General features: G+C 39.8%; 1 protein-coding gene across 2 annotated transcripts; it reads left to right on the top strand.

Moving 5' to 3' along the window:
- Nucleotides 1–13,798: 13,798 nt before the first annotated feature.
- On the top strand, nt 13,799–51,905 carry KCNK10 (potassium two pore domain channel subfamily K member 10). Of its 2 annotated transcripts, none has more exons than XM_018083049.3 (7): nt 13,799–14,223; nt 17,927–18,255; nt 26,815–26,932; nt 29,529–29,689; nt 45,637–45,823; nt 48,967–49,109; nt 49,812–51,905. In XM_018083049.3, coding segments are annotated over exons 1-7 (1,563 nt in total). In that variant the 5' UTR covers nt 13,799–14,222; the 3' UTR covers nt 50,436–51,905. The 2 variants fall into 2 exon arrangements, with proteins under 2 accessions (XP_017938538.2, XP_017938539.2); XM_018083050.3 differs by having other exon boundaries at nt 13,799–14,276.
- Nucleotides 51,906–72,089: the final 20,184 nt, after the last annotated feature.

Here is a 72,089-nt window from a genome sequence, read left to right as displayed (position 1 = left end):
GAAGGGAGTCAATTAGCTTTACAAAATATCTGGCTGGCAAAGCCGAATTTCTAGCTAATGGCCCAATGAAGGCTGGAGTGGGAGAGGGGAGGAGTTTTGGGGGGTGGGTTGCTGACTCTCCTTAGAGGGGGAGGGCAGTTTTTGCTGGGTTCTCTCTCTGGGATGGAGACGGGGGTCTGCATGGGTGCATTTGGAGAAAAGGCCTGGGGGCCTGTCTTTCTGGCTTCTTGTCCTGGTCAGCCCTGACTGCTGGCCTCAACTTGCCTGCAAGCTGTCTTTTGTCTCCAGCCTGGACCTGCTGCATTTTCATCGGAGGGTTTTTGTGCTCACTGGGGCACTGTCATCTGGGGACAGTGATGTGTTCTGTGGGGGTGAACTGTTTTCCTTTATCCTTTCTTCCATGGGGGAGGGGTCCCCATTTCCTTTTTGGCTTCTCCCGTGACCCGAGACCCCCCCCCGACCCCCCTCCCCGTGTGGTGACCGCCAGAGCCCAACAGCGCCCCCTACTGGCCACGACAGAGCCCTGCAGGCCCTGCACCTTCAGCGATCCAACAGCGCCCCCTGCAGGCCACGGTTAGGGCTGCGCTAAAGGACAGAGAAGTGTTCAGACTTTTTTTTTTCTTTTGTTTGAAGGGGACTTTTGGGTACAAGACTATTGTCTAGGTCTTTTTTTGGTGTTCTGTTACTGTTGTTGCCAACATACAAGTATCTTTTAATAAACGGTTATTTTTTCTTCTTCTTTTCCACACTTCCTCGATTAAAGCCCCTTAATTTTGAATTTACAATTGCTGAAAGAGAGGAGTTTGGTCTGTCTCATAACTCATCCTCTTTAGTAAACATTCCAGTCTCTTCAAACTGAGACAATGGGAACTTAAGATGGCTAAATAGTAGAGCTCCACTGAACTAAAAAATACCCTGGCCTCTATCAGGAACAGTGTGGCCAGTAAGAGCAGGGAAGTGATTCTTCCCCTGGACTCAGTGCTGGTGAGGCCACACCTCGAGTACTGTGTCCAGTTCTGGGCCCCTCAGTTCAGGAAGGATATTGAGGTGCTGGAGCAGGTCCAGAGGAGAGCAACCAGGCTGGTGAAGGGACTCAAGCACAAGTCCTATGAGGAGAGGCTGAGGGAGCTGGGGTTGTTCAGCCTGGAGAAGAGGAGGTTCGGGGAGGCCTCATCACTCTCTACAACTATCTGAAAGGAGGTTGTAGCCAGGTGGGGGTTGGTATCTTCTCCTGGGCAACCAGCAGTAGGACAAGAGGGCACGGTCTTAAGCTGTGCCAGGGGAGGTTTAGGTTGGATATTAGGAAGAAATTTTTTACGGAGAGAGTAATCAGGCACTGGAGTGGGCTGCTCAGGGAGGTGGTGGATTCACCATCTCTGGAGGTTTTTAAGATGAGACTGAATGTGGCACTTAGTGCCATGGTCTAGTAACCACAGCAGTGTTGGATCAAGGGTTGAACTTGGTGATCTTGGAGGTCTTTTCCAACCTGGTTGATACTATGATTCTATGATGTACTTCTTACAAGATTTCTGACCATTATCACATGATGAAAGATCCACTTTTATTGCTGTTGCACAGAAAAGTTGAGAAATTATCACCTAACTGAAATGGAACATCATTAATGAGATTTACTTGAATTCAAACTGTTTTTCAGTACATCCTAATCATTAGTCAGATTGGGGAAGACACCACTAGACTGATGTAGAAATTCTTACTTCTTGTTTTTACAGACGATCATCAGTATGAGCTCCTTAGGTATGATTAGTAATGTGCAGATACATCTGTAAGGATGCCACAAGACATCTTTGGAGGGGAACAATTAGTGCTTACACAATTGTTATTTTGGGATTACAGATTATATTGTGTGTGTTTTTCTGACCTTACCCATATGTGACCTTGGCTAGTAACCAAACAGAGTCCTGCAGGAGATATTGTACAGCCCCAGCTGAGCATCTCACAATTCCAGTCTATACCATAGTCAGTGGTGCTTCTAAGTTCCCCTTTGCATGACTGAGGTGAATCAAGAAATTCCTCCAGTCTGCTGTTAGGCTGTACTCCTGGCAGACAGCCAGCATCAATCAGATTTCAAATGTAGATTAGATAACTTCCTGAAGACCAGTGTGAATCTTTGCTGTGTTGTCTCCTCCACTTGGCTAGTTTTACCACTAGGTTTCCTTCACTAAGAATGTTTTTCTCTTTGTACACAGGCTTTCTTACACTAAATTGCAGGACTTAGGTTTCCTTCACTAGTTGGTCTGCCCATGAGACCATTGACTGAATTTCTTTTCTGAATCCTTGAGATAGGATATTTGGAAGATTCCAGCAAAAACTCTGACCCTACATTGTCCTGTGAGTACTTGGAAGCCGAACACATTGAAATCCCGTGGTGAGAGACTCAGACTCTTCCTAAATGTTACTGGAACCCTGGGACACTTCCTGGTGAGGAAAAGTAATCAGCTTGTTTCATCCAGAGCATGTCATGGTGCAATGAAAAATTTTGTTTTAGTCTTTAAGAAGAAGGTTGTGGATAAGCAGCAGCATCACTGTTCAACATGCCTATTGTTCATTGAAGGGTGAAATCTGCAGAAAACCAGAGACCAGCTGTTATTCCTTGGTGCTTGTACTATACTGACAAGAAAGCAGTTATTCTGTATATTACCCAAGGAAACATATATATGTTCATTTCTTCTTACAGGAACTCTTTTCATAAAGTCATCTTTATAGCCCAAGATCCTGAGTCAAAAGCATTTGCTTCCTATTTGGCTCTTGACAGAGCAGAGACCTGCACAAACTGGAACTCCCAATTTTATCAAGAGCAAGAAATACCAATCTATTGCTAGGGAAACAGGTTTTAGCAGTGATCTATTGGTTTTAGTCTTATTTCAGAAAGAGAAAGGTGAGAATTTTTCATGGTTTTCTCTGTATTCAGTGTCTCTATAAATAGCTCCATAAAACTGATGATAGCACTGCAACCAGTGAGTGTGTTGGAACAAACGTAGTCACCAGTCTCGAAGCAGGAGGGTTCTATATTTGGGACTTGCCCCTGTCAATCACTTCTATTCTCCCCTCAGCTCCTCCTGTTTCTCACTGTAATACTCTTCTATTCTATTTTTCATTTTTCCATACCTGAAGTTCATTGATGAGTCCTGTCACACATGGATATAGGCTCAAGTATCAGAGGCAACAGGAAGAGTAGTGCCAAGAAGAGGAGCTGAACAGGGAGTTATGGGTATGCTACCTCCCACGCTGCCAGCACAGTTGGAGAGAAGTGAGGGACAAGAGCAGATGGATGGATTTGGAGGAGGGCAAGGTGGAAGAGAGGTCAGGAGAGAGAGAAGGCAAAGCAAGGGAAACAAAATTCGAACTGCCCTCCAGCAGAGTGTACAATTCTCACTCCAGCACAAGACAAACCTCCCTCGAGTATTCGTCTGGACTTGGCAACTCTGTAAGTAGTGCTACAAATGGTGTCAGTGGCAGTGCATCTTCATGCTAATGCCAGTAAGTGTTAGCTAGGAACTCCCCTGAGGACTGCTGTCCTGAAGCCAAACTAGAAAAAAGCCTGATGCTTTCAGCTATTCCTGGAGTTCATGTCCTGCCTTAGCACATCCATTCTTTTGACCAGTGAGCTGTCACATATGCATTAGAAAAGTACAGTGCCTGGGAGAGGGAGGAGGGAGGGGAAAGTATCCCAGCATCCCATGGCCGTGACTTTTGCAGAGATTTTTTTAGTGTCAGTGGGTAAGTTCTGGCGGATACCTGCTCCAGCTGGCCTTGGGCTTCCTGTTGCTTCCCTGCCATTTGTATAGCCTCAGTAACAGGAGCTCTAAGGCTGTGTTTGCAAAAGAGTAACTCTTGGGCAGTCCATTTTAGGTTTATGGGCACACTCAGACTGCAGTGCTGACAGCAGAGAGGCTGGGTCAGATTCTGGAAGTTCTTGTAAATAATCATCAAGAGCAGCTTACATATGGTTATCAAATTTTTCCTTTAAAACCAAGAAAAGAAAGGAGTCTGATTTATGGCTGTCTATTAATCTTGTAACAGATGGACCGGCATTTTGTAATGTATAGTGGAAAAGAGCATGTCCCCTAAAAGAACTTGAAAATCTGCTAATACATTGATGACAAATCATTGTACCTGCTTGATGCATGTATGACAAAGACCTTGTTTAATCAGGTTTTGAAATTACTCTTGAATTTATTAATTTCCTAAGATCTCTTGGCAGTGTTTACATGAGAGAAACTGTGAACACATACAGTATTGTTAGGATCCTCGGTGTCACAGGCGTTTATCTGTTATTTGTGAAATGCTTTGAGATATTTAGATAATCATGAAAGATTATTACAGACTTGGCACAACTGATGCAAAAAGGAATATTGAGGTGGATTGACTATCTTACACAGAAGGGGAGGGAAAGGATTTCAAGAGCATTTTCCTGCTGGGAATTGGAACTGGTGAATGAATGATTTTGATTTTTTTTTTTTATAAACCCTTAGTATTCCACCGTGTTTTTTACACATTCTGGATGCTGAATACAACATTAGACTGTCTTTCTCTGTTACCTTCACTGGTAGTTTTTCTTCCCAAGTTCATAGGGGCGTGCAGGACATATGGAAAACACTGACAAATAATTTCTGGCAGATGATTTTATGCCCTCTTTTTAGATACTTCCAGTAGTGGACATTTCAATATATTGATGGCTGTTCCCATGCCTAGCTATCCTTGTAGCTAGACTTTTTCCTAATATGTAATCCCCTTCTTCCTTGCTACAAATTAATCAGTTATTCTTGCCCTGTTCTTGAGGGATCTAGGGAAGAATTCATCACTGTCTTTAGTTACTCAGTGTCTTATTTTCATTTGTGAGACTGCACTTCATCTAAACAGCATGTTCATTTATATTAAGAATACTTTGGGATACTGCAATGAAAATTGATGTGGGATGTTGAAAAGATGACTATGTTGACAATCATTTTGTGTCATGGACAAATGACATTTGAATATGTGATGAAGTTTGATTTACTGTAGTTCAAACCAGGATAAGAGATCAGTCAAAACTGATTGAAGGAAGACTGATATTTCCAGTATTCTTTGAATACAGATCCAGTGTCTGCCTGCAGTAGTTTTCTAACTCATTCTCTACTTCTATATTCCTGTGCATTTGATCCTCAGTTACAATGAAACATGTCAATATTTAGTCACCGTTCAATATTTTGGTGACAAGTGAGGCAGGGAAAGATATTGACTAGAGCAGCCTTTGTCATGCCATTCAGAGTTTGCTTCCTTTTAGTCTGAGGAAAGAAAAACATGTTTTTGTTGTCACTGGCTGACTATATGCAGTTGTAGGAAAGGTTGTGCAGAAGCCAAGGATGGACATAAAATTAATGAAATAAAGTATAGATATCCAAAATAGGAGCGACTCTTTTTGAATAGGTCTTAAAGCACACAAGTCTGGGAGCAGGAGACAGATTTCTAGTCCAGCCTTGTCATTTGTTGTATGATTTTGGTTAAGCAATTTCTTTTTTTGTCTATACTATACCTACATGGTTGTATTAGGCAAGAGTTGAACACTGCTGTCTGAGTTAGGCTAGCCCAAGGAAATTGTGAACTTCTGCCTGTCTGGTACAGCACTGTTTTGAGCCAAATATATCCTGCTAAGTGACTAGGCCTATAAACAGAAGCTCAGCACTATGTTAGCAAAGCTACTCAGCTTTTCTTGGCTTGAACCCGGTTTCTTTGCAAATCTTAATGAAAGTTGTATCAGTCTACAAGAAGGAGACCAAAAATATTTTTAAATTGTTGTCCAGCATCCAATTTTTCCAGAATTATTTAAAAGACAGTCATATATGGCAATAATTGCTATTTGCAGTATATTCAGAGGAGTGATGCTCCTTCTCTAAACATTGCTAATGCTAGGACCCTTGTTCAGAAGAGTTTATTCCCTATGAAGTAAATAATTATAATACGTGACTATTAAAAAGACATATACAAAAACTGATTTGGGATTGAATTCGTTGGTGTAGTGAGATTTTCTGAGGTTTATGTGTTTGAGAGCACTGAGATTTTAGCCCTGCAGACTTTTTATTTTCCTAGGCAGCCACTGTCAGTTTTTCCGTTCCCTGCTTTGAAAGCTCCTGTGAGATGGATGCTTGAACTGCCATTCTTGTGTGCTTTAAAGCATGTACAATTAGAAATGGCAGTCTTTCAGAAATACAGTATCAAAATGGTATTGAGATCCTCCTCTCTTTCTCACTATACTTTCTTGACTAAAATTAAATTAGCTGGTACATGCTGTTTTTCTATCTCTTTAGGGAGACTAGGTTCAGAACTCCTAAAGTGAAATTATAGAATAGCAGAGAGTCTTTCAAAAGCCTCACAAAGCAAAGGGACATGGCATAGCTCAGGGGAATGGTAATTGCATAGAGTTTTTAATCTTTTACACATTTTTTAAACTGATCACAGCTAGATTAATAAGTAATCCAACCAGTCAGGTTTACCCGGCACCCAATTTCAAGCCATTTAGCATCTACAAGAAGATCGTGATTTTCTTATACTTTTTAAAAATTGTCAGAGACATCATATTGTATTACTTCTTTTCCTTCATTGGTTAAGTGTATATGCACTTCCTGCCAGCATGAAATATTTAATCAATTTGACATTTAGCTTTATTCCAAGGTGTGTGCTGCTGACATCCATTTTCTTCAATATGTGTAGAAAGTGCATGAAATAAAATGCTTCTGTGTGAGAAGAGAAAATTAGAATGAAAGGTGATAAAAAGTGAAAAAAATCAAATCCACTCAACAAGACAAATGAATGTTTTTGTTCCCAATTGACCCAACTCCAGTAGAAAGTGACAAAAAGCATTATTGTTGGAAGGATGTTTGCTCTCTCTGTAGCTAACTCATGTTCATCATTGTAGTTTAAGTCCTGATCTATACATTGATATTCTTAGGACGTGACTGTAATGGACTGATGACTTTTTCACCAAAATCCATATGCAGGTAGCTGGGGAGACTCAGAGAAAAAACAGTGCTGAACAATGTAGTCTGAATTGTGTCCTTATGTTTATTGCAAACTGTCTGTGGTGGGTTGACCTAAGCTGGCTACCAGATACCCAACCAGGTCCTCTCTCACTCCTCCTCCTCAACAGGAGAGGGGGAGAGAATAGCATTGGAAAAGTTTGTGCATTGAGATAAAGCCAGGGAGATGAGTTAGAAATTGCCATCACAGGCAAATGAGACTTGACTTGAGGAAAATTTATTTAATTTATTGTCAATTAAAATAGATTTGAGTGATGAGAAACAAAGGTGGAAGTTAAAATACCTTTCCCCTCCTTTGGTTTTCCAAGCCCAACTTCACTGCTTCATTCCTGACTCTTCTTCCTCCTCCCGACCCCACATGGTGCAAGGGGGATGGGGAATAGGGGTTTATGGTGGGCCTAGCTGCTCTAGACTGCACCTTTCTCCTTATACTTTTTCCTTGTTCCAACATGGGTCTGTACTATGGGCTGCAGTCCTTTAAGATAAACCTGCTCCAGCATGGTCTCTCCACAGGCAGCAGTACTTCAGGAACTATCAACCTACCCTGGACTGGGGCCCTCCAGTGGTCCTCTGCTCTGGTGTGGTCCTCTCCATGAGCTCCAGGGAAATACCTACTCCACCACGGTCTCTTCTATAACTCTCATTGGCTGGAGGAGAATATCTCCTAGCTCCTGGACCATTTCTTTCTCCTTCACTGATCTTGATGTCTTCAGGATTGTTTCTCATACTTTTTTCCTCATTCCTTACTGTCTGCACGTTATTTTTCTCTTTCTAAAGTATGCTTTCACAGAGATGCTGTCAGCTTCACTGATGGGCTCAGCTGTGTCCTGTGGTGGGTCTGTTGAAGTCAGCAGGAACTGACTGTGTCCAGAATGGGGTAGCCCCAGGCCTTCCACAGAGATCACTACTGTAGCCACCCTGCTATCCTCACCTTGCCACCTAAATGAAATACACTGTCACAGAGACCAGATAGCCAGGTACTTGTTTCTGTCAGGCACTTGCTGCACAGCTAAATGGGAGCAGCAATATTCTGGTAGCATGGACTGTAGAAACTGGAGAAGATTCCCAAAAGATTTGTTCTTTGGAAAAAAATGGTATCAGATAGGAGTGATAGTGTCCTTCAGTGGAAGAGAAAATTCATTCTTCTTACTTACTGCATAGCTAATGTTCTTGTCTGCCACTAAAGAAGCTCTCTGGCAAGAAAGAAGAGGCTTGAGTTTCCCTTAGTTCTGCTGATCTACAGGGCCACCAGCATCACCACTGTGTGAAGACTACCATAGTTGGGAAGATCTTTTTCCATAGATGCCTTAACTCAGACCACACTGATTTCTTAATTTCTACCATGTTCCAATTTAGACTGTTTAAGATTTTTTTATTTTTACCTAAACTATAGTTTTCTAAAGAAGAAGAATGAAAGCCACATTATAAAACAGTGGTGTTTTGTTTTCTCATTACAACTGTGTTCCAGATTAATTAAGTAGTTGGGGTATTCCAAGAAATATTAATTAGTATGTTTCAATTATAACTGTTGCAGCAGAATTATGTAGATTTTTGTGGAAACTTACTGAGAATCATCATTTCGAGCACTAGATGGGAATATATGACAAATGGTACAGAAATTGCAGAACCCTTTTGGTATGACATATTTCCCAAATCTGCTGCCAGGGATGGCAAAGCAATGGTCAGATATAACTCCCTCTTGATACATGCTGACATTTCTCTGCCAAGCAACAGAGAGAACTCAATATATGAACTTTTATTTCACTAGCATTGTCCTACAATAGGAAGCAAACAGTGACTTTATTCTTTATGCAGTTTTGTAACCTGACATACTGCTCCCTTCTCCCTGTCCCACTCAGGGAAAGGAGCGATTGGGACAAATCAGTGCTACATTTGTTCCAACAGCACGTTCAATCTATTTTGTTTATTGTGTATTGCCCTTTGTGCCTTTACCTGTCTTTCATACTCCATCGAATGCTTTCCTGCTGATGACTGCATTTACAGCAGAGGGCTGAGATGTTGCTGAAGTCAGCAGTGCTAATGCTGCATTAGAGAATCCACTTCAGGGAAAATAGTGTTAGATTTAACCCATGGGGTGCCAGTGCATTGAAAAGCTCTATGCTCAGAGGCACTCTGTGTTTCCCAAACAAACAATATGTCGAGCTTTGCTTTCACAAACTGTAAATGCAATAGTAATTCAGTGGCAGTTTGCAGCAAAATGCTGTACAAACAGTAGGGCGAAATTCCCCTTGTGTGGCAAGCTCACGATGGCTTTCTCTGCTCAATTTGTGTGCACTGGGGATATGCAAAGGGACTAGGGCCAAACTGGTGTAAAACATGTCAGCACTGATAGCAGTTTTTCTTGCTTCGTGGCTATATGGATCCCGTGATCCCCAGACAGCAGTGCTTATTATTCCTATGCCTCAAACCAGAACAACCGCCACAGGGATACCAGTGTTCTGCCCCATATGTAATCGTAGCCTGCAGGCAGGATTTTTCTCCCATTTTTTGATCACAGCTGTAATGTCACCTGTTAATTAGCCCACATCATGCAAAGATGCTGCATGAATGCAAAGGCAGACACAATCGTTGTCTACTGGGATTTTTGCTCTAAAAGCCAGACTTTCTAAACCAGCATCAGATTTTTGAATGCCCAGTTATAAAAATTCAACATTCATTGCTCTGGTTAAATGGATGCTCTCTACAAAACCCACAACAGACAGAGATGAAGAATGAGGGTGGGGAGCAGGCTGGAATAACAAGCAAATCAAGTAGTGGAAAGGATTTGCTGTGTCCTCATAATGCAAAATTTTGATGCTTTAATGATTTTTTGGTTACACATGGACAGAAACTTCCATGTTTCATCGCTTCCATTATGCGTATAGCAACCACCCGCTTCCTGTTGGACAGTCCAATTTCCTTCATCTGTGAACCTGCATGCATTTTCTCTTTGTGACATTCCTGAGAAGTTTATATAGCTGATCCCTTTATACACTGATTGCCTCTGCTGTCCCTCTAACATTCCTCTTATCCTTGCTTTAACTTCAGGCACAGCCCTGCTTTCTTAATCCAAGCAGCCACTATCTGAAATCACTTTGGGGAGTCTGTGGGAAGATTTTGAAATTGGAAGCAAATGCTAGATACCCACATCCTTCAGGAACTTCTGTTTGGAGATGAGCTAGAGCCTTGAAGTGAATGCAAGATTATATGTTATCCACTGATGAGCTGCTTATTTTCCTGCCTTTCCACACTGTTCAGTCAGGAAGCCTTTTGATCTTAACTTCAGTGTGTTAACTGAAGGGTGACTGGGGTGAGAAACAAAAGCCTAGAATACTCTATCCAGTTAAACTGAAATAAATGAGGCTCCTGCTAGGACTCTAAAACAGTTATGACCAGTGGAGTCCCTTCATCCCCCAGTCTTTTATGATCCGTTATAAAGAAGGTGGATCCACCTCCTTTTAGTGGTCCGTTCAGGGAAGGTTTAGTGAACTTTGCTAGCACCTTACAGACATTTCTGAGCCTTGGTGCTCCAGGGTTCTGTTCTGAAACATCATACACTTGACAAAATGTCATATTTCTAAATTAGTTCAGGAAGAAATTTTGGCTTATTAAGTAGTGCTATAGGAAGGATGTAGAAGTGTTGATAACCCAGTGTAGGATCTTGTGAAAGCTGTAGGGAGGATGATTAGCTCATGAATTTTCTCAGTGAAACTGGACTGTATGATAAGATTACTTTATAATTCTAACTAAATTTCTAGTTTTAATTCAAACATAAGACATGGGAAATTTTGAATACTCGACTATTTAAACGTTTCAAGAATGCATAATTTCCTTTCTTTTAAAAAAACCTCCCATTATATTATTAGGATTTTGGGGAAACATATTGTTACTTACCTTCAGATGCACATCAATGAGCCTTTTTACTTTAGCCAAAAGTACCTTGTTGTCTTCCTTGAGTGGAGCCACTAAAATGGGGGATCAAATGTCCAGTTTCATTCTTGATCACTTCATGTTTCAAACTTAAAGCCAGCTGCTGAGTTTATAAATGCATAAGTATATGTGGCCTCTGTCTAATTCTGTGCTGAATCCTGTGAAAGCAACATTTTTATTAGATGTGTCAAGAACACTCTACTATACTCTCATTAAAATGTACATACATTCCTGGGTGCCCATGTAACACAGAGCTGTGGAAGAAAATGAATTACTAAATAATACGCTGTTAAACCTGACTTACATTTTTTGCAGATAGAAATTATGACAGCAGACAGAAATTGTGTCATCCAGAGGAGGAGATGTTTATTTTAAAAAATTGTTTTTGGTTTAAATCATTTGAGAAACTCTCCTCTAAAACCAGCTTTCTTTGGTATCTCTTGTGTTCTTGGCATATTTGGGTAAGATAGTTGCCAGGATATAGATCAGTGTGACAAAGCCATGTTTTAATGTTTTCGTAGTCAAAAACCAGTTGGAATTTTGTCTCAGGGTTTTGGTTCTTATTTGAAGCTGTTCTGAGGTGTCTGTTCTTTGAACCTGTCTGGAGATTTTCTTTTTAAATTAGAACTACTTTCCAGTCTTAATAGGTTATGTAGCTCACCCTGCTACGGTAAAGCAGAGCCAACTATACCTAGATATTTCTGGCAGAAATAAGTCTAACCTTTTCTTAGAAAAATTGGTTTCCTGAAGAAAAGCATACCTGCAGTAGTAAAGGACAATGTTTGGCCTGAAGCAATGTCTTATGGTTCATTACTTCAATAGCTCCAGTGTTTTACTACATAGTTTTGCTTTAGAGTAGAATATTTCAGTTGGAAGGAACCTACAACAGCCATCTAGTCCAACTGCAAACTGCTTCAGTTGGGTTAATCCTTGTAAAATCATGGAATGGTTTTAAGGTCCCTCCTAAATCATAGGAGGGACCTTAATGTTCATCTAGTTCCAACCCCCCTGCCATTGGCAAGGACACCTTCCACTAGACCAGGTTGTTCAGAGCCCCATCCAAATTGGCCTTGAACATTTCCAGAGATGGGACATCCACGTCTTCTTTGGGTAGCCTGTTCCAGTGCCTCACCACCCTTACAGTAAAGGATTTCTTCCTAATATGTAATCTAAACCTACACTTAATTTGAAGCCATTCCCCCTTGTCCTATCACTACATACCCCTGTAAAAAGTCGCTCTATCTTTCTTGTAGGCTTCCTTCAGGTGCTGGAAGGCTGGAGTTAGGGCCCACTTCTCAAGCTTGTCCAGGTCCCTCTGATGGATCCTGTCCTTCAGGTGTGTCAACCACACCACTCAGCTTGGTGTCATCCGTAAATTTGCTGAGGGTGCACTTGATCCCTTTGTCTGTGTCATGAAATCAGATATTAATTAACACTGGTCCAGTATGGACCCCTGCAGGACACCACCTGTCACTGATACCCATTGAGAATCTAAGCTGACCACTACCCCCTGGATGTGACTGCCCAACCAGTTTCTTATCCATCTAACACGGAATCCATGTCTCTCCAGTCCAGAGAGAAGGATGTTGTGTGTCAAAGTGCAGATAAATAACATCTGTAGCCCTTCCCTTGGCCACTGATGTAGTCACTCCATCATAGAAGGTCACTAGGTTTGCCAGACAGGACTTTCCCTTGATGAACCTGTGCTGACTGTCCCAAGTCACCTCCCTGTCCTCCATGTACCATAGCATAGCTTCTAGGAGGATCTGTTCTGTGATCTTCCCAGGCACAGAGATGGGGCTGACAGGTTGGTGGTTCCCAGGGTCCTCCTTTCTACCCTTTTAAAGATGGGTTCAATGTTCCCCCTTTTCCAGTCACCTGGGACTTCACTTGACTGCTATGACTTTTCAAGTATCATGGAGAGTAGCTTGACAACTACGTCAGCCAATTCCCTCAGGACTCTGGGATTTATCTCACTGGCTCCCATAGACTTCTGTACATTCAGGAACCTGATCTTTAGCGCTTGCTAAAAAAAAAAAGCACTTTGCTCTCCCAGTTGCCATTATGCTTAATTGAGAGGTGTAAGTAGAGAGATTGTCACTGAAGATGGAGGCAAAAAAGTGGTTGAGTACTTGAGCCTTGTCATGCATTGTTAACAGTTTACTACCATTGTTTATTGAGGGGCTACACCTTGTTAGACCTTCCTTTTCTTGTTAACATACCAGTAGAAACTCTTATTATTTGCATGCCTTGTGAGGTTCAGTTCCACCATTGCCTTGGCCTTCTTCACCTCATCACTACACAACTGACCTTCATCTCTATACTCTTCCCAGCTAACCTGTCCTTGTCTCCACTGTCAGTGCATTTGCTTCTTTACCTTTAGTTTGACCAGCATTTCCTTACTCAGCTTCAGCTATGCCAGACTCTTGCCTTCCTTGCCCAACATCTTGCTCCTGGGGATTGCTGGGCTGCTGTGTGTGTCGCCTTCCTAACCAAACACCCCATTATTCCTTTGAGATATTTCCCTGGTGTTTTCTTGTGGCTTCTGTTACCTCAGGACTGACTGGCTTATCTCCCTAAGGCTTCTAGTGTGCTCCAATGTGCCTAGCACAGTTTGGAGTGACTGGCAAAGTGCCCTCACCAGCACCCTGTCTCTCTGTCTAGTTGCATATCATCCCACAGCTTGCCAGGGTAGAGCCTGATATTGGCTCCCTCCCCCCCTACATCTAGTTTAAAGCTCTGCCTGTGAGCCTTGCTAGTTCCCGAGCAAAGATGCTCCTCCATCTCTTGCTGAGAAAAGTGAGTCCTGTCTGATGCCAACATGCCTGGTGCTGTGGAGGCCATTTCATTGTCAAAACCCCCAAAATTCTGGTTTTGGTGACACCAGCCGAGGAGGCATAGACTCAGTCTGTCCGTTTCTTCCCATGTTGCTGCCTTCAACTGTAACTACAGAGGAGGCTATAACTCATGCTCCAGATTCCCTGGCCAAACGTCTGAAGGCCCAGAAGTCCTTTTTGATTACCCTCGGACCATGTGTAAGCGACTTCCTCGACCCCTACGTGGAAGATCAGGAACGGGCAGTAGTCTGAGGGCCGTACCAAGCTGAAAAGTGTCCTGGAGACGTCTGTAACCCAGGCTCCAGGAGACACCAGACACCCCTATGGTCTGGGCCTGGTCAACATATTGGGCCTTCTGTTCGTCTTACAAGGGAAACACCTACAACTATAATGAGTTAACCTTTGCTCCTGTCATCTTGACAGTGAGTGAAAGTCTTGCTTCCTTAATTCTCATCAATATTAGCAGAATTCTCAGGTATTTAAGCTCCTCACATGTCAGTGGGAGTTCTGGCTTTGCCGTTAGCCTGTATAAGTGCAGGTAGCATGGTGATCTCGGATGTGAACAACTGTACAGATCCTAACATTGCAATTTCACTTCTAACATCAGTGTCTTCAGTTGCTTTATTTTGAAACTTATCCAAATAATCAGCAACTCACCTTTCTTTCCCCTCTGGCATCCTTTTACTGGGATAAGGCCTGTTTGGAAACACTGGTGTGTTAATTTGAGGGTTCCTGTTCCTTTGAGATTACCTGTCTGCTAATATAGTGCCTGCATGTGAGTAGAGATTCATCATCACTTTCACTGAGGCAGATTAAGCCTTCTTTGATATGATTTAACAAACACATATGGATGAGACTCTGGTCTGGGAAAAGGCTGTTCTGACACCAGCTTGTTTTGAAAAAACATGAACAAATAAAGTAGAAATTGTTCTGCATTTATTGCAAACATGTCTAAACCAGTTCTACAAATCCAAGAATTTATGTATACCTTTATTTTTTAAACTATTTACATACCTCTGCACATTGTTGAATTGCCACTGTAGTCCATTCTTTGATTTTAGTAAAACTACTTGTTAAACTTCTGGAAGTTTATGTTTTACATTCAGACATGGAGTCTTCCAGGACACTTTTGCTAGAAAAGTAAGCACTATTTTATCTCTTTGCAGCTGATGAAACCATGGTTTAAAGACAAATGGCAGCTCTTTTGTGAGAGCACAGTTTCACAGAGGCAGTGTTCCGATTAGAAATCAGGATTTCTGACTTTTTACCATGTGCTTAAGTCACTGACCCCACTGTCCTGTTGTAGAGAGTGGGAGAACTGCTAGATGGAGTATCTACACTGTTTTTTCAACACCTAACTGCTGCTTAAAATCTCTGAGTATTGACTGTAGTTGCGCTTGTGCATCAGCTTTGTAAGAAGACCATTTCTGTTATACATCAGTTGCTTAACTCGCTGCTTTAGTAGAATCATCCTGCGTATTTGTTTATATAATATAAAATACTTCAGGATCAACAGTTCTACATTCACTTAGGGTAGCTATTACTAATAGAAAATGAAAGACAAACACAGTTCTTCAGAAAAGAGTTATATTTTATTTTAGAGATAAGCAAGCTGAGCACAGTAATCCACTGAGCTGTTTAAGTGAGAAAATATTTATAAGAACATTTTACATTCTCTAACCTGAACTGTCCATCTTGTTCTTAAATCAGTACAACACATTTTCCTAAGAAGACAGAATCAAACAGGCCATGATTTTACTGTAAAGCTTTTATTAACACTTTGCCAGAAACATGATTTGAATAAGAAACAACATTTATACTAGCAGAGAGGAAAACTCACAAAAGCTGTTTTCCTGCTACCAGCTCTTGAATTCCATCCTCTTGACTTACATTTGTGGGATATCAAAGGCAGGCATCTCTTTCCCCTGAAAGGCTCACCCAGCCTACAGTGGACTATGCCAGTTGTGGTAAGGTGGATAGCTATTTAAAAAAATCATAGCATGCTCTTTCTCTCATGTGAATTCTGCACTCTTCTTGCCATGTGAACCTTGAATCTTGAGTCTATTTTGCTGAGTAAGTAATCTCAAGTGTGCAAAATCAGCCCTCAGGCTTGAAGATTTTGTATTGATTCACAATAGACACAGTAGTTACTGGCTCTAACTAATGCAAATTGTTTGAATTCCATGGAATCCATGGAAGCTATGTTACACAGTTACATCTGCTGAGCCACTTTGGTGAGTACTCAGATTTATTTAGTTCAGTAAGGAGATGTTGTAACTGAGATTTAAGATGTTTACCTGCAGGGGAAGAGAGGTTCTGACTGCTTCACACAACCTCACTACTTTATGTTTCTTCTGAATATTGTCCTGGTATATCCTGCTGAAACTCACTGTATCTATTACAATAATAATTTAAGGAGACTTAGAGAATAAATATATTGATATCTTACAAAAAATGTGACTTCTTTCTAGCATGGTCACTCTTCTCCCTGTTGTCACTCCAAGTTATTAAAACTTACATGAAATGTATCTGGAGGTAAGGGAAAATACCCTTTTAAGTTTGATATTACTCCATCCTGGTTGATAAGTGTTGGGAACCATAATGACTTTTGATGGGTAAACTGAGCAACTGTGCCACGGAGTGTTGGAAAATTGAGATACACAAAAAAGAAATCAACCACAGAAGGTTTTCCTCTGATCCTGGATTCTTTCTGTTTGGTATCTGGAGCCTTCAAGTCACATATGAAATGAAATATTAATAGTAAGGCAATTATAGATTTATGTGTTTTGTTGGTTATCAAGTAAGCTGGAAGCTCTGTACCCCATGCAATGCTTCAGAGATGTATTGCTTCTAGGAAAACATGCCTGTATTAAACAGCTGAGTTCTTAAATTTCTCAGTATCGTAAAATGGTTTCTATTGGGAAAGAGTTGTAGCTCACTTCAGACTCAAGGTGTAATCACGTTTTATGTTCAAATTATATAGAACTGGTGTATAATGCCACTGTGATGGGATGTTGTATATTTTTCTGTTTTAATTTCTAAGCAAAACAGCAAGACACATTGTGAATAAGTTCAGCAAATGCACCTAAAGTCACTGTATTTTAACTGTAATCTGATTTAGGTCTAATATGCAATAAATTAATCCAGTTTCAAAGAAATTACAGGCCAGTGACAGCTGCACCATGGTAAGATTACACAGGACTTAGTTTTAAAATGAATCCAGCATCTTCAAAGCTTACATGTGGTGCCATTAAACCGGTGGATGCTGAGGAACCTGGCCTCATCCTGCCATTGCTAACACTGGCAACAGAGAGTGGGGAGGTGTGATACTGAGACACTTGAATTATTTGGGGATGACCCAGCTTTGATTTGGATGCCTTGGTAGCTTGACACAGCGGTCAGGCTATTAAGTCTGATTGGAGGTCAGGGCTTATTAGCTCTGATGTACTGCTGAGGTCATCTGGGCTGTACAGCATCTCAGTTGCAAGCTGAGAGGCCCATATTTGTGCTTGGCATGTAACTTCGACCTCAGATGTCTAGTATGCTTTGGCTGACACATGATTTATGCTAAAATTTTTGAGGCTTTCAGGCTTTAAGAACATTTTTAGAAGTGATGGTTTTGTGAATCCGTGTAAATAATATGAGCCTATTTATGTTACCGAGCCAAACAGCATAGTGGTCTGTAAAGCATTTTCTGTTTCTGTCATTAACAGTTCAATTTTTTAGCACTATTAATACTATTAGTAATATGATTTAAGGACATAAATCACTGCCAGGTTCCCTCACCAAACACCACCATGTGTAATATGTATCCTAACTAGTCAAAATTTTCATGTTCTTTTCTAATAAATGGTTTTGGGCATATTTCTGAAAATTTTGCACATATAACTGGACTGTCCAGCTCTAGAGGTAATGGGTGAAGCAACCCCTTGAGGTAGCTGGCGTATGGATGAATAAAGCAGACATTGAACCTTCCAGATGAGAAGAATCTGTGAATTATATCTATGCGAAGACCATGGTTATGTGAGAGTCTTGAAGATGGTGTTGAGGATAATTGTATGTGAAGATCAAGGTCATACCCTAAGGAATTTGATTTTGAATAAGATTTTTTGCTTTGTGTTTCAGTGGCTGTTCCCTCAGCAGTGCCAGCTTGTGAGCCCGAGCCCAAAACTAACGGGCATCATCCATCTTCACAATTCACTGTTTCCTCACGAGCCTCTATTTTTGCTGCCATGGAAGCCCCTACTCAAGGTCTGCAGACAGTCATGAGTTGGAAAACAGTGATAGTCATCTTTGTCGTGGTGTTAGTTTACCTGGTGACGGGAGGACTTGTCTTCCATTGCCTGGAGCAGCCCTTCGAAAGTCTGCAGAAGAACACAATCGCGCTAGAGAAGGCTGACTTTCTTCGAGAGCACACGTGTGTAAATGAGATAGAGCTGGAGACACTGATTCAGGTAGGCCATGTGAAGAAGACAGTATATCTTGGAAGTTAGGATAAACAGCTTGGTGGTTCATTGGTCAACCGAGTTGGTAGGCAACAAAATTGTTCACAGAGCCCTTGGAATGGGCAGACTCTTTCCCAGTCATTTTAAAGTCAAGAAACAGAAATTATGTCTCCAAAACATTGTAAATATAGAATCATAGAATGAGCTGAATTGAAAGGGAGCCATCAGGATCATGGAGTCCAACTCCTGGCCCTATGCAGAATATCCCAAGAATAACACCATGTGCTTAAAAACCTTGTCCAAACACTTCTCAAACTTTGTCAGGCTTGATGCTGTGATCGCTTCCCTGGGGAGCCTGTTCCAGTGCTCAGCCACCCTCTGGGTGAAGAACATTTCCTGATACCCAACCTCAACCTCTCCCAACTCAGCTTTATGCCATTTGCTTGAGTCCTGTCACTGTTCATATAAGTGGAGAGAATGGTGCTTGTATTCACTAGAATAAAGAAAGATGTGTGCAAAGAAAAGCAGAACTTAGTATCTGGAAGAAATTTTTGTGAGAGATGACAAATTTGCAAGACATTTGCCTATTATCTCTGTAAATTTTCAAAAAGCGTTAAGTTATTAATTCTTCCTCCAAATTAAACATGGCAACTGGAAGAGCAAACAGAAAATGATAGGTGGGATTTTTGAAATAAATATTCAACTAAGAATTCTGAACTTACTGCTATATTAACTTACAAGTTTACTATTGTAACTTTTAAATAAATGAAGGATGATGAAGTATACCATTAAAAATAGAAAATACTTGTAATTTAAAAGCTACGAAATCTTTAAGGAAATATTAAGTATGCAAGGATAACCGGAAAATCTAGTAACATGCACAAAAAGTCTTTCAAAGATAGATTTATCTTTCATTGATTAAAACCTTAGACAAGGAAAATATTAGGGATCTTATGAGACTTCTGAAGAGTATCTTCCATGTAGAAACCTATCAGTTAGCCTGGAATAAATGAAAATGCGAGATACCTAAGGAATATATTCCAAAGTTGAACTTCAGACTCTTGTTTCAGATCTGAATTTGTGTCTGAGCCTTCCAAGAGCACAGCATGTTTCCCTCTGGAGTGTTGCACCAGAGCTCTGTTGTGATTTCAGGCTGTTTGAAAGAACACGGAGCTGTCTCCTGGATTATTGTGTCTATCTATCCACCTATGTGAATGAAATTTGTAAGCACTTCTATGACTATATAGGTTTTGGATCAAGGCTGGCTTAGATCACATCCTTCATGCGTCTGCAAAAGACAGGTGAACGTGTTAGGCTGCCAAGGTTCAGGGATACTGGATATTGTTCAGCGATACTGGATAATGTATGCTGGCTAATTAAAGAATTTTTTGAAAACACTAGAAGCAAGAAATTTGTATTCCCTTAATGGGAATGTCACTAGTAAAAGATATGCAGAATGCTTTCTTTCCTAGCAGAAAGCAGAACTCATACAAGGTACAACAAGCAAAGTACCTGAGCAAGTTGGTGGAGTTCTGCATAGTGACTGCAGCAGTAAGATTTCTAAACAGTCCTTATTGTCTAGCCTAAGCTGTGTAGCAAAACTGATTCTTTATTTTACACAATATTTTTCCTTCTTTCACCTCAAAAGTGGTGACACTAAAATAAAGAACAGGTATACTGTGTCATTAGAAGGCAGATATTCTGAACAAATTTTATAATCTCCTGAGACTCCAGTATGTCTTCAGGCATTACACTGGGTAACTGGAAGTCATTTTGCAAAGGTAAATTAAATGGGCTTAGCAGCTTAGCATGTGAATATCTTAAAGCCAAGTGATGTGAAATATTGAAACAGGTTTGTCAATAAAGAAGAAGTTTCTTTGGATTCTTCTATATGTCTAGGGGTGAAACTGGCTCCAGGAATGTAGTCGTGTATGCTGATGCAGAAAACTCTGATTATAACTGACTTGCACAGAAGAACAGTGAACCACTGCTTGAAGATAATGTCAGGGGGTTAACGTTGTGCTTTCATGCCTTCATGCTGATGATCTCAAAAGTGACATTCCCCTGCCTGGCACAATCCATTTCTGCATTGCAACAAATGCTGCATCTGGCTTTATACCTGTGAGTTCAGACTGATGTGGCAACCTCCATGAGTCCTGGCTGCTGTGCTGTGTGCAGTCAGCACCTGGCTATCACTGGGGGAACTATTCATAATTAATGTTATTTGACTACCTGAAAGCCTTTAGATGAACACAGATCATACTCTCCAGAGTGACCATGTTGATTCACCTCTGTGCTTTGGAGAATATGGAAAAATACAAAAAGGGAGACCTTAGAACTGACTTGTATTATTTTACTGTGGGGATAGCTCTCAATCTTTTAAGAAGAGGAAAGGAGTATCATGGTCCTTACAAGACTAATGATGGAAAAATTTATACCTTTGCCTAAATTTCAATCTTTGAAAGGATTCCCCTTGGAAAACCTTTGAGGAAGATATACAGCACTGTATGAGGAAGCTGCTAAAATGTAGTGGGGATGTGACATCCTTCCAATCTTTATCTCTAATAACCAATTGCACATATTAGCACTGGTAGCACAACTGTGAATTGCTGAGTCCAGACTTGGAAGTTAATTCATAGACTTCAGAAGTAATACAGTGATGAAAGCAGTGCAAATCCCTAGGAAGATTCAAAGTATTTTAAATTTGTATTTGTCTCTTGAGTTTTGGTTCAGGTCTGTCTAATACTAACACAATGACAGGTAACTTTTTCTTAATAGTAGCAAGTATTTCACAGTGCAGTCCAAACTCTCCTGAAGTGGAAGTTCTTAAGTGCACATTTTTAACGCACATTTCTGCATCTGAACATGTTTGTTGCAGTGAAGCAAGTGCACTATTTAATGCCTTATGTGATCTACAGCTTGGAAAATAGTGAATACCAGATTAAGAAAATGACAAAACCCTGTGTTCTATATCAACACTTTTGAGCTGGACAGAACTAAAACCTAGAATATGATAAAAGACAATAAAACTTCAGGTGCTTTAAGTACATTTAGCTGTATTTTACCTCTTAGATCAAGTAGCAGAAGATAGCAGGACTCAGGTGACTAGACAGAGTTGAAAAGAAAAATAACATTGATAGGTACATTTGCTAACATACTAAAACCCTTTCTTTTGTTCTTATATGTCATAACAGAAGCTTATTAGTAGCTGAGGTCAAAACCAACTCATCTTGCCTTTGCAATAATGCACAGTGTGTATAATGGAGAGGTTATGCCTCTCGAAGCTTCTAATTTTATCCATCATTAAGAGAGGCAGGAAGACTATCATGGTGTTTTGGCAAAGTAATTCCTATGGACCTGATAAGGGTATTCATGTTCTGTTTCTGTGTATCCTGTGCATTGTGTATGAGTAAAAACTTCCATAATGAGCCCTGCTTTCATAATGAGTCAGGCAAAATGATGCAAGATGGAGAGACTTGCTACTGTAAGAAGTGTCTTACGTTATTGGTGGGCTGCTTTCTTTTTCCTTGTCCACCAGGGTTTAGTTTAGGAGTGTGAGTGATAATAGGGTATATATAAAAAATATTACCCACCTGGGAACTAAGTCTCATTATCAATGTCCACTAATGACTACAGCAACTCATTAGAGCTAGACTGTAAGCTGAAAAGAAGCAGAGCTGAAAATAAGCTAGTCAGGCTTTATTGGCTAATTATATTAGTAAGAGTTTGTATTTTGGATAGGCACTTTTGATTGGTGTTCTGAACTAGTTTTGCCCTGAAGGTAAGCAAGAAAGGGAACATCCTTGTAAAGATGTTTCAGTTTGCAGCTGCTTGCTTGGTTTCTAGTGTCATAAGCCAGCTTCTCTTTTAAGGGTATTTCCATGTAAAATGAAAAGAACTTTCATGTGCTAGAAGAAAGCTCTAAATAGAACAGAGAAAAAAAATACTTTGAATTAACTATGGGAAAGAGTTGCCTGTTGCTGAAGACAGGAAAAGACTATTTGCACCGTGAAAAAAAGAAGTGGTAAATATCTGATTATTGAGTCTTTTGCTGTGCCTCTGAAGGTTGTCTTGTCTCAGCTTCCCTTCTTCCCCTGTCTTTATTTTAGCTTATTCCACCTTAGAGGATGTGAAAAAAAAGTTCAAATCTCTTGGATCCTGTCCTAGTTGGTGTAGGCACCCTAGTTTTTAACTTCAGTCCAGAGCTACTCCAGTTGTAGAGGAGACAGACTGAACCTAGGATGCTGCACAAGTCTGCAGCTGTCCTGTATCTATGCTGCTTCCAAAACTTAGCTGAGAAGTTTGCAGGAAGCTAAACCCTTTGGACTTAGATCTATGTGCATATTGCTTGTTGAATGCTGTAGGTCTGCCCTCAAACACAGTGCATGCATGACAATCAAATCACTGTAGGTGCAAGGAGGTCACTCTGGCTGATTGCCACTTAAAGACCTTTATGGATTAGGCAAAAGTATTTAAGGAATGGGCTTTCAAAGCTTATTACTTTTGATTATGCCTGAACAAAAATTACTGTCCTTGGTCCTTGAAAAATACTGTTGGGGAAAAGTGAATAAATGGGAATTTATAATGAGAAGCCCTTAATCACTGTTTGAGGGATGATGAGAATAAATAGAGAGGTAGGGCATATAGAGAAAAGTTATTAAGGAATTAGTTATTAAAAGCTTCTTGCTAATGAGAAGCATCGTAATAATCCTAATAGAGAAACATCTGAGCATGAAAGGCAATTGAAACAACTTTTTGTATGCCTGATAGGAATCTACTTGGAAAAGAATTGTAGAAGGAGATAATCATCATTAGATTAGCATGATCTGTAGAGAGGAATCAAGAGAAGTAGTAAAAAAATGGAAAGAATCTTCTTTTCTTATTAAATTCCTATCCTTGATTACACATAGGGTAGGTACATCCTTTGAGTGGCTCAGCACTCAAGAAGGCTACTATACTTGTCCTTGGAAAAGATTTGTCTTCTTCATGCTTGGGATCTTACTAGAGGAATTATGGAAACATGAACAAATGAACCAGGCCTTTCTTCCCAGAGAAGGTTTCTGTCTCCTCATCAGCTGCACTAGCTCACATCTATCTTGTTGCCTATGGGCATAACTCTAGACTTTTTCTTGATACATCCATCTTATTTAGTGATCTAAATAAGTATCTCTTCTCCATTGAGAAGAGATACTACTGTGTCCTTATGTTGTGGGGGAGAACTCTTGACACCTGGTGATACAGATTAGTGTTCACTGTACTTTTCTCCGGGTTTTGAGTCCTATATATTCACAACTAAGCAGCCCAGTATGGAGCCATCCCTCGTTTAAAAGTATTTAAATATTGCTGCCTGAATATCAACAAGTGGAATTGATAAAACCTATTCCACACTGATATGGAGTTGGATTGCACTCTCTTTGGGAATACAGGATTCAGTTGTCCTAGTATCACCACAAATGCTGGGCTTTTGCTGGCAGATTTGCCTTCAGTCCCATGCAGACCATGCAGCAGACCACGTCTTTTTGGTTACAGAGGGACTGTAGCATGCTGATACCAAAGGGGCCAAGCATAAAATACACATCTGTACAATGACAGTGAACCAAACTGAAAATTGTGATCAGAAATACATGTTTTTAAAAACAAATAACATTGAGTGCTTGCATTTACCTTGGTAAATACGGGGCAGCCTTTTTTAAAAGCAGAGTGGTTACATGCCAGGCTAACCTGATTGTGAAACTACAGCACAAGCAAGCTTCAGGCTTGCTTCCTTCACTCCTACCTGCCTGTAGGTAGGTACATTCATTACTTGAACAGCAAGGAAGACAATTTCATCCCTTTGAGGTATTTCAAGTTATTGCCTTCCCTGAATTTCAAAAGAAGAATTACCCTAGGTTGGTAGTTATTCATTAAAGAAGATTGCTCTTTCACTTAATAAAGTATACTGAAAAAATATTGTGTACTTGTGTACTGTGCTTGTAGCTCCTTTTGAGAAGGAAGAAGGGACCAGGAGAGGAGTAAGTGTGAAACAGCTTTGGGTACCTTGATGACCTGTTACTTTCAATGATACTTCAGCTATAAAAATAGCTGAAACTACTAGTTTAAAATACCTTAAATATGTAAGGTTTGTCAACAGAGTGGTTAGAACTCTGGAAAGCCTATCTGAAGTTTCACAGATTGGAAACTGTAGTAAAATTTTGTGGTCTGTGTGAACTGGGAGAGTCTTGCCAGTGACAGTGTTCTTGTTTGAGTTTTGTGTCAGTTTTCATCTAGTAGGATACTTCTGTGAAGGTGGACTTGTGGTGGTAGTAGTAAGGCATCCTTTACTTGTTGCATGACCTGAAACTAAGTGCTGTTAACTGTAGACTGATTTTGTCTTGCTGTTTGCTTTCTGTCCTGTCATCGCTGTATGTAAAATGCTATGTATTAAAATCTAGCATTGGAATAGTTGGATATTTATAAATGAATGATGTCAGTCAAGCTTTAAAGAAAAAATGAATATATTCGAGATGAGAAGGAAGCCTGAGATTCCCAAAGCTATCTAAGGCAATGGGACACTCCTTCACTTCAGGGGTTAGTGTTTGGCCCTAATAGACTTGCTAAACTGTGTAAACTCAAACACAATTTAAGTGTAATTAGCTTGCTGACATTCACTCACTGAAAGGGAAGGCAAGCAGCATTCCTTGGCAGAAGAAACATGCCAGGGTAGCTGACAGTGTGTCATGGCCTATTTAAACAGGCAACCTGTCTGTTATGCTGATTTATGCTCTTCTGCATAAACCAACAAATGATCTCTGCTTTAACACCACCTGCAATATGTCAGCAACTGGTACAGAAGCCCTTTCAAAGGGTTTGGTCCTAAACACTTCCTTTCTCTATATCCTTGTTTCTTGAGGTATGGACAGGTGCCTGAGGAACCCTGGCTTTCTGCCCGTGTGAAATGCAACCAGTCCAGCCTGAAGCTTGCTTGTGCTGTAGTTTCACAATCAGGTTAGCCTGGCATGTAACCACTCTGCTTTTAAAAAAGGCTGCCCCGTACTGATCTCTTTAGATATAGCTGTCTCTGTTCTTGCCCATGTGCCTCTTCTCCCACTCCTTTCCCTTTTCGTGGGGCAATGTGATGAATAACTAAAAACTGGAAGTAGATTAGCTGAAACCAGCCCAAGTTAAAAAAGCAGTAGAGGAATATTTATGAGCATGAAGTCAGTTGGAAATATAGGCAAAAAATGAGTGAGAAAAAGTGCAAAATGGAAGAGGAAGAAAAGAAAAAAGTATGGTAAATAAGCCATTGGAGGGAAGAGATTAATGAAAAGTGAATCATGAAGGCTAGGGAGAGAAGTGGTGTTAGATCAATGTATTTAAAAGTCAGTGCTAAAACCACAAGCGAATGTGAGGTTATAGAGAAGATCAGGAGAGAAATCATAGACATGAACAGGTGAGAAGTGGGACAATGATAAAATAAAATGGTTACCCTTGCTTTGCACATGGACTGTATAGGAAAAGGTGAAATATAAAATCACAGTGACAATTTATAGATCATAAGTTCGAGGGGAAAAAAGAAGTGATTAAAAAAATGGAAAAAGTGAAAACGAACCTGTATTGATAGGTGAGAATTCTGTGTGGACAAAGACAAAGAAAGAGAGGATGTAAGAGGTAGCACTTTGCTTCTCCTGTTGAGTCCAGCAAGAAGTTCACCAAAACTACCAAGGCTAAAGACCGGTGGCAATATTTAGAAGGAGGAGCAAATACTAGAGTGAGAGAAGAGGAAAAGATCTGGCAGTAGTGTGAGTAGCGTGATAACAGCAACATGAAGTGAGGTTGCAGCAGAATGGGAGAAAGGCAAAGAGCTGGAAATGTTAAGAGGCAGAAAGAGAAAAGCTTAGTTCCTTTGCAGTGGTTTCGTGGAAATTAAACTTAGTTGGGAACATTTGTGAAGGATAAAGGCAGTAATTTTAGCTGTTGTTCCAAGGTAAGGTCTGAGTTTCTCTATGATGGACAGTAACTTGCATGAGATCTACAAGCAGCTAGAGAATATGTGCCAAAGGGAATCTCAAAAGTGAACTTAGAGCAATTCAGATGAATATATATATACACACACACCATATTTTTTCTCTAGTTAGCATAAAATATAAATTAATCAATTATTAATTGTCTGGAAATTAAAATCCTTGGCTGACTAGCTTCAGTTGACTTCACAAATGTTATTTGTATTTACCACCCTTCTAGCTGCTTCTAACATCAGCTGTTCCCCTTGGGGAATTTTTCCTTTGGCAGTACTTGCTTCAAGAATGGTATTTATGAATCAATTTGTGGTGTCAGTCCTCTACTTCTCAACTTCTTTGTATCTTTTGTCATTTTTTAATGCATTGTATCTTTCTTCCACCTTAATGGCTATTCAGTTCAGTCATATATTCAACTTTTGTGTACAGCAGATGCTACTATACTTTGAGCATGTATTGAAAAGCTTAAACCTAAGCTGTTTCCATGGTCCTAGAAATTTCCCTTTGTAGCCTATACCAGCTTGCATAGGATACAGTGAGACATGCATAAGGCTGATTTGTTGTCTCTTTGCAGCATGCTGTTGATGCTGATAATGCAGGAGTCAGTCCTGTAGGACCTTCTTCTAACACCAGCAGTCATTGGGACCTTGGAGGTGCCTTTTTCTTTGCTGGAACAGTCATCACAACTATAGGTATGTTTATTTTTTAAAATACATAGTCACACTGAGACCTGAATAATGAAATAAATTTGAGGAAGGTAGACCACAAAGAAATAAAGTAGCTGAACTGTATTCCTCTCGGTTTGCAGAAGGCGTGCCTCTGGTATGTGCCAAGGGCATTGGGTCTCTAGGGAAGTGTCAGAAGCAGTTTACACAATTAGGATAGAACAGCAATGCTGAGCTGAAAACAGGTAATACTGATGCAGGCTTTATAACCCTGTTCTTGATGTAGATGCACACAGTCTCAATTTTCACTAAAAAGATGGAGAAGCAGTACCCAGTGAAATTCTATGGTTGTTGAGAATTTGGATTTTAATGTTATAGATGAATTTGCCCATAAGGGTAACTTTCTTCCTAAGTACATCAGCTAATTTTGGCTTATGCTCTGAAGTTTAATATCAGCAATTCTTCTCATATCCTACTCCCTGTAACTGGAAATATATTCCCATCAGTATTACATCCTTTCTAAAATCCTTACTCGCTTTCATATTAGTAATTGGAAGGAATTCCACAAATTATACATTGTGTAAAAAAATCCACCTTTTTTCATTTTAGAATTCATGGCCTTGAATTATTGACGCATTTTTCTGTATTAAATGAAGGGGTATATTGAACTGCTCTATTCACTTTTCTTGAACCACTAATTTTACTAAGATAATTCATGCCCTTATCATCTGTCTCTCCATGCATTGTGTCCCATGTAATAAGTCTCTTGATCTCTGAATGTTAACCTTAGATATCCTAAGGTTTTTATTCTCTCCTCTGTAAGCCAGTTCATCTCTTGAAGAGTGTTCAGCCAGCTGGGATTTCAGAGGATAGTCTGAAGGAAGAAGAAAATAAACCAATAACATTGATGATAAAGTTAATCCCCTAATAATTATAGAGTAGTTTTACAATTTTAAGCTTGATCTCAGTGCTGTCATAGTTAGAGAGCAAGAGATCTGATTATTTGGAAACAACTGGCAAATTGTTGCTCTTTGTTTGCATTGCCTTTGAGTATTATTCTGCTTTAAATAGTGGATAATGTGATTCTCCACAGTGCTGTGATGCATGCACTGGTGACTGTACAGACAAATAACCTGACAATCACATAACCCTTCATTGAAGTGTGAGAATCTGACTAAATTCTGAAGGTTTTTTATGCAGGTAATATAACAAAACAATCCTGTGGCAATGAGAATACTTGCTGCGGTGATCATCTCAAACTGGAGTCTGTGCCTTTGGCTCTGCCTTTTCTTTGTTGTCAGAGTAAGGAGGAAAGAATGATTGTATAGAGCCTCTCTGTGTTCCTCTATATATTAAGCTACATTACCATGTATTTTTAATGGGAGCATAAAACCAGCGGGTGGCAAGAAAGGAAACATTTCTGATTCAAATGTAAGAAAACCCTTTCTTAATATTTGTTTACTCAATAGACCCAAGCGACAAGCTTTTAAAATACTCATTAAAATAAATGCCACTGTGTAGGCATAGTTTATTTAGGTATATTCATTGACATTTGCTATTTAAATAACGTATTGAAAAGACCTTGGATTTTTGCCCATATTTGTTTTAAATTCTTCATGAATGAGTCTTTTATAGGCTGCATAAAGTCTGTGTATTTTGTCAGGAAATAAAAATGACTTTAGTTTATCCACCAGAGAGGCCTGTTAGGGCTCCTCTTAGGCAGAAAATCAGCAGACTAGCTGGTCAACTGCAGTCCAGTGACCTGTGGAGCCTGGATTTTTTTTGACTATTAGGAGAAATCTGGGATCATGAAAAGGACAGTAGGTTATGGGATACACAGTACTGTATGTCAACATAGTTCTTTCACCATCCCATGACAGAGAGATATATCCAGTGCCAGTGTCACCAACCTGACAGGATGAGGACCAGACACTCTCTTAGATCTCCACTTCTCTGGATGCTTTGTTTTATCAGTGATTTGTGACTGTGTGATAATCTTTAATATTCTAGTACTTATGTGTAGTTAGAATTCAAATATCTATAACATTTCAATAAAGATGCCTGATCTTAAATAAAAAGTTGCAAATATTACTGTCACAATTCTTGGTTTTTTTCTCTGTAACATTTTAACAGAAATACTATGGCTACTGAATAAAGAGTTCAAGGGCAGATTTGCATAATGTGGGTACAGTTTGGAGGCTGCAGTGTAACTGGTCAGTATGATGAAGGGCTTAGGAAATTATGAGCTAACTACTGAAAATAATTCTTTCCAGGTGAATCACACTCCCATCAGGAAACCATTGGCACAGGCCAAGAGGAGCAGCAGCGTGCAGGCACTAGGCCAGCATGTAGGGATTTTTGTGCCATGATGTCAAACTAGATTAATTAATTAAACAACAGTTTTAGATAGGTTGAATCTATAGAAAATCTGGGTAACTGAGGCTAAAAGAAGAATGGAATAGCAGGGAGTAGCTTGCCTGGGAAATGACATCATGCCATGGAAAGTCTATAAATAGGAATTACAGATATGCCTGCAGGAAGAGCAGTGTTTTAAATCCTATTAGTTTTTTTCTAAAAAGCTGTGTATAAGTTATGAGAGTCTGACAATTGTTTTTCTCCTCAGGGTATGGGAAGATGGCCCCAAGCACTGTTGGAGGCAAGGTTTTCTGCATCCTGTATGCCATTTTTGGGATTCCACTGTTTGGCTTCTTGCTGGCTGGGATTGGAGACCAACTTGGAACCATCTTTGGGAAGGGTATTGCAAGGGTGGAAAAAGTTTTCAGAGTAAGTTCACTGTCAGTTTTTTGCTGGTGTTGTATAGCTCTTAATTCTGTTGCTATTAGCCCTGCAGCCCTTTTTACATGTTGGGCACCATGAAATATTTACATGTCTAGTTGAGATTATGGTTAATATCCTTAAGGGCCTCTGTAGCCAGTGGAGAGAAACAGACTTCTCTAGATGGTGATGCAGGGGTTATAGGTCTTGCTCTGAATTTCCTTAATGAGGGTATCTCTGGGGAATGTATCTCCTAAACTATGTTCTTTGCAAGGAATGGTTGCAAAACAGCCTTCAAAACACCACGGGTTGCTTTGGACATACATGTCCGTTCACTGAAAACAGAGAGAAGGTAGTGGTAGTGTAACTTCTGGAGGAACAGGAATGCAGAGTAGGTCCTGACTGTAATACTAATAAAGGCTAAAAGACTTGGAAAGTAGGGTTGCTGCTGTGAATGTGGACTTGGAAAGAGAGATGGCTGAGTGATGTGTCTTCACTGCAAGCAGACAGATGTGTTGGAGTCCATCTGCAGCTCTATGACAAAAAACTGCTGTAATGCCAATAACTGAAATCATCTTTACGGTATTTACCTCTGTGTCTTCCCTAAATTTTTGTATAGACTTTCTCATAAGTAATTTCCCTTTTTCGTTGCCAGTACCCTCTGTTTTTGAGTCTGTATCATTGTAAGCAGTTTATTCACAAGCAGTGCCAATGGTTCACTTCAAGGATTCTCTCTTTGAGGTAGAAGGTATAGAAGTGACCTGCATGATGCTTCCCTTGGAGGTGACATAACAGAAGATAAGAATTTCCAGGGTCTGAGTGGATGAGAAGCTGTCCAAGCTGGTTAGTTTAATAGGCATCTATTTCTAAAACATTCCCACAGATGAGAGCAAATTAGTTGTAACTATCTTTGAAAGGAAGTAATTAAGTATTAGACTGGAGTATGAGCAATTTCCTTTTTGATTAAATGACGGTGGTGTGTCCCAGACCAGCCATAAGTAGTATCTCTCAGACTAAATGTGGAAAAAGGTGACTAGTGATTATGGGTGAGTAAGCATCTACATGCCTGTCTGGGGAGCACTTGAAAAGGGCCTGTATTTTCATTAAATGAAAATAAGATTATTGAAAAGTGTCTCAGGTTAGTTCTGCAAAAACAGAAGTAGCAAGATCCCTAGTTTCTGTTTTGCCTACCATTTTATTATACTTGCTTCTCTTCAATGGAGTCTCTGAACCTTCCAGCCTGCTTCTGCCCCAAAAAAACAACAATCTTGAAGTGATGATATGAATGGAGAGTCAGATAACTTTGATTAATTGTCTGCTGAGTGACTTTCCTAGTGACATGGAAAGACCAGTAAAGTGTCAGCATGATAGTTAATGATTAATCAGAGAATCACAGCATGGTTGGGGTTGGAAGGGACCTCCCTGCTAAAGCATAATACATACTCAAAGTATTTTGAGATTCACAGATGAACGTTGATACTAATATTTCATACAGAATATAGCCCTTTGGCAAATAATGTGAGTTCTCTTGGTATTCCAAGTATTCCTTCCTTTTCTTGAGTTAATGCAGTTGCTTGCTGTTTATAGCCATCTAAACTATTTGTTTTTCTCCTTGGTACTTTGTCAGCTTCCAGAGGAATTTAGAGATCTGTGGTCTTCTTGTTTAGCAAAGATGTATGTTTATTCCTTTGATTTTGATTCTCATAAATCCATTACATCTATTCTTTTGTGATTTGGTGGACAGGGTTATACATAATTTCCCTCATTATTCTTAGTAGTGGGTTTCAGCTATTTGAAATATTCCTGATAGAGTTTACAATTTACATGCATCTTAATAACTAAATACCAATAGCTTCATTTTAAATTATTATTTACATAACATTTTACATATGTAGGATATAATAATTATTATAATGTTAGTAATTATATAATTTATGATCACATTGTGTTTACATGTTAAGGCTTCATAAATATTTGGATCTGATCAGGTGAACCCACAAGTGGAGTAACAGTTCTTGATTTAATTCTGAGCACTAACAAAATTTAATTCAATATGTAACTCCTGTATCTTACTTCGTAATTGTCTCCTTAATGCATTCAAATTCAGCATGTTTGTGGGCGTAAAACAACCTGCTACAACCTTTAAAGAAGGAACATAAAAATTAGGAGAATAGTTAGCAAGAAACTAAAAGGAACGGACATAGGCTAAAAAGATACTAAAAAGCATGATATAATGTCGTGTGGTGTGCCTGACAAATCTTCTGGAGCTAGCTCAGTGGTCACTGAGTGTGTATCGATGATCTGGTGATATCGCAAACTGAATTTTCAAAAAGCTTGTGACAAGTTTCTCATAAAAGGCATGTTGTTTTGAAAAGCAGTTAACAGAAATGGAAATCAGTGCTAGGTCTCCCCCATGGGCCTTTTAGTGGAGTCTCTAAGATGGAATTCACTAGCTGCCTGTATTATTTGTCCTCAAGGTCAATTTGGGACAGTCCAGTTTCTTGTAGAAAGAATGGCAAGAAACTGCATGTGTATACTGCATCAAGTTTCCATGTTCATATGCCTCAGCACCTTGCTTCTGCCTGTATCCAGTTGACTCTGTTTATCCCATTCATTCCCAGTGTGTGTCTGGTGTCAGGGCAGTCAAGGGTTCCTGAAATCCTTGCAACTTTGTCATTGTCTGTAGAGGTAGATGGGATTTGAAGGCAACTTGATCTTTCATTGAGGTTAGGATGTTTTTGAAGCTTGGTAAGAGGCAGTGTGCATACACTGGCAGATGGGGAGCAGAGGAAGATTTCTCTGTTGGCACAGCAGTCTTTTCACCCAAAGCATTTCCTTAACAAGTCTCTTGTGCTATCCAACATGAGCATGGAGCCCATGCCACACAAGGGACAGCTTGCCTCTGGCATTCCCCGCCATAGCTGGAAAGATGAAAGGAGGATTCCTCCCAGAAGAGTTGTGCTAGTGCACTTCTACTGCCTCTGAAATGACCTGTGCAGAGCCCCACCAAACCTACCTTAATTAGCAGCACAAATGAGGGCCTTAGAATCCACATTTAGCTGTTGCAGTGATCAGCCCACGCATTCTGTAAGAATTTTAAGAACAATTTGAACTCCATGAAGTTAGAAAGAGACCTGCTCTTATCAAATACACAGTACCCTCACAGTATTGACAGAATATTTCACCAGAGGAGCTGGACACATACCACCACTCATCTTGAAATCCAAAATGTTGCCACTAATTTCTGTGTGTAACTAACCAGGGAAACAACTATTCATTTGTGACTAGGTAGGGCTGGAAGTATTTAATTGCAAAGTAATGCTTTGTGAAAACTGGAACTTTTCATGTACCATTTAGGAAAGGGAAGCACTGGCAGAGTGGTGCTGTGTGGGATATGAGGAGGTATCTGAACACCATGCATTGATTAGTCTATGCCATCTGTCCTACTGGAGTAATTATGTTTGGTACAAGTAAATAAATATCGACCTGGTCAGAGATGTAAACCAAAGCTTCCCCCACACAAGCCCTATCTTCTCAGCTACTGATTATTCCTGTATGACCCATCTTCAGTAATCTGGGGGAGAACCTGGCTCCCAGTCTGGTCTTACACACATACAAGTCTGATTCTCCAGAAAATGGGTATGTACAGGGCCACGAGATTCACTATATACACTGATCACAAGCATTCAATGCCTAGGTCCAGTGATGAATCAGTTCTCCCAGCACATCTGGGAAAAGCAAGTACACACTTAAAATCTAATTAAAAAAGTGGCAATTCCTATAAATAGTTTTTCACGTGGTGAAGCTTTCCAGACACAACAGAAATGAAATATGCATTTCAAGGTGACATAAAACCATAAAAGTAGTATTTTTGTCTTACAGATATGAGGGATCTTATGCACAACCTGTGAATGTGTCTATAATAAACAGTACAACAAGATCCATTCTTTAGGCTTGCTCTGTACACACAGGGACTGCAACCATCTAAAGATAGAAAGGAAAGCAATCCATAGGCAGAGCACACTGTTACAGAACACAGCAGCTGTGTTAAATATAGGCTAAATTCAGATAATCTTTATTCAAACTTTGAATGAGTATTTAGATTCTCACCACAAGTAGATGAGATTAGCATAACCTGAACGATCTTCCCTCATCTTACAGTTCAGTACAGATGCAGGCAATCAGCTGGGGTACTGTGTGCTTCTGAGAGCACTCCAGGATTTTATGGCTTCTCAGGTAAAGCCATTGTGAACACAGTTCCTGGATTTGGTTACTGCTTTCACTCCTGGTTTACAGCAGGATGCTGGGGATGGGTCTGGCAGCACAGCTGGTAGAGTGTGAATTGCAATACAGGGATGTGAAAGAGCAGCCAGAGACCTGGGTGGTAGCAAGGCTGCACCACTGAAAATACTTTGTGCTAAAATGCAATGCCTCTGTAAGCAACTCAGGCTTCACTGAAGCAGGGAGTGTAGATACTTATGTGGTGTTTGTTTCAAGTAGGCATGCATCTGAATGTGCATTTCAAATCTTAGCATCCTGAAATTTAGGAGTGATTTAAAATAAAATCTGCTCCCAGATCTGAATTTTGCGGTTAGTTAACACTAGGTTTATGGGTACACACATAGCCAAACACCAACAGAAGAGATTTGCAGCCAATGTGTTTTTCTTCATAATCCTGATAAAGCATATTTGGCTAAAAATTAACTTTATAACATAAGAATAATAAAAAATGTTGTTACACTCTAGTGCTTGCTACCAATACATCCATAGTGCCTCACTAATATGATGAGCATTTTAATTTCATTTTCAGTTCTTCTGTTTTAAATCTGAAGACATGCATTTTTAAATTATGATAAAAGTGAAATTAAGGAGTGCAGGTACTGTAAGAATCCGCAAATTGCAGCAACTGCGTAGGTTCTATACAAAGAGCATGGCAGAAAGAGCAGCTTGGAAGAGCAAAATACAGCAGCTAGCATGGTGAGCAAGATGCACCATGCTCTGAAAATGCTCTGCCTCTGTTTATTTCAGCTTGTCTTCCTTGTCAAACTTTATTTAGACCAAAAAGAACTGTCTTTAAAAACAGTCAGTGCTGAGATGTTAGACTCTTTGGGAGTCTAACAATTTGTCTCTTGCAGTTTAAGGCTGATGTGCTCTCCTCAGGAAAAAAGACTTTGGGACAATGACTTTTGAAGCATATGGAGATTTAAACAGTGTATATCCCACCACACTGGAGATACTGGTTGTGAACCAGTTGTGATGGGTGCACTTCTCTCTCCATCCTCTTGAAAAGGAGTTTCAGCAATGCAGAAACAATAGCGTGTGGTGAGGAAGAATGTTTCAATCCTTTCAAAAAGTGTTGTCTGACAACTGTTTAAGTCAAACTCCTGAAATCTGGGACTTCATTGTCAAGATGTGTGCTCCAGCTTGGAAAACTAGTTGCATTTTCCTCTGGTTCGTCAGTAACATGCCTGTTACAAAGGGAACTGCTAATTTCTCTCTGTACTCTACGAATGTATGCCTTTCTCTGCTCCTTCCCACCTTGGCTCTCCTTTACAAGTGTAGTTCTAATTCCTTTTCCTGGATGCAAAGCAAACCAGACACAGGGCCATCCGGACACTTCACTGGAGTATATCTAGCATATCTAGCAATGGCAGACGTGTGACTGAAGGCTCTTACGAAGTTGAACTGGAGTACGAAGGGCGGGCTTGGTATTTTTACAATGCCTGTGTCTGAAATACTTTTCTCCTTGAGATACTGCAGGCCACATATTTTTTATGTTTCTAATCTGTGCTTTAATTATGGTGATGGAAAGATAGCAGGAAGTTTTGTTTTAGCTTTTGATCATCACCTGCTTTAGTAGTTCTCATGCTCCAGTGCCAATAAAACATCCGAGCGAAAAATAATCCTCTGGGTGAACAAAACAACTGATGGTGCAGGTTGTGACTTCATTATGTGTGGTGACTCTTCATCAACCAGAGCCAAATTTGTTTCTGAATTCTTTATTTGGTTCAGCCGCTGTCTTGAATATGTTGATTTTACTCTTCGCATGTCTTACCCCCTCCATTATATTTGGGTTCTAGGAAAGTATTTCTTTCTGCATGGACCTAAGATAGTATGCTATACAAAAAATTAATAAAAAATCCCAGCTCTTGACATTTTATGCCCTCTGACTGGGTATTTAATTCAGTTAGTGATACTTATAGCTATTCTACACTTCAAGAAAAGAAACTTAAGTGTAGCAGACCTTTTGCTGACTTGTTCTTATCCTCTGGTCTTTGATGGTGAGTATGTTATGTCTAAAGTTTTCATGAGCTGGCAGTGTAACATCCTTCTTTAATTCTTCAATAACATCTTGAAAATTGGCATATAATTTAAGGGTTAATATTAACTCGAACAGATAAATTCAGATCTTGACATCTTTGAAAGATCTTTTAAATGTTTTCGTTTTATCTACAATGTCTGAGGGTTTGCAAGAGGTATAGCATCAGCCTGAGGCATCTTCAAAGAGAGGATCATGAAAGGTCTTGAAATGAGTCTACCTGTAAAGAGAGCCCCAGGAGGTATTGGTGGTAGTTGAAAGGGCATAGAAAGAGAATTCAGCAGCTCTAAGATTTGAAAACATGTCAACCCCAGGAAGAGATAACAATTGCTCTAATTTTAGAATCAAATCAATCTCTCTAAAAACTTGATAGTGTAAACATGGAAAGAAAGACTGTTCTAAACACAGGCTTTAAAACTAGCTTAAATCCAGAGTATAGTGTTGTCTGGAAATATCAAGCCAGCCCCAGTGCACCAAAACTGAAACACAATATGTGTTGAAGTCCATCGCCCAAAGTAATTATCACTGGCATTACTGTATCATCTCTTTCTCTTTTCATTTTTTCTTCTTAATTATTTAAAACTATTAGAGGCTCAAGCTTTCACTAATTCTTCTCACTAGAGTCATACTTTTGTCACTGAGCTGCAGTGTTCATAATATTTTGCAGCTCTTAGAAACAGAATATTACACAAAAAATGGTCAAGAATCCATGATTAATACGAAGGTTTTATCACTGTTCAGGTATCTGCCTATTGCAGTAAATTGTAATAGTTCATTTTTCTTTTGGGATGCAATTTTCATTGTATTGCTTTCTGATTGTGGATAGACAGCAGCTAGTATAGTATATAAACACAAGATCCTCTGTAATCTTTGGGTTTTTTCTTCATCTGCTTTAGTCCTTTTTTTCTTTGTAGGGTGCTTAATATTTTAACACCTGTTTGACTGTTTACACAGAAGTAATGAATAAACCAAAGACAGGTGTAGCAGGCAATTAGTGGTTAAAAAGTTAAGAGCAAAGTAAGAGAGTATTTGGCAATTGACACTGAGAAAAAGGGTTTTCAAACCCTTCTATAGGTAATGGATTGATCTGGAGATGATGATTTAATTTATCATCCTTAAGAACATAAATACAATAGAAAAATGAGGAATTAAGTGTTCAGGAAGGAGTTTTCTTCCACTGTTAATATACTCAGGCTATTTTTTTATGTACATCAGGGATAATTTCTGGAATATGTTCTCTGTCTTTTTGCTCCCTTTGTCTGTTTATTTTCTGTTTTTTTGTGGTGAACAAAGATGAGTACTATTTCTTTCTCTTTATCAAAGGCCAATCTTTGTCACTTCTTGGCTTGAAACCAAGTTAGTATTCAGAATGATTTAAGTAGTGGTAAGGAGTTGCATTTCCATGCAGAGCCTTCTAATTAGGGAAGTGAGTTCAATGGTGTTTGTGTTTTGAAATGTTCAGGAACCACTATTCTAGAAAGTGAAACTATACCTGCTTGCCTCCTGCTATAATTAGTATTAGTCACATAACTTTACGTTGCAGTGAAGTGCACTGGAAATAAACCCTGTGAGTTTGAAGCAATTCTTTCTCATGAAACACCAGACAAACAGGAGATGAAAGCATGATTAAGAGTTTACTGAGAAGCTAGGGTTTCTTACATACTCTATATGAAGCTTAGCAAATAAGATACTCCAATGGAAGTTGCTGATTGATGCCAAAGAATATGTGAACTTTCCAAGCAGCAGCCTGAAATTTAAAGTCTCTTCTAAGTACTGGTAGTGAATAACCTCCTTTTCTTATTGCCTAAAGTTTTGGTCATATTGCTGTGGAAATTTCTCTGTGTTCCTGACAGTGCAGTGCTGAAGTACCAAATCACGTATACCTGGTTTTTGATGAAAGTGTTGCCATCTCTGAAGAATTCAAGATTGTTTAAGTTTGCAATGTAGGGAATATGCAAGACAGAAATGCAACTGCAACACAAAAGTCAGTGATTGTTGATATCCCCTAGAGCCATTCTAGTTAATGTTGTTCAGAATATCCTCCAGAACTCCTGTGGGCAGCCCTGGGTAAAGCATCAGAGACTGTGCATGAGGCAAGTGATAGATCTTGAAAGGCAATAGATAACACTTCACAAGGGTACCTGTACGTGGTGCCTCATCCTAGGCAGGAGGACTGTGCTACCTTTTCATTTAAGAGATGCTGCTTTGGTGTTATGAACATGTAGCATGGAGGTGGTAAATTTAAGTGTTATGTTGCCTTGCATATTCAACCTTCACCTTTTAGGATTGTCGGGCTACCTTACGAACCACCAAACTACTCTAATGTAAGTGACATATTCGTATTTTCCCTTGGCACACACTTGTGTCATTGTGGCAATAAGAATCATTTTGAGCCATGTGAGTATTTGATGCACCCTTCATCCTACCTTTGCTTTTGAAGGTGCTCCCTGCCCTCCTTTTACCTTTGCAGATAAGCAGTGGCAGGGAGGAGCAGGGGGAGAGTTGTGACATGGATGGACACTTCAGGGGTGAGACATTTTCCACTCTTTCCATGTTTTTGCCCAGTGGGAGCTGTTCTGCCTTCCTCCTCTTACTTTCCTTCCACTCTTCTGGGATCTGTATCCCACCTACAGTAAAACTCACTCCTGGTGGGCTAGTTACTTGAGAGAATGCTCTTTGGTTACTTGGCTAGTCACAAATATTGTTCTTATCTAGAAAGCCTGCAATGTTGCAATGTTTTTATTGTTAATAGCTGTAAGAAATATCATGGTAAGTGCAAAATATGCTTTGTAGGCTTTGTGAGAATTTCTTGCAGAGAGTGATGTGTACAGTTGTACCTGAGAAGGGCAAGGGAAGGCTACTTAGCCAGTTATTCCAAGCTAAGCAGAAACTGAAAGCTGCAGTTTAGAAACAAGTCTTCTAGCTTGAAGATCTACTTCCTGTTTTAAAAGGTCACTGTTTAACCTTTCAGTATCTAGTCCAAAAAAGTATCCACTCCAGCCTTATGAATGCTGATGTTACATTGCTAATCAATAGGGAAATGTTCTGAAAACTCTACAGTATGAAGGAATCTGAATTTATTCCACTACAAAGGAAGAAAGGAAACCAAAACCCAAACAAAATAAAAAATGAAAGGCCCAAACAGAGCTAAAAAAATGGATGTTGAATTTCTCCACTCTGCTAAGAGGAATTTTTTCTAACACGAGATTCAGTTTTCTTCTACTTGCTAAGTCTTTGAAAATAGCCATATCATGTTATAGATAACTAGATCTCTCATTGGTCGAGCTACACTAATTTTCTTTCTCTATCTCAGTGCATTTCTTAATTAGATGCTCAGCATATACTCATGAATCTAGGTTTGCTGATATGTAGCACTTTTCTTTGCACAGTCATAACTGCATTTTATTTTTTCCTCTGAATTTCACTTATGAACAAGATGAAAGCATTGATTCAACACTGATCAAAATCAGGTTTACCAGGAATGGCAAGGTAAAATCCATTTGGGTACAAGGAGGTGGTGTGGAACAATTATTTTTAACCCATTCTTGCACTCCCTGGGAGCAGGAATATAGGTATAACTCACAAGGGAGTTGAAGGAGGGAAGGAAGGAGCAGCACATTACAAATTCAGCCTCTGGAAAATTGCTTAAGTCTCTGCCATGAATCTCTATTGTCTTTTGTCTGCCCCAATGTCTGTGAAAAGCATATATTTACATGGATTCCTCTTATTCAACTCTTTTCTTTTTTTTTACTTTGAGCTGAATACAGCTCAGCCATAACAGTGGTTTGGTATCATTATTGTTATTTTCATTTCTCTGGTAGCATAATAAGCAACATGCAGAAATTAGGTGGTGCAAATCAGAAAGCCCTGTGTGCTTTATAGAGAGAAGAAGATTGGAAAGTGGTATATCTATCCTAAAAAATTTCTGAGCCAGTGTTTCTGTAGTTTCATGATACTGTGCTTGCTCACATTATGACTGCAACAAGATCCATGCCTAGAGATTTACAAAAATGACATTAGAGATAGCTGCTGCTCTGTGAGAAGCTTATTACATATTCCATCTGGGTCTAGACAAACATCCTGCAGAAGTGTGGTTTATGGGGAAAAATAGCAATGTAAAAAATAAAATAAAAATCCTTCTTTGACCTGTGCCCTGTATGAGTTCAGGATTGTCTCTGCCAAGCTTAGTAACAAATGTGAGTGCTTACAGCTTTTTATATCTGTCTCTACTGCTGACTACAGTTAAGAAACAGGATGGATTCTGTACCTTTTTGTGCAGCAATAGCAGCATTTTTTATAAAACGTGAGAACTAAAATAACACTGAGGTACCAAGGGAGCTGGTTAGAGCATAGGGGAAGCCCACCTCTAGTGGAATGGTTCAAACCACTGTTCATAACTCCTGGAGGTGTCTGAAATGTCATCTATATTTTTAAATATGTTATAATTCTGCTGCTGTGCTTTCAAAGGGTGTTGTATTCTTCACTGATGGGAGTGAAAGTTGAGTAGGCCCTGGCTGGCAGCAAGCACCTACACAACCACTCGCTCACTCTCCTACCACAGTGGGATGGGGAGAACATGGGAAGGACAATAGTGAGAAAATTCATGGGTCAAAATAATAACAGAGAAATCACTTACCAAGTACTGTCATAGGCAAAACAGACTTGACTTGTGGAATTTAACTTAGTTTATTGACAATTAGCATAAATATTTCATTACTGAGTTGAGTATTTGGAAATGAAAAAGCTCACAAAAATTCAAAGTGCCTTTCCTCCCCATTTTTCAGGCTTAGCTTCACTCCCAGGCTCACTTCACTCCAGACTCCTCTCCTCCTCCTGTGTTGTAGCTGTGGGTCATGCTCAGTCCCTCCAGTGCAGCAGCGAGTGGCACAGGGGCTGGGGTCAGGACATAGTAGTGTCCTTTTCCTCTGGTCCTTCACTCTTCCTTCTGCGCTGCCATGGAGCAGCTCCCACTCCCCTGACCTTGTTATTCCCTCATTCTCTCCTCTATTCCTTCATCCTCTGCCTGTCCAGCATTTCTGCCCTTTCTTAGATATGCTTTCCTGGATTTGCCACCATCTCACGTGAGTGGCTCAACAGTGCTCTGTGGTGGGTGGAACCATCAGTGTTCAGAGAATGGAGAAGAACAAAAGATTGTTATATTGTTCTTAGACGTTATCTCCAAGTCAGTGATATTTAAAATATATTTAGTTTCAGTCTGACTGTGAATGTGAAGGACCTAGGATGAAATCCACAGTGATTGGTATAGGCAGCAAGGAGGTTGATGTGACCATACCGCTGATCACCAGGAGTTCTGTGAGCCTGATGCTGTGCCAGTCTCTCCATAGAGCCTGTTGAGAAGGGCAGCACACCTTACTGAGGTACGTGCCAGGCTCTGGACCAGGACTGACTTGCATTTGGCTGGGCTGAAAGACAAGCAGTGTGAGCCTATGACTATCTGCACCATCTACACTAGTTCAGCAAACATTTTGACTAAGGACATATCTAACATTTTTGAACCAATATATGTGATATTCTGGTTCATGGTTGAGTACAATGGCTGTGTTTCCTGTTGTTAAAACATTTTGATCTGGAAAAGGTGATTTAGAAGACAAGCTGTTTAACTAGTGCATGAGCAGAGATAATCTGTTCCAAGAATAATTGACAGCAGGGGAAAGGGTATAAAGTTAAGAGTAGGTGAAAGGAACAAAAGAAATATTAAAGAAATGTGTTTTCTTTGAAATGTGTTTTCTCTGCTCCAAAATGCAGAGACTTGTGGAGAGATGAGGACAGCATGCTCCATTGCAGCCACATTATACTATCTCTAAAAATATGCCATTGGTCATCTAGCCAAAAAGGTAACCAACTTGCCTAGAGTCTCGGGGATATTTGTCAGGAATTCAGAAAAGAAAACGTTTGGAAGATGGAGAAACCATCTGAGCTCACTGTGAAGCAGCAAATGTTCCAGTGCTATTTTTGGTTAAGTAGTACTGTATACTGGGGGAGTTTCCATGAAATGAGAGGTGACACTACAGAATCTTGGAATAAGCATGTTTGAAATATGCTGTTCATGGAAATACATATATTCCACGTATTTAGCATTTAGTCTAGTCTAATAAATGACTGTAGCATCTTTTGATTCCATACTTAATGTCTCCTTTTCCCTTTTCAGAGGAATATGTATCATCCTTGTGGTCTCATTTTGTGAACTTAAAAGTGTCATTTGGTCCTTCTACGGTCAACCATCAGGTCTGAAAAACTGTACCTGAGTTTATTGACCTGAAAAGGGCAGAAGACATAAAATAATCTAGTACATTAGCTTTGATCTATTGGACCAGAGAGAGAGAAAAGAAAGAAAGAAAGAAAGAGAGATTTATTTTAACTTCTGAAATTATTGGATAAGACCAAACCCACTATGCAATAAGGAGAAAGTGGCATCACACTTATTAATGGGAAAGATGCGTAAGAACTAAATTCCGCTGATAAAGGTGTTTTCATGAGAATGCCTGTCCTCACCTCTGTTGGCACTAGGGCAGGTTGACAGTAGGCTGTTTGAGTTAACATGAGCAACATGATATCAGTGATGTTGCCACTTTAGCACTTAGTCACCTTAAGAGTAAAATCAGCACCTTCACTGAAAAATGGAAGTGACCTCTGATAGGTGGTTATATCACAGAAAACTCTTAGTTTTAGTTCTTGATTCCTTCTTTAATGTTTTCCAGATTAGCTGTAGATGAATTTAAATTGCTGTAATTAGCAGGCACTAATTTATTTATATTTGATGAATGTCTTATGAATAATCTGCTTCATCATAGTGAAGAGAATTTATTCGTAAACAAACTTAAAAAAAAAGGTAGAAGACATCTCTTTTAAAAATGTTTTCATTTTACTTAAGCAGCTGTAAAATTAACTACTTTTTCTGGAGAAAAATACTATTTCTTTTTGACATCTATAGAAAATTCTGTATTTACCCCACAAAATGGGTTCAGAGGATGTGTTAGCATGGCAGAAGTTGCTTAGCTATTTGTCAGTGTTTGGGTTCAGACTGAAAATACTATTTAAAAGAGAGATTTGTATGAACCTATTCAGACTTCTCAGCCTTTAGTATTATATATACTGATTTATTTATTTAAATAATGACTTCCTGTAACACTGCAGTGGCTTACATTTTTGTAATGTGTCATTATTGCAATGTACATATTCTATGAGTAATTACATTTATGCCTTAGCATTTTTTTTATCTGTAGCAGCTAGACATTACTGTGAATGTCCTCTGAATGCATGTCTAACTGTAGAAAGACCCCTCTTTTCAGTCGTGTCCTGCATTTCATGTGTTATTGTCCATTAAGTAATTCTTCTTCTGAGTCCTGCTTTTTTGCTCTTCTCAGTAGCTCTAAAAATGCTGTGCCTGATTCACCATTACTTTCTAACTTCAATTTTACCAGTGAAAGAATAAAAAAAAAGAAGACCCACAGCTGCTCTGCTTTTGTGTGAGTGACAGAGGTGCACAATAACCATGAGTCAGGCCTTTTTACAGATCCTATCATTAACATCATTACCATTTTTACTAAAAAAACCCAACAACCTTTGGCTGAATTTATCACTCATGAACAAGGGGATGTCCTGAACATTTGGTGTGGATTTGCAGGCCATTCTTTCTGTTTCTGTTTCTCTCATGAGGCAAGACAATCCTGACACACACTGAAATGCATTTTAATGTTACTATATGGAGGATGGAGGAAGGATTATTATGCATAACTTTTTTCTACTGGTAGTGCTAGGCAGCTACAAAATACTTTTTGTCCAAGGATTCCCAAGTGACATTTGCCTCCTAACTTCCACTGTAGCAAGGTGTCTGACAATTCATTTTTATATATCTGGAGACTGAAGCATTTAGGAGAAGTAGACAAGTCACCTCGGTCAAAGTAATAAATAAACAACAATTTGGTTAAATTGTCATCCACAATGACAAAAAGCAAGAATGCCAGTCTATAATAGCATGTAACATTTGTGTGATCAGTTGTTTTCCCTTCACCACACACAGAGTAAGTCTGAAATCCTGCCATTGTGAATGTGTGTCCATACCTCGTAAATAAGCTAAATCACCTGTTAGTATTTTAGGAAATTGCTCAGAATGACTCTTCATAAAAAGAGGAAATTAGAAGTTAAGTCAAGTTGTATATTCTTGTGTTGTTTTTCCCCTTGGTACTTCAGTGGCTGTTTTTTCCATTCCTTGTATTTGATTATTCTTATTTATGGCATTATATTACAAATCCTGTTTAGCTATTTATGTTCATCCAGACACAGAAAATAATACATAGACACAAAAATAAAAAAATTAAGTGTAAGGATCATCTTAAACAGTTTCAGAACTAAAAGTATCTATGAAACACGGCATATTTATGCATCCTAGATCAGAGAAGTGCCTAATGATGGTCTGACATTGCGCCTCTAACAGAAATGCTCATGTTTTAGTGGAAGCACAGTCCAAGCTGGCTAGATATTAACCAGTTCAGGCAATATCCCTTCTGTATATTGAAAAGATAACTTCTGAGATCTTATTTCCTGCCTAGGCAATGCCCTAATCTGAAATGAGATCTCATTTCTGGGTTAAGGGAGGTGCTTGATTTGGAAAACTAATTTCGATATATGTGACTTAGAGTGAACTCCACATTGCTTTACCAGGATAAATAGACAATTTGCACTGTCACTGTAATTAGTCCACACTAAGATTTCTAGTAATTTCCAGGTTTTTCGTGAAACTTTATTGAATGTTGAGTTTATTTATAGCAGAGAAAATCTGAAATAAATCTGCCAGAGTCAATTCTATTAATCCAGGCTTTCATCAATATTAATGGCAACAAAATCTAAGTTTATATTAAATACATTGGGAGTTTATATGATTTAGGAGTGTCAAATATTGCAATTACACTGCTTAAATTTTTATTCAGTTTATAGCAACCAGTAATACCCATACTCTTTGTTCAAGAGCTTACCAATGTGGGTTTACATGGGTAATTTTATCTCAGGCTGTTTGGTATTTGACATAAATCCTTCATTTCTGGAGTAAACTAATAATACGGCTTTCTATTTTTGAAAAGGAGATTTAACCTTCATATTTGTGAATGAAAGCTGGAAATCCTGAGTCGAGAAAACCCAAACCATGAATCATTTCTACATAAAATCTCAGCCTTTTAGAGGGGGGGAAAAGGGTTTATTTTCATTTTAATCTTGGTCTTGCTTGTTGAATGATTGGTGCTGGTGAGCCCATGGGGGTGTACACATACATGTATGGAGGTGGGAATGTGCACTTTTTCTTAAACACTGAACCTGAACTGGAGTGTACTGGAACCTTTCTGAAGCTCAGAAATGTTTTTCTGGGTGGTGTTTCTGGTAGGTTAGTCACTGCCTAGTGCATGGAAAATGAGAATCATGATATTCTGGGTCCAGACATAGATGTTCAGGATTACCTGGGTAGGATTCTGACTAACAGGGAGGGCGGGTTGTATTCCACCTAACAAACTCACAAAAGACAGAAAAAGACCTACCAAGTGACACCAACATGATCGGTCTGCCATTCACAAGGTATAGAGACCAAAAATCCACTCAAAATTCTTGTTCTGTTATTTCCTTTTTCTAGAAAAAGCAAGTGAGTCAAACAAAGATCCGGGTGATCTCTACTATCCTCTTCATCCTGGCAGGCTGCATTGTCTTTGTGACAATTCCTGCATTCATCTTCAAACACATCGAGGGATGGACAGCGCTGGAGTCCATCTACTTTGTGGTTGTTACTCTGACTACCATTGGCTTTGGTGACTTTGTAGCAGGTGAGCAGCTTCAAGCCCAGATGCTGTGCAGGAGGGCCTTGGCTCTCAGAATTTGTTTTCTGGGGTAGAGAGGAGGCTTTTCACAATGTGTTATATTCCAGTGAAATGATGCCAGTTGTTTTTGTTGGGGTTACTGTGCAGTAGGACACCAGGTTGATTTAAGATCCAGGTGCCTTGCCATCTGCAGATTACAAGCCTTCAGCAGTGTAGATAACAGGAGCCTGGGAAATCCTGATTATCCTTTACTGTGCAATGAATTATGCACAAGTCAAATTACTTTCCCATTGAGTTCAAGATTTGTATTAGTCCATTAGGGCTCAATCTGAGGCTGACTACAGAAGCAAGTAGCTCAAATGATGAATGGAGGAAGGTTTTACAAAGTGGTGCTGAGCCCCAGGTCTCAGTGGTGGGTTGCTACTACAGGAGCTGCAGCATTTCAAAAACTGCATTTTGTTCTCTAACTTTGGCAAAAATTGTTAAGGAAAGCTTATGTGGAAGAGAAGGACTAATGGGGTATGCATTTTAGTGCTTGGAGGATACTCTCCAGAATTAATACAGTACCAGTAGGAACTGTAAATATCCACCCTTATCAGTTTCCAAAGAGGGAGTCAAGATAGTCAGCTAGAGAGACGAGAGATATTTTCTTTTCGCACAGCGGCTTTGCTAACAGAAAGGTAGTTAAAATAAGTGGATTTTTCTCCCATCAGTGCATGACCTCTACTCTTCATTCCTGTTAGCAGTCCTAATTAAAGGCATTAAGATATTTATGTTACAAACAGTCATAATATGCTACTGTTTTCTTACTTTCTATGAATCAACAAAGCATGAATGAGTTAAAAACATCAAATAAAACTACAGGGATATATAAAGTTTTCTTTACTGAAGAACTGCAGACAAGTCTTTGTAGAGAAGACTACTCCTCTTTTTATGACACAGTGGTATACAAGACATGAATTATTGAGGAAAAGAAAAGGCACAGAACAAAGAAAGACTCAGATGTGAAGAAAAAAATGTTTAATGAGCGTTCAGTTACAGAAGTGATTGTATGAGCTTGGTTCATTTTAACCACTTAAATGTGTAGAGAAGCTCACTGAAATTCTGTCTTTGTGGTATCATGCTGTGAAATAAAAATAATTCACCATATTTTTTTTAATCATATCACACTTCAGTATTGTTTTCTTTAATAATATAATAGTAAAAAAGTTCTGAATGTTAAATTGTTCTATATGCAACATGATTAGGAGAATATAATCCACAGCTGGGTGGCTACTAACAAGCACAGTTTTTCAAAAATCAAATGGAAGACCCTGGATAAGAAAACTTCAGAGGTGATTTCATGATAAGAGTTTAAGGCAGGTGATCACCAGGAGATTTGGGTTTTATTGTTGGCTTTGAGAGAGATTTTCTGTCCCTTTTATTTTCTGTCACTTTAATCTCTCAGTATCTCTGTTCCTTCAACATCAAATCAAAAATACTACATTGTAATGGGTAAAATAACATCAATGGAGCTATGCTGGTTTATTCCACCTAGAACATTTCCCAGCTCTTGGTAAAATAGTAAGTTTTTGTACTACTGTCAGAAATATAATTGTAGATGAAGCCTGAAAAAACCAGAATATCTGATAGGCTGAAAAAAGTGGTCTCATGTTTTCTCGGTCACCTCATTACTCTGTAAGATAGACCTAGACAATCTGTTTCCTAGTAAGCTTCCTCAGGGACACATATGATCAGAAGAGGCTTGTACCATGGCAACAGCAGTTACCGCCTCCCATTGTTTCCCACTCTTAAAGACTGGAAGAAAAGAGTGTGATTCAGGCAGTATATGGGGAGAGATTAACATCAAAACCAGTATTTGGGTCCCTGCCAATTCTCAAATGTCTGACCTTCCATGGGGATGTTCAAGCACCATACCTACATTTATATTGAGTTTTGCTAAAATTAAAGAGTCATAGCAATGTCTCAGATTGCAAAAAGGAAAGGGTAAAATGCCAAACTGTGTTGTATAGTGATTTTAACAGGGGAAAATCCTAGAATCTCTCTGCAGTCATGCAGAGGTATCAGTAGGTATCTAGCTCTTGTCTAACCAGGCCTGGAGTCCAGGAAATATGCAGTCCTCTGCCTGAGTCTCCTGGTAGGCTGGCTGTGCAGGCAGAGATTTACACAAGTACCACCAAGGTGGTGTTTGTTCACCTGCACAGAGGAATACAGTGGTGCCCATGGGGCTGGGCAGACTCTTTGCTGCTGACTCTCTTCCGCTCAGGGCTGTGCCTGCTATCACTGGCTCTCATTCTTGCAGTGCACATAGCACTGTGATAGGACTGAGAGTCTCAAAAGTGAGACTGTGGTTGTTCTCTTTTGGAAAAGTTTATTTTATTCTGTGGTAGGCAGCAGTTTGGCTGCTACTGTACTTATTTTAGGCTCTTTGTAGTCCATTAGATTTGCCAAATGTCTCATTCTTGTTTTGCCAGCTCATCCTGAGACTTGCATGAAGAACATACAGGATCTTTGTTGCTTGCTTTGATCCATATCTCCTCTCAATTCACTGGCCAGAGAATGCACCCCTCTAAATGATACCCAAGCAGACTGTATACTGTATATCCTTATTTTCATGGCTGACGCATGGTTGGGTTTCAGTCAGATATCCTGATTTGGAAGGGTAGACAAAAGGGAAGACAAAGCTACATATCTTTCTTCTGCACATAGGTCTCTCAATCCTGTAGCTAAACCCAAAAAGCCTTATGGAAATTCTATAACCTAAAGGGGTTGATCTGTAAAGGCTGCAGGCACTTCAGTACAAGGAAGATTAGCTGTATATAACCTTTTTCTTGGATGTATGTTTGTGCTGTTGCAAGTACTATCAAAGCGGGAATTTCAGACTTGCTTCAGAGTACGAGTAGTATAAAGAAAAGTGTTTACTAGATGCTCTGGCAGGTCACATAGAAGCAGAAAAATAGGTAATTTTGAAGAGTTTTAAATTAAGAACAGACTGTGTTCCTCCCGTCTGACAGGCTTCTTGTCTATTATCAGAACTACAGTGATGTTGTCAAGAGTTAAATACTTTCAGGCATTTCTCAGAATTGCAGATATTTTGTCATAATTTTGGCATCTTATGATTCCTAAGCATAAGTATATGCTTATTTCAGGAGGAAATGCTGACATACATTATCGAGAGTGGTATAAACCCTTAGTGTGGTTCTGGATTCTTGTCGGCCTTGCTTACTTTGCTGCTGTCCTGAGTATGATTGGAGACTGGTTAAGAGTCCTGTCCAAGAAGACACAAGAAGAGGTAATGATTAGTAATTTCCCACAATATGTTTTAAAAACTCCTCAAGATGACTTGAGTGTTATTTGGACAGTTGTGCAATGGAAACCTCCATTAAAGACAGCTACATTTGCCCCTGAGAACTCTATACTGGCTCAGTCAGAGGGCCAGTTGAAATTATCTAATGGGCATTTCCAACAATAACTGCTCTGTGACTCTGTGGCCCTCAACAGGACCTTTGGTGGGACTGAACAGCTCCATCCATAATCAATATGGGAAGATACATTACTGTACTGCTGCACTAGTTGTTGTGCTGCTCTGAAGCATATTGATTTAATTATATGTGATTAATTTTGCCCACTCCAGACCATCTACTGCTGACCTTACGAATCAGGAATTTTGTTCTTTACCAAGGAGGGACTAGCATGAACAACTCTCATCATGTAACACAGCTGTAAAACGCATGGGGTGGCAAAGTGTGACACGGGCAGACAAGTTATATGCCCCATAAGCCATCAGCTAGTCACTAATTGGTGTGTTTAGAGATGGATGGACATGGTGTGTTTAGAGATGGATGCAGTGGAGATGGGACCACTCTCTGATTTTGTGTCAGAGAAGGAAGTGTTTATGCTGCTGTTCTAAAGGAAAGACTGTAGCTTCATTTTGCTTTTTCTTTTTTTTTTTTTTAATTTTTAAAAATTAATTTCTCTTTCTTCTTTTGCAAAGGTTGGAGAAATAAAAGCCCATGCAGCAGAGTGGAAAGCAAATGTGACGGCTGAGTTCAGAGAGACACGGAGGAGGCTCAGTGTGGAGATCCACGACAAACTTCAACGGGCAGCCACCATCCGGAGCATGGAGCGCAGACGCCTTGGCCTGGACCAGCGAGCTCACTCCTTAGACATGCTCTCTCCAGAGAAGCGCTCTGTCTTCGCTACCTTGGAAACAGGGCGCTTCAAGGCCTCCTCTCAGGAAAGCATCAACAACAGGCCTAACAACCTGCGCCTTAAAGGGCCAGATCAGCTTAACAAGCACGGGCAGGGGGCATCCGAGGACAACATCATTAACAAGTTTGGATCATCCGCTAAGATGACCAAAAGGAAAAACAAAGACCTCAAAAAGACCATCCCTGAGGATGTGCGTAAAATTTATGAGACCTTCAGAAACTGTTCTTTGGATGAAGAAAAAAAGGAAGAGGAGACGGAGAAGATGTGTAATTCCGAGATCTCTTCTAGCACTGCAGTCCTGACCAGCTGTATCCAGCAGCACTCAGACCTGGAAAATGGAGTGATTCCCAATGAAACCAAAGAAAGGGAACAAGAAAACAAAGCGTTACTTGAAGACAAAAATTAAATATAAAAGATGCTTGACTTGAATTAACAATGTTAGTGGTTTTATATGTATATATATATTGAGACACGTGCCTTATACAGACTCCTTATTCAATCTCAATTATATAGCATCGAGGAATATTTCACTGTGCCATAAAGACTCAAGCTTGCTCTGCCAAAACAAACCAGGAACACAGCACTGCAGAATGGCAACAGAAAGCTACGCACATGGAAATTTCAGCCTGTATAAGATTACCAGGGCAAGACACAAGGGAAGGAATTGAACCATGGCAATATCACCAGAGTGCTCCTGCCGTGGCATATTAGACGAAGGGCAGCTATGTAAGAAGAGCCTGTGAAAGGGATGAAAAAGAGTGTATCTTTGTAGGGGATTATGCATCCATAAAGCCTTCCCCTGGTGATTAAAAAGAGGAGAAATGATTGGAGTGAACTAAAAACTTTCAGTAAGGCTTAGTTTACGTTTTGGCACGTGATCCAAGCTAGTTTTTTTTCCTTTTTTTTGAGTCAGATGCATTACCTTTCTAAACTCCAAAAGAATGTCTATGGACACAACCACCAGCTAGGTGCTGGTTTGAAAAATCAACACAGGTGTATGTAAGGGTTGGATTACTCTTTTCATTAAAAAAAAAAAAAAAAAGAAAAGAAAAAACTCCATGGGTATTTATCTTAAGCAGTGACAAAAAAAAAAGAAAAATGGATTTTTTTCTCACAAGAAAGTGCATATGAAGAAAACGCAACATCTCATGCTATGTTGTTTAAAAGAAGAGAAACATCAATTTAATATTTGGCTAAGTGTATAAAACAGTGGGCCAAGTGGTTTTTTTAAAGAATTTTTCAGTCACACTTTCTACCACTGAAAAAAACCCTTCAATTTTAATACTGTAAGACTATGAAGACAGAAGGGAAGCTACAGCTTTTGCGTGCTGGCAAACTGCTGTTCTCTGTAGCTGAATCTGAATTTTAGGCATCAGAGCATATACACAAATCAAATGAGGGCCAGGGCTACCATAGAATCTCAGGGTTCTCTGCCCCTTTTGCTGGGTTTGGGTTTAGACATAAGCTGCTGTCATAATCTCAGAAAAAAAAAAGAAAAGAAAAAGGAAATTTAGGAAAAGAAGTTAAGAAATATATGGTGGTAAACTTTTAAGTGCTTATAGCTTTAAGTGCCATTAATGCTATCATATTTTGTAACTTTTTAAACAAGTACTTTGAATTATTTGTTTTATTTCCTTTCAGGTACTCTCTTTGTTTGACAGTTGCTATCTCTTTTCCTGATAAAAACTAAACATGAGCTCTCTGCATTTCTAGAGTAAAGAGAAATATATCCAAACTGTGGGCATTTTTTAAAAATCTTTTGTGCTGTCTGGACATATGGATATAAGAAATAGAATTGTCTCTAGACTTCACAGTAAATATTCAAACAAAAGGCTGCAAAATAATTAATGGGAATTGCAAAACATACTAAATTTTTTATAGCCTCAGCCTGTGGGCTACTGCGTGTGCCATTTCAGATAGAAGATTTTGCATGCTGGAAATGAGATACACATGATTGTGCCAGCAATGCTTTCTCTGTGCTTTCACAAAATCCTAAATATTCCTGCAATTCAAACTGTAGGCTTATAGGTAAGGTGAGCATGGATATTGATCTCAGAGACATACTGACTCTTGCAAGCTAGTCAAACATACGGACACTTGCAGATCATACAGACATGGATTTTTGGAATTGCATGCCCCCCAGAATGCATGTGTCATTCTGTGATAGTTTCTGAGATTTTATGCACAATGAGCCAACTCAAAATCAAACTGGTCACCACAATACATGATTGCCATGGCTATGAATGGAAGCATGGCTGTGCAAATACAAATTTTGATTATGCCTATTTGCAAATCTAATGATGCTGCAGGATTTGCAGGAGTAAGCTGAATTCCACTAGTGCAGAGGAGGAAAGTTCGTAGTGTGTTCTGTCTGCTGGTTCACTTCTCTTGAAATGTCAAATTGTCTTTCTAATTTCATTATCTCTCTGAAAATTAAGGATGAAAAAGCAATGTTTGAAAAATTTCAGGTCATTTGGGATTGCTCTAACTCAGTAAGATCCAACAGAAATTGAATTCTGGTTAGTTCCGCAATGAATCTCTTAAGGTGCCGGGCTGTGCCCTGGCTTTATCTTACCAGGGGCAGGGCAGTAAGCCCAGTCCCCAGGGGAGGTTTCATCAGACTCGAGAGCTGCCATGGCTTCTGGAGACTTTTACGCCAGGCATCCCTGTGCTCAGCTTCATAAACGTGCAAATGGCAACTTGTGGCCATCCTCAGATTCCATCCTCCTCAAGCCACAGGCAGACACAATCAAGGTGCAGGTCTGTTCAAGCATCACAGTTCTTCAGCCTTCCTATTGCTCCTGCTTTTGGGCAGGCCTTGAGTGTCACATATGAGCAAATGTTCTGAAGTCTCATGCAGAAGCACAGAGCATCATTTGCTAATTCTGTATGCCGGGATGAATAAAGCATACCTGGATGCACTAAGGTTTTATGTTCAGATCTGGGGTTTTATTGTGGTGGTGGGAGGTTAGGATTGAAATCTACAGTTTAGATTTGGCTTTTAATTCCAGAAAAGATTCAGAAGTGCTCAGACATGTGATTTGGGTTCTGAGAATTAAAGTACTGCCTTGTTACACCATTCTGTGCTTTGCATCTATGAAGGATCAGGCACCCAAAAGTATCCCATCTGACTCTGAAAGCATGCAACAGTGCTAACAGTTCTCCTTGGTTACCAAATGCCAAGACCAATGTCATGCACACAGTGTTACCTATTCCTTCAACTGAGTTCTCACGAGAAATGCTTGCCTGCAATGGAAAAGTTCTGCATAGTCACACAGACAGATGTAATGATATGGAGATGCATTTTCTATATGTGAAATATAGGACTTAGTCATAGCCAGGGCATTTCTGCTGGTTAGGATCAGGGAAAGTAAACCCTATCTTGTAGAACTTGTCTCTGTGAGCAGGGAGTTGGACAGGGGGCAAATCATGGAAAACAAGTCAATGTGGACAAGTGATTGAGGAGGCGAAGTTTGGTGGGTAAATTCAGAACTGTTTGCTCTGGTGGGATAGAAGGTCAATGAAATCTTGTCATAGTTTTAATGTAAACTTTCTGAGTTCTCAGTCTGTTCCCTGTCCAGATTCTAGCTGATGGTGTATGTGTGTCTCATTCTACTGTCTGCTTGTCATGCCATGCAGGAGCCCCTGGCTGACATTTTATCAGCTGTTTCTTCAGCACCTCCTGGTTTGGGATATAATAGTTCAGGGACAAAGGGTGATACTGAATAAACTCTCAGTGAGATACTGAGCAGAGAGAGCATTTGATGACCTTTTGTATGAAAGCAAAATGCTCTCTTTCATTCCTCTCCATTTCTGTGTCTGTGAAACTTGCTTAGAAAGCTGCCAGGCTGCTACCGGAATAAATACTTTCTTCTATAATATGACTGCCTATTAAATACCTCAGTATGCATAATTTTTACTATAGTATGGGAAGTGCAAATGGTGTATTGCATGGGGGGCCAGACAGAAATGTCTGACACCTAAAATAACATTTTAATGAGCTAAATTGCTTTTCCTCTGGTAAAGGACATCCCTTTGTTTTAATTATATGCAACAGTTTGGGAGAGAATCTCAGCTCAGACATCAAGAATTTTATGGCTAAAATTCTCATCTTCTGGCATTTAGTAATACCTATAAAAAACTTATTATGTTATTTCTAGTGAGGCTGTTCCACCATTATAGAAAGTTTTAGAAAAAGTAGTCTGAACCATATCCAAAACTCCTTGCTCTAAATTAGGGCTTTTCACAGCAGCCTGAAAATAAGAAGTCAAACAAAAGCGTGGTACCGACTTTAGCACTGAGATCGTCCCCTGAGCACAACATGACTTGACATGGGAACTGGGACCTGAAAGAATAAAGGAAACGTGTTTTTCTGTAGCCACAGCCCTCACACACAGAGGATAACTCAACTTTTGTTTTCCAGCAGCTTTCAGCCCCACTGTCCACTGCCTTGTGCAGGAGAATTCTGCTAAGCCACTTTGGTGATCCTCCTGAACCATTAACCATCACTGAACTTGTGCAGATATTGCATGAGTGGTTTCGAAAACATGTGTAACTTCATCCATGTGGCAGTCTGTGAATTACATTACCCTTTAATAGGGAACATTATTTCTAATAAATCTTATTAGAAGTAATAGCAAATAAAATTTAAAAAATACCAGTGATTTATATTCATAAAATCTGATTTTGGTTGTTGCTTTGAAATTATAAATCATCTGAGCTTCTGCTGTTTGGCTTTATGATGTCTCTAGTACAAGTCTGCTTCTTCCAAAGCCATTAATGGACTATGCCAGAGACTTTCTATAAGATTCTCTAACCCATAATAAATGAAAGTGTATGTCTAAGAGTTCAGGCTGTTAAAAACCCTGTCCTTAAAAAAACTGCATTTTCCTGAAGAATTTGTGTTTATGCTGTACATGGGCTGTTTGTTTGCCAGCTTTCATTTACTCAGGGGTTTATTTGTGTTGTCAGATTGCATGATGTCTGCTACTCTCACTTTTTCCATCGTCCACTAGAAGTAAATTACAGGCAAAGACCAACTGTTATGTTGTGTACTAACGTAGAATAAGAACTCTTCTACTAAACAGATATAAATTAAAGCTAACTGGGAACTGCTTCAGTCCTCCCTGTACATTTGCTTTTTCTGAACTACGTTTTGTCTATCTAAGGCCAAAATCTGCTCCCATCAAGTCTGTGCAGTAAAATGGAGGTGGCTTGTTATTTTTAAGCTTTTTATAGCAAAGTCCTGCTGTTTTAACTCATCTCTACAGTGCCGTTTATACTTACTGGAATGGCATTATATCAATACTAAATACAAATTAGCTCAGCTTCAGAAACAGTTCCCTAGGCATTTGAATATCAATGAAAACACAAGGTAAATCAACACAAATCTGTGGAACTCAAGTAAAGGCTTGTAGATTAATGTATGAAACTGGTTGCCTGAAATATATCAGCAAAAAAGTGTAGATCTGAAAATTCCTTTAGGTTGCCAAAGTTTTCCCAAGGTCCCCATCTCCTTTACTACCAGTAGCAGTTACTCTCCTTAATACCATTGCTGCAGTTGTGAGAGCTAATTTGGGGTGTCCTGATGTAACCAGCACGTGATCTGTGAGCTGGATCATGGTGGGTTGGGAAGGTCACTCAGAAGGCAGGACATATCCACAAGGCTGCTGAGTTCAGGAACCAGCTGAAGAAAGGTCCCATGCAAACGTGCGCATGCCCAGCGTTCACATGGCACAAGTAACTGGTTCTGCACACAGATTTACTGGTGATGCCTCCCTGCTCCATTCAGCTAGATGTGAACTTGTCGTGCTCCCTCGTCTCTGGTTACAGGTCACATAGGAGCTGTCTTATCACCAGGAAATACCAGTGCTGCTGCTTTTGGAGGAAAGTGGACATTTCTATAGCATGTGGCTTTTTGAGGCAAATAGGATCTGCTTTCTGTGGCTGATCTTGAGAGCAAACCACAGGCAGGTGATACTTGGCATGTGAGAGAGAATACTTTTGTCTCCCAAATATATTCTACCTTCACAGTCTTTTTTTCCTGTGAGAGCTGGGTGCTTAAAGAGTAAAGCTTATGATGTCTACTGTGAGATGTAAACCAAACATACCAGCTTTCAGCCTACCATTTAGCAGTTTCTCAGATCCTGGAGTCATGTATTAGCTATAATTAGAAAAAGGCAGGGTTTATGTCTAGATCTCAGCTTCCCAACAGTTTAAATTTATTCAAGACAGTGTTTCAATGTAGTTTTAGACTGATTTTTTTCCAAGTTCTAATAGAATTTGATTTGGACCTTGGACAGGACTGAGAAGCCATTATTAGTAATTTTCAGCTTTGCGTTTGAATAAGAACTTTCTCAAAATTTGGGGAAACATTTTCTTGGGATACTGTTCAACTATTTTTCCTGATCAAATGATACTATAAGCAATCAGCAAATCCAATTGCAAGGATGTTCTATCTACTTTCTTGTCTCTGTCCTTCTTTCACTCTCTCTGTAAGATTTAATGGTGCTTTAGAAAGGAATTCTCAGAAAAAGGACAATTTCCTAAATGTCATTACCAGGGTACAGAGCAGAATGTGCTTGTACCATCTTGAAAAGTTTTGCTGCTATTGTCTTTATTTTATGATGTAATGTTTTACAAAGATTGAAAAAAAAAATTGCAACAAAGACTGTCTGGATAAACTCGCTTTTCTTGTTTGTTTTTTTTTTCTCTCTCTGTTGCCCTACCATCAAAAAGGGTAAAGGAACTGTAATTAAACTTCTGTTTTTCTCCTTAGTTGACAATCTAGTTTGCCTTATTTTCTGGGTGTCTGATTTGGGAAGCCATGGTGCTGGGCTGGTTTCAAGAGAGGCACAAACTTCCAGCCATACCACTACTCATACTGAGCCATTTCTGCATTTAGTGACCAGTCAGTAGGGAAGCAAGAAACAGAATTTTGAGGAGGCTCTGTCTCTTGTTCCTAGTTTCTTCCCATGGAAATTATTTGCCTGGGTGGCTGGAAGAAGTTATTCATGCAGAGAGGAGTGAGGAGGTGAAGCTTTTTGACCTTGGGAAGCACAAGCAAGTTTGGGGTTCTCTTTTAATGTGAAATCTTTTGTCTTTTTGAAGCTTTTTTGATGTCTTCATATTGACTACCTTCTATGTCAGGCCTCAGTTTTCCTTGCTTCATTATTTTTCCATCACCTTGGGAAACTGCAACACAGGCCAGTGTACTCAGAGGGTGCAAACTCTTGAAGTATGGTTCCTTTGTCAGCAGATGAGGGTGATAAAAATTCCAGCAAGCATGGTTAATATGTCTGTATAGTTTGTATAGCGACCCCTCATAACTGAGCCTTCACTTGACTTTGGGGAAAAAAGAAAAAATAAGAAAAAAGCCTTCTTTAGACTGAGCAAAAAAACTCCCATTTATGTGGTATTTTTATATGCTGTTTATACTACATGGTCCATACTAGTTCTTGCTACTTACTCTGTATTAACTGTGTAAGTCAAGACATATTTCTCCAAAGTCCACCTCCATTTCCAAAATTATTTCTTTTCCCTCAGGAGCAGGAGTCTTTTAATTGGACCTTCTTTAGCTATTCTGTATCCCTCTTGGTTTTTTGTGCAAAATTGGTTATTTGCATTTTTGGGTTTATGCACATCCTCATTCTGCTTGTTCACTTGATTTTCATTTCCAGGGCCAGATTTTTATCAAGCTACAGCTGTTTGCTCTGACTTTGTGACCTATTGCCTGGGATATACAGACAGCTTTGTAGTTTCTGGAGTCCTCCAGCAAGTTGACCTATTTAGCTAGCTGACCCAAGTCATTGTTCCTACAGGTGATTGAGAAAGACAATGAAAATAAGAAAAAACCCCTGACAAAACAACAAAAAGCAAAAGGGTGGGTGGGTGAAAAGTTGTGAAATACTTTTCGTGCTCCAAAATCTGTATGCAGGATGCTGAGGGTTGCACCAAAATTCTTGCTGAAGCATCATTTTCTCAGTATAGACTGCTGTTTTGAATAACATCAACTATTTTTGAAACAAATTGTTATATGGTAAAAAAAATTATTAAAGATACTTTAAAAATAATAAATTATTATGTAATAATAAACTAACATACTAAAAGTGAATAGTGCAGGAAGGAGTATCTCACAGAGATTTCACAACACATTGTTTAGCCTGGCAGGTCTCACTGCTTTCCAGCAAAGCTTTAGATCATTTCCACAGGCGACCTTCCCCAGTGTAGGAGCTGTCTCTGGATCATCCCTTCTTTTTATTCTGGCACAAGGTGCTGATGTTTTTCTTGAACGTCTTTTGGCAGTGCCATTTCTGAGGCAGTGCAATGTAAATGTCATTACTCAACCCAATTTAAACAGGATGGATGGACACCATAGGTTTGACTTGAAGCAGTTAACTAAATGGACCTGTGCCACTATTTCCTTCTAAGTATTATTATAAGACTAAGAAGAATAAAGCAGTAAATGAATCTTGTATTACACTCCAGAGCATGCTGTGACTGTGAATCTTAGTTGTGCCTGTGAGGAACTTGTTTATGTTATCCACTCCATTACACTAAACCACAATGTGACAAATAAGTTGATTGGTAGGAGTCAAAAACTGCAGTCCTCTCAGATTTAGAACCATGAGAATAACTTAGAAAAAAGAAGACTGTAAAATGAGCAACATAGTCCTAATTTTTGGCAGAAATCTGAATATTTCTTGAGGTGAACAACTGACTTTCATGTGCAACCAAAAGTCAAGGCAAAATATGGCTATTATAATTCCTGGGGGGAAAAAACCACTAAAAAACCACCACAAACCAAAACAAAACACCCCCTCCAACAATCAACAACCAACAACAACAAACCCAGACCAAAATCTTCTCCCTGTGCTAGTATCTCACTGAACGTATCTGGTCTTCTATGCATTTCATGCTTTTGTGGGTGCCATCAATGAAAATTAATACATGCAGGCTGCATTTTGCTCTTGTTAACCTTTCAGAGCTAAACCAGCAAGGAGAAAGTCACCTGGCTGTTAATCCCTTGTATATACTATGCACAGATCTAACAGTTGCGAGGTAATTGCTTCCCCTTTCATGAATATCTGTGCTGAAGAAGAGACACAGAAAATTCTACAAATGACAGAGTTTGGCCTGCAGATCTCTTCTTCCTGCAAGGGTTTGTGGGAAAGAAATACCCAGCATGTTCCAGGGCGCAAGCTGGGAATGCAATGATTGAAAAAGAAACAAAACAGCACATAAACTGAGACTGTTTTGCAAAGAGTCATTAAAGACACACAGGAACATCATATTTATGATGTTGTATTACAGACCTGGGAATGACTTTAAGATGTTGCAGCAGAAGAAAACATGAGCCCTTGCAATCATTGTCACATCTGCTGAAGTGCATTGAGAGGCTGGAGTCGGTGTGATACTCCTCCACAGTGTGCAGCAGGCTTTTGAGGGATTAAGTACAAATGAATCATAGAATGTGTCAAGTTGGAAGGAACTCACAAGGATCATCAAGTCCAACTCCTGGCCTGCACAGGAATACTCCCAAGAGTCACACCATGTGCCTGAGAGTATCATCCAAAGGCTTCTTCAACTCTGTCAGGCTTGGTGCTATGACCACTTCCCAGGGGAGCCTGTTCCAGTGCCCAAAAATCCTATTGGGGAAAACCTCTTTCTAATATCCAACCTAAACCATCCCTGACACAGCTTCAGGCCACTCTCTTGGGTTTTGTCACTGGTCACCACAGAGAAGAGATCAGTGCCTGCCCCTCCTCTTCTCTTCACAAGGAAGTTGTAGCTGCAATGAGGTCTCACCTCAGTCTCCTCCAGGCTGAACAAACCAAGTGCCCTCAGCCACTCCCCATACGGATTCCCCTCAAGGCCCTTCATCTTTGTTGCCCTCCTTTGGATACTCTCTAAGAGTTTAATATCTTATGATGACTGCATGTTTTGTAATAAGGGAAATGTGCATTATCTGGGTAACAACAAGATTTCTGGTGTGCCTTAGGTGCAGAAAGATACAAGTTGTGCTGTCAGATTTGCACAGAAATGTTTAACCCTCCAACCAGGGGGGGTCTCAAAGACAACAGCCTACTCAAGGGTTTAGCCCAGACTCTTTCCTAGAGTCTATCTTGTGGGGAATGCATGTTGTACTGTGAGGCCAATTACATTATTTCCATTTCTCATTCTGATGGAGCTCAATTTGACAAACTAAATGTACTTTGTCAAAACAAAAAACCCCCACAAAATAGCAATAAATACCCTTTTACAGGCTGCAGTTGTCACTTTTTTTTCCCCTTGGATTCCTTCTGCACAGTTGCCTGCTGAGAATGATTTATAACAAACAGCAAGATTGCTGTTTGAAGAAATGTGTATGACTGGATTTCTCATGGGAAGGAAAAGAGGAGGAATCCCAATCCCCCCAAAATCTGGGCTTTTCTTAAAACAAATTAGAAAATAAAACTTTTAATACCTCACCCTGCAACTATGAATTCCTTTTTAGCAGGATCTTATTTTATCTTTCACAGCTTAACAAGAGTTTTAAATAATTTATTTTCTGCTTTTGATTGCTTAAGTTTCCTGCCTTGCTAAGCCTGCTCTAATCTATGAAAACAGGTGGCTTCCTCTCTGTAGACTGGACCTCCCTCCCTCAGGCTGAGCATTAATAAACTAGCCATGCACATTTCCAATACTACATGAAGCAATCTGATCTCATTAGATCTTACTTGGCAGTTTCCAAACAAGCCAATTTAATGCAACAGCAAAAGAGGTTCAGGCTGTGCTTGGCAATTTCTCTTGCCCATCATCACTCACGCATTTCTTCCTGGGTTTCCAATTCCTGCTTGTCTGCTCCTCATTAACACCCCTAGCAAGGGGCCCACCTAAGTTTAATCTAAGCTGTCTGCAAGGTAGTTCCTGATGTATGTTTTTTCATGTGTAAGGTCAAGATGTGAAGGCCAAGAAAGCTGAGGTACTTTCTATCAATATGATAGTGAGCATTATATTTGTGGTCCCAAGGCTGTTTATTTTAAGCAATGACCATCTTGTCTGCTGTGTGGATCTCTACACTATGTGGATCTTACCTGTTATTAACATGGGTAGTAAATTCCCATTGAGCATTTGAATGATGGAGAAATGAGTACATTGGGGATGCTCTCAGGTGTTGAAAAAAGTTTCAAAGAAATAAAGTGTTATATGTCAAAAATTGTAGCTCAATAAGAGGAAATAGTTAAATCTGTTCCTCTCTGTGTTTGCTTAGTTATTCAGTCAGCTTGCTGGTCAGTTTGTACAAAGAATTAAAAGGAGACCTACAGGTGCTTATGGACCCAGAAAAGGGACTTTGTTTAAGAATACTACGTGCTTTGGACAGGAAAAAAGGCAGAGAATACGCAGACTCTTTGGAGGAGGTTTTCATGTCCATTAATGTAGTCATTAATCACTTGTGTCACAATCAATATGTATCTGGATGCAGAAGGTCAGAAAACATTGGTTGAAATGTCAACCTATAAAGCAGTAAATTCGGGTACGTCAGTGTCCCTTGGCCAGGCAAAGGTCTGAACGTGGGATCAGCCATGACACAGGCGGAGGTGAGGACACTACAGTGCCAATATTAAATGAGAAGTAGTGCAGAGTAGGTAGAAGCAGGGTTTCTTCTACTGTGTTGGGAGCCCTTCTTTGGCATCTCTGGTCCACTTGGCAGAAATAGTCACTATGTTTCTGAGTATTTCAATGACCATAAAAACAAAACTCTTACCTTTTTTTAAATTGTAACAAAAATTCTATTATATCTTGACAAGTACTGGGAATATTTTTCCAGAGAAGCAAACTCTGCTAAATAAGATTTTTTAATTTTTTTTAAAATTTTTTTTTTTTTTTTAATTTTAGGAAAGTAAAATGGGAATGGATTGGATTAGGGGATGCTGTATTTGGGTCAGACTTTAAACAGGGGTCAAACATTAGGTGTGAAATTGCACAGGGTTAGCAAAATGCTATGGGAAAACCTGGGCTAAGGACAGACTGGAAAAGAGATGAAATCTTGGTAAAACTGCAGGTCAGAATTACTGATCTTTCAGTTCAAAGACAAACTCTGGAAGACAAAAATAAAAGCAATTTGTGGGTCAAACCAAAATGAAGTATTGTCTTCTCAGCGAAACACAAAAGCAGTAAAAAAACTCCAGTCAAATTCAGTTGGCATTAAATCTTTTCAATCTGAAAAAAATTGTCATATTTCCATTTAAAATGTACTTTTCCCCTGAAAGTTAAAGGAACCATCTATTACTTCAAATGAAAAAAAATTGGCCCACAAATTTTTTTCTTCCAAAAAATCAACATATTATCCAACTGAATTTGGTTTGTCAACCCAAATGAGAAGAGTTGGACAGTTGAGCCAGCAAGAGACATACATGGTTCAAGTAGGAGCAGGCTGGTTCTTTCCTGCTGTACACTAAATCTCTGAGCAGCTCTGAAGCTCAGTATTCATTGAACAAAATCACTAGGAAAAACAAGCTAGTGTTTTGGAAAGGTAGTCTTTTCTCATTAGTAGTTTTATCTAATGAGCCAATCTTCATGTGAACAGCCAATGCTAAGATTAGGGCATGTATGAAATCTTGATAATCTAAGTGATTTTGGTAGCATAGTAAATTCTACCTGATTATTAACTTTAGGCAGAGGACGTTTTCTTCCTTGAGGTACTTGTTTCAGCTTTACATTACTGTACTGGGTTATATTTTTGTAGTCACAGAATTTCATGAAGCAGTAAGAGAGGAAAATGGGAAGTGCAAAACAAATTGTAGTGTTGTTAGTGATGTGATGAGTACTATTTATTTATATTTTGTGGGTTTTTTTTTTCCCAATGGAACACTTCCTTATCAGATTTCATGTACCAGGAAGTAAAAATTAATTATAAATTATAAAAATAAACATACAGAGGAAATATCATTATTCCTACTAGGAAATGAATTAAATAATTCAGGATACACAGAAACCTATGTCTGAGCCAGAGTTTTAACTGTGACTTGTTAAAGGATGGTTGGCCAGCCTTTCTTGACTATACCATGCCTCTGGTACAGCTTTCCCTTTAAATAAACTGCTTGATTAAACTTTAATAGTACTATTTTTGTGAGGTGTTTTGTTTTGTTTTTTAATTAATTGCTAAATGGGAGGGACTCACAAAACTAGGAGATGTCAGAATTAAGATTGTTTATGCACCTTAATTCCTCTCATGTCTGATTTATGAGACAATCTTTGGTTTGTATCATCACCTACTTGTAATGGGGTTTCTGTCTCATGCTGTGTGTTCTGCACTATGCTCAGTTATTGAGTATTTTCCTTCTTGTTTACTGTATAAACCCTGGCCTTATTTACTGAAAGCTCTTCCACCCATGCTCTGCAGATTGATATTTTCTCATGGACTTGTTGGTAGCATGAGTCACTACTGTATCAGGAATGATTCATAAGTATTGACTGCTCTTTTGTGGTGCTACAGGGAGGTAAGACGATATTCCTCCACTTGAACAGAGGGAAGGATGAAGCATAAAAAGCGTCTTTCCATTAACACAGTGTGTTCAGTCTGAGGAGCTGGGAACCTGAGATTTTACTGTAGTACTACGTAGCACTTCAGACCTTGGGATATAACAGCCCCAGGGGTAAGTGCCCAGGAAGAGGATGAAACAAATTCTTATCACCTTAGAAAATTCTGGTTATGTGATTTGTTCAGCATTTCCAAGAAGAGATAAAAGAAAGATACAGTTTTCTATCACGGCATTTAATTTCTTAAACCAAGAGGCCTCTTGTAGCTTCTACATCAGAGATTTGGAAGATAATAGTCCTCTTTATGGTGTTTATTCATCCCTAGGACTGTTGTGTGGCCCAAATAAGATTCATTGCAGTAGAAACTTTGGAGAAGACTGTGCCATGTTCCTTTCTCTTCCATTTCTAATTTTCTCAAGTCCTCTGTCTCCTTACAGTGCCTCCTTTTCTTCCTTAAGAGTAAGGGCCGATACTTCAACTACAGTCTTTCCCTGCTTTAAAGAGAAAGCTTTCTTCTGTTCCTTAAATTGAGGCACTTTTCATATTCAAAGAAGGAGAAAGGTCTCCGTATCACATCCTGAAAAGGGTGCCAGTGTTTTCATGAGATTCTGAGCAAAATGCTTGAATAATGACATTCAAGACTTACTCTTTCCTTCCTAGTTTTAGGTAAGGCATAAAAATTGTTTGATATTATAGCACCAACCTTTTAGATGCCAAAGAGAGTTACTGGAGTTGTCCTGAAGATCTTTCCAAGTTCCAAAAAGATATTCGGATAAAAAGCCCTGTCTGTCCTGACCCATGACCGAGCAATGGGGAAAGAAGAATATCAGTGCCTAAAGATCCTAATCCATCTGTAAGAAAGAAATACAGTGTAGAAGGCTTACAAAAAATTGCTTCACTCTCTCGCTTGAAAAACAGTAGCATTATGGAAATATTTCCCTAGAATGAAAGTGAACTCCTCTCTCTTCAAGTAGAATTTTCTTTTTGTCTTTGTAACTACAAGGCACTATGTTTTGGGTTTTTTCCCCCCCAGAAATGTTTCACAAGTTGCTCATGGATTTTGAGTTACTCTTTTAACTAAGGTAGAAATGACTCAATTTTGGAACCGCCTGTTGAACTCCCACATGGTCAATACACTAAGCCCTCATTTCTTAATATTCTTTTGCCACTTCCATCTTTTCCTGAGTACATCTCTGTGACCTGCAAAGGTAGTAACTGAGAAGCAAGTGAGTAGTTAGCAAGAGAGATCTTGAAATAGGACACTTCTCCAGAGAATTCTACTACACAAGTGTCCAGTCTCTTCGAACACTTTTCCTCTTTTGTCCTGCCAAGAGCAATATTTTTTGAAGTACCCTTTCGTCACCCCTTCCCCAAATCTTTGTAAATATCAGATGTTACCAATGCAGAGTGAAAGTATTCCTTTCAACCATGCCATCTGATGAAACTGACCCTTAGAAGATGAGGGATGTATTGACTGATATCAGACCTTGATTTTACATGGTCAGTCGTCCTGTCAATTGGAAAAGAACACAAGCTTCCGGCGGAAGAAAGGATGACAACCAGAAGTGCCCTCCCACGTCAGGCCCATCACTCGAGGTAGGGACTGGGCTCTTCAGTGCACCCCAGTGCCTCTTCTGCTGCTTATGGAACAATCCTGCAGGAAGTGGAGACCCTCATATTTGTCTCTCATGCTGTCCTTCTATACACAGTTTAGAGCTTTCTGTGTAGTACACTACACTTTCCTCAAAGCTTGATACTCAAACCTCTCCTGAAAGCCCCTCCTATCAACTAGATCTATCCATACCCTTCTTTGTCCTTCCCAGAGAAGTCCTTTATGAGTATATACCCTTATGGCAACAGCTTTACACTGAGTAGCAGTCTCCTTTTCTTTTCCTCCTTTTACTGTAGTTATTTATAAGCTCAGATGGACTTAACCCAATAACATTTCTCCTGTTTCATTCTACAAAAGAAGAAAAAAATTGCATTAAAGTCTCAGGGAAAGTATCTTTCTTTCCCAAATCAATTCCCATCACAGATCTTGGTGAGAACTGGATTTAGTTTGCACTTCTGTAATCTGCAATAAAGACTTTAAGTACTGTAGCAGCATTTTGCTTTGAAACTGGAAATCTATTGCTTGGCCTCACTTGTTTATATTTCATTGTATTTCATTCTATTCATACGTAATTCTTTCTAAAGCATTATATAGTCTATAGTGGCAATCTATGTTTTTTTCTTTAGTGCATCTCCTTTTCTATGATCTGTGATTGCTTATTCTTTTGTTGTTTGTTTGTTGGTTTTAAATTGCCATAAAAATGCCCCAGTTCATCCTTTGGCAGCTCTGTAGAAAATTCTGCTTTTTATATGGCTCTGTCAGAGTGGGATCTTGAAGTCATTGATCTGGAGCATCACACAGAGTAATTTCTTTATTTCAATAGCCTAGTGAAGGTCTGCTTATTAGATGTCTATCAGCCTTAAGAGGCTGTTACCTCTTCCAGCTGAAACTCCAGTGATGGCTGAGCCACTCTACTGATTTCAGTGAGGTTCAAGTAAAATACAAAAAAGCCTGAGTCCAGTGTCCCCTCACTGGGCTGCAGTAATTGTGCTGGGAGAACAGGAATAAGAAGCAGAAGTTATTTAGTTTTGGCACTGCTTTGCTATGGCTTGGAATATACATCACAAAGTGAACAAGTTCAATTACCAGTTTTATATAGCAGAGATTGAGTCACTTATGCATCAACTTAGTCCTTTCCAGGGCAAAAATATTCTCTAAAATGAAGAGGGCAGAACATGTCATGTATCACCTGTAAAATTGCAGGGAGAAAAATTCAAGGCTCATCCTATAACTTTTAAAGGTCTATTACAAATATTGTAACTTAAAAGATTTGAAATAAAAAAATAATTGCCTTCTTGCCCAGCTCCAACAGACTGCGTTTTAAAAACCTTTATTTCTGAATTCAGGAGTCTATTAATAATGGAAGAGTAAGCTTTTCAAAGAGTTCTGATTTATGTTCCATAAATTTCTATACAGTAAATATTTGGTTCAATTTCAAATTGAGGAAATGACTTGGACATAGTATTATCAAAGGACATTTTAATCCTTTATGAACAACATGGAGGAAGCAAGGGAGTAAATCTCTTTGGAATTTTACTTCTTATATAAGTTGTTTAAGTTTAATGTAAACATTTGTGGACCTCAGTGAGCAAAAAGGAATGGAGACAGGGAAATTCACCCTTCAGTCCCATCATGAAATATTCTGATTTACAGCCATAAATTGCAAAGACATTGAAGCAGCATTTTCAAAGACCTCTTTGTGCATTGCATTTTCATGTTTAGCTGATGATTGAGTGTGGCAGAGCCAATGTGACACTTGTCAGGAATGGGGTCTGGTGAGGACCTATCTCTCCTTGCTGCCTCATGTGGGCCTTATATTTAAACCAAAGAGTTAGGCATCCATTTTCTGACCCAGACAATACTTAATTTGTACTATACAAAAAATCAATTGAAAGAACCCTATTCTAGAAAATTGAGTGGCCAGGGTATTTGGGTTTTGGGAATGGCAGAGGGGCAGGGATGAGGGATAAAATTCCTTCCAGTTATATCACACAGCTGAGATTAACTATGGGCTATATATATATGTATGAATTCAAGGTAAGCAGTGAAGTTCTGAGTATACATCCATCCTCCTTGTGTTTTGTGGAGAAAAAATAGATGGCAGAGACATCTTTTTCCAGAGGAATCTTCATCTCTACTTTCCCCCCCCTAATGCAGTGAGTTCTCTCTGGGACCCAAAGCAGGAGATCTAAGCATCTGAAGAGACAGGATTTTTCAGGTGCTTCCTTGTCCCTGGTGTGACTAATGATTCACCAAAACTTCAGGGATTTGGCAGTGAAGTTTGGGCCACTAGTACCTGTGCATTTTCTCTTTGCTGCTTTTAGTAGGACTCTAGCTGCAGCGTCTTTTAACTCAACACCTTTTATTATCAATGAACTGGAACATGCAGAGATGAAGACAGGTATTGAGGTTGAAGGAAAACCACAACAGCTTTGCTTAGCTTACCTGCAGGGTTATGTTGGGAGTCAGATTAATTTAAATTGGGAAGAGGGCATATTCTCCCATCGCTTGAGCTAGAACAGGCCCTGCAGGCACTGGGGAAAAATCCTACTAAGGCCCAGTGTTCTCAGATCGTATTCCTTCTGGTAACAGTAATATACCCATTCTACTGAAGAGTTTAGAAGTAGGAATGGTGATAGGGAAACATTTCAAAATGAGAAAATTAAATATGGATTTTTGATTACATTTCCAAAAATATTTCTGTGGGATTAATGGATAAGGACTGGGGGAAAAACAAAACAGTCGATAGCCTCTACTATTTATAAAATGAAATATTTGAAACGAATCTTCTTTTCAAGAAGTGAGGTCCTGGAGTACTGTGTAAAGAGTAGTTAGTGTACTCTAAAGCGTGTAAATCTAAAATTATGATGCTGAATTTACATACCAATATAAATATACAGTGTTGTGTCTGGGATAGGATGGGGACTTCATTACAATATGGCAGTATGTCTCTGAAGACACTTGATAATGGTAATAGATAAATAAAATAGGGCTGTGCATGTCCAGCATCATCAATACATGTCGTCATGTCATGCCACTTCAATGAGTGTAGCTGTTTATTTATGCATCAAAGAGAGCAAAAAATGTTTAACTTGCTTCAGTGAGCTGTAAGCAGAAAGAGAATAGATGAGAGTTGAGGGCTTGGAATTCACTGCATCATATCTCATTCAGGAAATCTTCTGAATTATTTATTACATTTTTCTTTTATTTTTTCATTTTTGGACTCACCACATTTCTGTTAGCCAGCCATAGTCTTCTGAGGTTATCTGTGCTAATTAACAAGTGGCTTCTAACCATTATGCTAGTTCAAAGTGGGGTGTGCCCTTTTTGTCTGAGATTGTCCACAGCCACTATGGAGTGATTAATGTGGATTCCTGCTGCACAGAATGGCTTGACAACAATGCCTCCTTTCTGTTGTCTCCTAAGCAGGTATAAAGGCAACAAAGACCTTTGGTTAATGAAAGGAACCAAATTCAAATATGTCACTTAGAGGTGTTCACATCTGCCTCTTTCAACCAGACCCAGGAGGCTGCCTGTCTCCCTCCTCCTCTTGGGATTTCATACATTTTTACTGAAGATCAACTTCAAAAAGGGCTTGTGCTGTTTCATCCAGAGGGTTGTACTGTCACTGTGCCTGGCAGGTGTTGACTGTCATGAGGACCAAAGTACCCAGAAAGTGAGGTCTGAAGGCAGTAAAAAGCAGGAGAGGGGATGAGCTCTCCATTTGAACATGAACCTGGCATACCACCTGGGACATGCTGTCCTCTGTGCCATGCCAGATGCTTTGTGGTAAAGTGGTTTTATGCAAATAAGGAGATGAGAAAGCTGTTCTGCTCTCCATTGCTGTCTGGTACCCTCTCCGCTCTGCAGCGGTGATTAGTTGTGGCTCTGATGCATGAGATTCCCCAACACTGAAGAAATAAACTGGCTTCCTTCTAGGCTCAGGGCACCCAAAGGAGAGAGGGAGAGAGGTGGAATTGTCTCTGCAGAAGTGTCACTGGCTCTTTGAGGTCTCAGTGTTCAGCTAGATGGTTGAGTGATTCCTGATGAGCCTGCAGATAATTCAAAGGACGCTTGAACCCATATGGCTTGGTCTTTTGCTTACTTATTCTAATACATTTCAGTCATCACCGTGCAGTAAATACAGAACAAAGAGATGGAAGGAAAGCAGAATCTACTCACCAAGATGAGATGAAAATTTTTGCATGAATATGCCCTTGCAGGTACTGGGGTGTTTCTGGACCTCATTGCCAACCTTGGCGAGGGCGATCGTGCGTGGCTGCTTGGTGTCTCTCCCCTGACCCTCCTTGGGGTGGCTGCTCCTCCGCACCGCAGCTCATCCTCACCGGCACTTCCCATGCTGTGTCCTCATGACTCCAACAATGAGGAGGGAGAGGATAGCAGATGCTCTTCCAGTCATTTGAAAAATGCCTCTTTTTTCAATGTGGGGAAAACCACAGCCATTGTCTGAACTCATTAGAAGCATAGCAATGAAGTAATTTTTCCTTGGATCTTACCTTTTAGAGTACTTACTTCCTTCTAATATAGCTTTTCCACTATTGTGTTATCAGAGGAAAGTCTCTAGTCAATGCACATGTAGGTTGATTGTGTGGGTTTTTCTAACAAGTTTTTGATGTTATTTCATGTTGTTCATGATAAAATTATTTTAAAAGAAGCCACTGGGAACTTCTTATTACCACCCTTTACTGTTTGTTTTCTCAGATGAGACAGAGATGAAATTCCTTCTCTGTTCATCTGAATTCTTGCTAGAGCTCAGCACCACTTATTTAAGAATTTCTAAATTACTCAGGCCACCAGCTCAGGGACAAAAGCCTTTTGCCTCAGGCTCCCAAACCATCTCTGCATTGTATGTTCTGCTCCTTGCTCCTAATTACATCACAGCTAATTGCAATGCCTGGTGCTGCATAAAGTGCAGCTGGGGAAGGGTGCACCTGCTCCTAGGGAAGGTCACTGATCAGTGGACTGGTGTCTGGACAGAGATCCTGCTGGGGTTAGAAGGGGAAGGAGCACTGCCAGGACACGCTTGTGGGCTTCATGGGCAAAACCTGTTGTGTTGTTGGCAGTCATCACCCCTTTAATTCAGAAGCCTATGGGAGAGGGAGAGCCTTGGTATAATAAGTCAATATTGTCAAGATTTTCTGTTCCAGGAGAGGAAAAGAGTGAAAGTCTTTGTCAGGCATTTAGTGGAATCTTTCCTTCAGACAGCAGACTGACTTGTGAGTGATGAGCATCCATCAAATATTTGCCCTAGACTCAAAGGCCCTAAATGTGGTTTAAGCTATCCCATCAAAGAAGAAAACTAATACTGGGGAGCAGGATTAGCACTTCAAATCAAGTCTCATGTTTTGCCTGCTAAAAACTAGGAAGACTGAATTAATAAAAACTCTCATCTGGGAAATCCAACCCACAACGTTCAGCTGAGGAGATTCCACTGCTACCAAGCGCCTCAGAGCCACTGCAGCAGCACAGAGCAGCCACACCGGCTGAGTGTGCTGTTATATTTGCTCTCCCCAAGGTTGCTGTGCTTGGATCAGCTTGGGTGATCCATCTGATACACTGCAGCCTAGTCACCGGGGTGCTTCTCCTTCAGTTTAGAGAGGAAGGGGAGAATGGCCATGAGGAGAATCTCCCCATCCCCTGGGTTAGGAAGAGCTGTGTGCCAGGGAATTGGACGAGCCAGGGGAAGAAACTGAGAATGTGAGATGGCTCTAGCTGTGAGTTGTAAGAGGCTCAAGTGCCCTGGGCACTGTTTCTAGCACAGCTATTTATAGCAATGATGTCTCTGGTAGCAACAAAACCAAAGCTTCTCAACAGGAGATTTTTTCACAATTCAGTAAAAAAACCCTAATTTACCTCTTTACTGTATTTCACCAGAATATTCACTAGAGATAGTTTGAAAATCCAAGTAGTCTCACATTATTCTGTGTTTGAGCTACCACAGCTCCATGCACAGGGAAGCAAAGCTGTGCTTTCACCCTACTGCTTAGGGCCAGTGCATAGAGCTCACCCAAGTCACTGCTGCTCCAGCTAGCACTCAGGACTTCACCCATGAGTGATAACACTATAGCAATATCCCCACTTGAGAAAATCACCATTAATTGCTGCGATATTCCTTGGGGAAATCATGTGGTTGTAACTGACTGAGAACTGGAGAACAACCAGATGGTAAATTACAAAGTTCTCTGAGGAGTGGAGCAGCTACTCTGCCTGAGCAGCCTGCCATATTGGCCTCCTATTTTATTAATCTTCACTCTCTGGTGTTTTTCAGGCTGTTCTCTGACTGAGATTAAGACAGAATTACAGCATTCACCCCAAAGTGGAGTGAATGTAGCTGGATATGGGAGGGAAACATGCTGTTCTCTCCTCTGCATTATCTCCTCCGCCACTCAGCACAAAGTTTAAAATCAGAAGAAGAAAAGAGGGAACACTGCACATTGCACAGACCAAGGCCATCATTCCCAGAGGTAGAAGATCGTTTAACTATTCAGTCCCTTGGCTGAGCACTGTCATAAATCCAAACCCTTGAAACAATCTTGGCAAGACTCCAGTGGTTTGTAAAGGCGTGTAGTCCTCAGAGGTGGGGCCCCCTGGTGGTCTAGTGGTTTGGATGCAGCGCTCTCACCGCCACGGCCGGGGTTCAATTCCCGGTCAGGGAACCCCTCCGGGCAGATGGAGCTTGTCAGCCCTGTAAGGCCATCCATCTAAGAGAAGGTCACTCTGAACAAACCTACGTCCTGAGGACCTCGCTGACACCGTCCGAGCTTCGCTCGGCCCCAGCAGATGAACCTCAGGATTAAAGGGTGGGCTCAGTTCAGCGCACACTGTCTCTCACCTAAAAAATCCACTGCGCAGGCTCGAAGGGTAAAAGACCTTTCCCAAATCTTCGTTCGCGAAGACTGGCCATAC

This window comes from Manacus vitellinus, unplaced genomic scaffold, assembly GCF_001715985.3.
Source record: "Manacus vitellinus isolate BGI_N305 unplaced genomic scaffold, ASM171598v3 scaffold_6_pilon, whole genome shotgun sequence".
Taxonomy (NCBI): Eukaryota; Metazoa; Chordata; class Aves; order Passeriformes; family Pipridae; genus Manacus; species Manacus vitellinus.
This window is presented reverse-complemented; position numbering and strand designations above follow the sequence as displayed.

Excerpts from the sequence above, each read along its gene's own strand:
- KCNK10 (XM_018083049.3), top strand. Across the intron at positions 26,933-29,528 it reads AACAGTCATCACAACTATAG|GGTATGGGAAGATGGCCCCA; the intron begins GTATGTTTATTT and ends TTTTCTCCTCAG. Across the intron at positions 45,824-48,966 it reads CTTTGGTGACTTTGTAGCAG|GAGGAAATGCTGACATACAT; the intron begins GTGAGCAGCTTC and ends TGCTTATTTCAG.